At 36.0% G+C, this 60,948-nt stretch overlaps 1 protein-coding gene across 2 annotated transcripts; it reads left to right on the forward strand.

The window, feature by feature from the left end:
• Positions 1–21,613: 21,613 nt before the first annotated feature.
• sfpq (splicing factor proline/glutamine-rich) lies at positions 21,614–60,190 on the forward strand. Of its 2 annotated transcripts, XR_014030943.1 has the most exons (12): positions 21,614–22,425; positions 22,890–23,078; positions 23,166–23,467; positions 23,573–23,668; positions 23,800–23,996; positions 24,121–24,205; positions 24,286–24,400; positions 24,496–24,544; positions 31,926–32,035; positions 59,325–59,377; positions 59,462–59,540; positions 60,047–60,190. XR_014030943.1 is itself a non-coding variant. In XM_081376706.1 (10 exons), exons 1-10 carry the CDS (start codon positions 21,823–21,825, stop codon positions 38,871–38,873), a joined length of 1,866 nt encoding a protein of 621 aa, XP_081232832.1. In that variant the 5' UTR covers positions 21,614–21,822; the 3' UTR covers positions 38,874–43,062. The 2 variants fall into 2 exon arrangements, 1 of the variants encoding a protein (XP_081232832.1); XM_081376706.1 differs by lacking the exons at positions 59,325–59,377; positions 59,462–59,540; positions 60,047–60,190 and adding an exon at positions 38,754–43,062.
• Positions 60,191–60,948: the final 758 nt, after the last annotated feature.

Below are 60,948 nucleotides of genomic sequence, written 5' to 3' on the forward strand. Positions count from 1 at the left end.
TCGGTGGGCGGGCTTAACGTAATGACGGCAGAGTCGTGATGGTTCCGGTGAATTCCCTGCTACTGCTGAAAACAAAGATTGGCTGCTACTGGCGAACAGCGGTCTTTCTAATCGGCTTTGGCCGCGACTCTGGAAGACTTGGAGTAAAGCTTTGAGAAAAGAACAAAGAACGGCACTGAAGTCATTCTTAAAAAAGAAAGATGTGTTCGGAGTTTTGCCGACCGGATACGGCAAAAGTTTAATCTATCAACGAGCTCCGCTGGTGGGAAAACGCTCTGGTTGGTTAGCGCTATCCTATTGCGTGCAGAGGGAATTTGAAAGACAATCGTTTATCCCGCCCCTCGGATTGAGCCCTGCCAATGTGTTCCCAGACCCAACATCTTGATGTGGGTCTGGCTTGTCAGACTAACTTTGTTTATTATGAGGTTAAAACTAACCATACATTCTAACTATACATACAGTAGTGGCCAAAGGTAATGTCCGTGGGCGATAGTTTTAACCCTACAATTTTGATTAAACCATCATATGAGAATAATATTTTAGAATTTTAAAAAATATTTTAAATAGTAGGGAAGAACAAACACTAATCTTGATTAGTATTCATCTGACAAAATTATTTGGCAAAAAAAAGGCAAACTACAGCAACAGGTTTTATTTTATATTTTAAAAATGCATAGCTCACAGCACAGGAAAAGCAGACATTGACTACAACATTATCAGTTATTAATATTCTCTCTTGTTTTTGCATGTGTTCACAATTTCTTTGTTTGACAGCCTGACCAAAATATTATGTCCGCACAATTTGTCACGTTTCATTGCATTATCACAAATAAAACTATATCGGCTCAAAATCTTAAACAAATTTTTAATAATATTTGAATAAATGTTGAATTGTCAATTTTCCTAGGACGGACATCACTTTTGGCCACTACTTTATATTCTAGCTATACATATTAAGTATATTTTTTAATGAACAGCAATAAAATATGTACAGATTATATTATATATTCTATTGATATTTATAAACATACTTTTTCACTCAGAAAACATTAAATATGTTATTTTATTTTTATGTAGTTTGTGATACCTAAAATATTAACTAACAAATTAAACACCTTAAGAAAGGTAACCTTTCTGTAAAGTTGTTTTTATGTGAACTAATTAACAGTTAATTAATAAATATAAACATACATAAACCTCTCTCTGTATAGAAACATTATACACATTTAAATTAACACATTTTTTTTTTTATAAAACTGCATATAAGTTTAGAGTTGCACTCTAAACAAAAACTGTATCATTCGAACTGTCTTATCTTGGACTTTCACAATGAAATGTTTAGTGTTTTGGTTTGTTTAGGCGATTCATCGTTTTCGGCAAAAAGGCAGGACATTGATAAAAATATGTTCATGCTGCCTCTGAATGTAGAAAACTAAAAGAGTTGGACCAGACCACGTGATCAGACATTTTTCACAAGTGCTGGCTGACGAGCTCTATTGAAATGCAAATGTTTCTACAAGCTTTTACTTTTACACTGGTGCAAGAGCTCCATATACGCGCCTTAAGCATGAACCTCTACTTCCATTTTTTGTACATCCACAAATGGCACCGATGACCTTTCGAGGATTTGTCTGAGAAGCGAAATGTGAAGTGGCAGGTAATTACTCATGTGTGATGGCTGCCTGTCAATCTTGTCTCCCTAAGCCATTGTTATTTCAGCCCATTGCACTTCATGTACCTTCCTTGATGTATACATTTCTTTAAGGTTTGAAACCCTTGTCCTGTTCGCAGACAACAGCTCAATACTATTAAAAAACGTACCAGCTCACTTTAGGAGGGTCATGTAGACAAATGTAACTGATGCAAATAGGGTTTACATGTACAGTTAAAAAGAAAAGGAAAAGTTAAAAGGCAACAACACATTCAGAGGAAATGTTCAGCCTTGTAATGAACTTGCAAAGAAACGCGTTCGGTATATACCAGCTAAGCCCTTTTAACTTTTTGTCAACATAACTGTTCGTCGTCCCCAATGGGCGCTCAAGTCTTCGTCTCCGCTACAAAGGCAGAAATTTGCAAATGTAAAGAGTGCATGTCCCCAGGGCACCAATTAAATCTTCCTTTGGCTGAACGACAGCATGAATTCCATCTTTTGGTTGCTTTTTTTCCTCTATCTTCTAAACTTGTAACAAACTCTTGAAATCTGCACAATAGAAGGCTATTAAAAACAAGAGCCCTGGTGATAGAGATGGAGGAAGATGCTATTAGTCACGCATTAGGCTTAAATTATGGAATAATTTCTGAATGTATAATCGAATATCTGGCCCTGAGAAATCATTATCATATGCTTTGCATTAACTCGGGTTGTAGTGTATCCAGTGGACCGATGCGTGGGAATGCAAACCGGATGACTTTCATTCATGTCATCCAGCGCTGCACCAAAAATGCACCATGCTGGGCCACAGGCTGAGGTAAAAATGAATATGTATTTACATTGGAATTGTATTTACATTGGACCAGGAAGACCAATATGTCTCAGAGTACAAAAAGAGGCAGATGTATCACTCAACTCAAGCTGTTTTGTTTGTCGCCACTGCCTTACTGTCTGAGGAAGGCAAACATGAGACGGCAGCAGGTGGCTCTGGAGCATCGTGTTAGCATTCATTTGAGAGACTAAATCCTGTCATTGAGACAAAGCGAAACTCGTAGCACTGATGCTCCTTCAGCATAGTTCTTTCACAGCATCAATCTGCCTTCTGGATGTCCATCTGTCTGTTTGCCACAAGAAATTCGGATTATCCGTGATGGAGTGCTTGAGGGTCAATGAAACAATCGACGTATAATTGCAGATGCTGATTGTTTGGATACAAATTAATGGATGAATTTACGAGAGGCTGTTTGGTAGCGCTGCCTGTGGCAAAAGCAAATAAACAATACATTTGGGAACATTATGCAAATCACCTTTTCATTTATTTTCTTTGTGTTGAAATATCACTGAACAGTGTCAGCCTTGGGATTTTATAAAAGGTGTGTGTTGCTTTCATAAAATTTTCTTGGTCAACACCTTTAACTATAATGGCTCTCCCATGTCTGAAATGAGGCTTATAATCAATCAAATATTAAAATGTAAAAATCTTACTTTCTCTTTCTTTTGGCATTCTGAAGTGTATATATCCAGGATATTCTCATTAATAGATAAAGGTCTAAATAGGGCTAGCTTTATTTATTTATTAAATGTAACATTTCAAAACAACAACAGCACTAATAATAATTATTATTGTTATTATTTATTACTTATTAATACTTTGAATTAGTCAAAAAAAGTCTGGACTGCATGATTTATAGCCCAATAAACAAGTAAAAAAAAAATAGCAGGTCATCTGTTCATTCAGTGAAGTGCCGAACAAAGAAAGAGAGAAAGAAGTCTTTAAATCCTTTTTGGAAAACAAGATAAGGAACAGATCTCGGCTGTTGTTAGAAGCGGTGGGAAACCATGACCTTGCTTGAACCAAACTCCTTCTGCCTGAACACACTGTCCCAAGTGATCAATTTTGATTCATGCTTGTTCTGCAACATCATCTCAACTAAAGGAAAACACCTTGTATCTACAGTGTATACAGTTTATAAAATCTGCAGTGCACAAAAAGTTTAATGTTAAGAGAAAGAGAAGAAAAATATTAGAGACAGCATCCCCAGTCAATAAATATCACAGACTTTGCTATTTGTTTTTCGTCAGACAGCAGAAGTACAATGTAGATGCCTACTGGAGTCCATCACAATACAAGAGACTGAACGTGATTCAAGGCCCCCGATATACTCACTATGAAGTTATTTTTCCTTCTCTACTTAGAAATAAAAAGTCGGAAATACCTTTTTGCAGCAAACATCCCGACTCCGTCCAATGTTTAGATGATTATGTAAATGTAAGCAGTGCACTTTCCCCAAAGACAAAATAAACACAACAAGCGATGAGAAAACAACGAAAGCATATGATCATAGTGATGTGGATATGTTTGCACAAGAACTACGATTCACCGGCATCATGTCGACAGATGAGGTAGGCCTAATTAAAATACCATTCTGTACTGTACTGTTATCACCTTTATGATATTTGAGACATTAGATTATATAAATCTGGCTACTGGTTTGAATCAATCCATTTTCTTTGCCTGACACATTGACATTACAGCACAGAATAGCTCTTTCGGCATTACCCAATTGTATAAGCATTCATTTCATGTGTCATTGAATGGAAGAGAGGCTCGGGTGCGCATAACCGTCGGATCCTTTGGATTTTCCCAGAGAAACCAGCCCGAATCCTTCACATTAAAATCAGTCTAGGCTTTCATAGACAACCTAGAAAGTCAGAGTTTCATTTTTTTAAGTTTTGTTACAAGGTGTTCACACATTGGCAATAAAAAAAGAGATTAATACGTGAAAATTCTCACATACAGCCCCTTTAATTCAATGAGTTACTTGCCATTTCTTTATAACTAGCAGTTTCTGAGTGAATAAAGTAGTTTACTGAATAAAGTAAATCATTGAATTTACTTTATTCAGTAAACTATTTAAACCAACAAAAGCGTATAAATGCAGCTAATAATGAGACATATCAGAAGTGAGAATGATATCCATTAACATTTCCCCTGAGAAAAAGCACTTTCGGGATCCAGATGGCGCAGTGAGTGCACAATGAAAGTAAAAAAAAAAAAAAAAGAAAAGTATATCAAGTTCTTAATATATTAGTTTTTCTCTGTGGTAAAAAAAAATGAAGCACAATCAGCGAACAAAAAAAGGCAAATGGTTTGTCAAAGATATAAAAAGAGGATCAAAATAGATTACATTTTGTGCGGAGCTCTTGCCTTGATTTGCAAGCATTTCTCAAAACGTCTAATTAAAAAATGTCCCTCACTGATATGAATATTATATGGACAATAACAAGACAATATTGCTTTGTGTAAAGCGTGTATCAATAGAGCAAATTAACTGAAGTGATAAGAAAAATAAAAATGTAAAAAAGAAACTAAAAAAGAATCTACAAGGAGTTTATAAAATTAAAAATGAGTTAATAAAGTTAAACCAAGAACAAAACCTCAGTTCATATGAGACACACACACTTACAAACACCCATTAGCATCTCCTACATGGTCCCCATGCTCCTCTAGAGTTTCAAATATCTCAAATTCTTCCCCCCTGTGACCTCAGAAAGAAAATTGCCTCCTACATCATTATCGTCTATGCCAGTTGCCATGCAGGGAAGGTCAGACTCAAGGGGAAATGCACAACATTTATATGAGAGTACATCTGCACATGACTGCCACCGTTTATCTTTCCCTACCACCTTAGAACTAATCCTCGCTGTTCACGCCATATGAGAGGCAGGGTGAGCCACAGGGCGGGACTGTATTACCCCAAAGACATTTGCGGAATTTGAAAAGGAAATTCAGGGAATCGGGATAACTGAGATGTCTGACTGATGCAGCCACACCTGCTACAGTTCCTCTTTTGAAGGGTCTTCTCAAGTCATTGATTGCTGTCTTAGCTATCAACAATCACTGAATACATGAATTAATTTGTGATCTAGATGTTTGCTTGTGTGTTAAACGGTCGGCTTAATATGCACGCACAATAATATGTAAACTATGGTGGGTTGATTCACCATGCATCATTGAAGAAATCAACTAGTCGCGACTGTTTCCCGAAACCGTATTGTGGCAAATTTGTCATTCAACCACATTGGTTGAGTAATAAGATATTTGTCTCTCACATGGCGGAGTGATAACTTATTTTAGTGAATCCATTTGAAACAGAGATAATGCTCAAATTTTTTGTAATAAATTACGGACATCTGAGGACCAGTTCTCAATCTTCTCTGTTACTTTTCAAAAATGCCGCTTTAAATCTCTTGACAAACTAAAAGATGTAAATTACAATTGTATATATTTGAATTTAAAGATGTAGATTGTACTGAATTTAAGATTGCTTATTTTGCTAAAGATAAGGATTATTAAGTCCACATTTCATGCAACCAAGAAACTATGCTTCAAACCACAGCTTGAGAGCTGTAATGCAGTTTGAGAATGTTTGTTGGAACGACGATTTGCGACCATAGTTGGCTAACGAAAAGCCCCCCTGGCCAAAAATTATCTGCGCACAATTTGCCATTTTTCATTGCGTTATCACAAATTAAACCATTGATTCCAAGCACAACTATGCAATATACCTACATCAATTTTTTATAATATTTGAAAAAAGGATTGAAGATGTCAAATTTCCTTGGCCGGACATCACTTTTAGTCGGTGCCCTCAGAAGATTGGAAATGGCAATTCAGGTTTTGTATGGTATCAGCATAAATCCTTTTTATGCACTGATAAAGTGAGTAAATATGAGTAACATATTTTCTATAAAATAAAATAAAAGTACATTTATAACCAAATTTCAGCTGCACCCTATCCCAACTTAATTTTACGGAGCCCCTAAAGTGACATGTATACTTTTCATTCGTTTGTCGCAACATTTCTCGGGGGAAAGCAAAACCTTTGCAAGGGAAAACAAAGGTTTTGCGAGCGAACTGCCATCTTATATTTTTTTTATTTCACCATGTCCCTTTAGGGGCTCCATAGAATTGAACTTATAAAATAAAATATCTGAATGCATTTATGACAAGAAATGATAAGGATTCATGGTGATATTGTCCAAAGCCCCACTTTAAATCCTGGGGCATTTTTGGAATGCACTGTATATTTCAGTTTAATGTGATGACTACATCTCGGACAGCTTTAAAGTTTTTATGAGCAGCTTACAGCATAAGAAAACTGATTCATTTGTGAACTAAACTTGTTAAGCTCTCCAACAATTTCTGATTGATCAGATTTAGGGTAATGGGGGAAATACTTGCCTTCCCAGTGAAGGATGCAGGGCAGTTCACAAAAGCATTTCTATATATCTCAATAAATTCTGAAAAGTTTGTAGGAAGACGGAAATAACACCCCTTGAGACATTAATTATTTTCTCTTGGGTGAATGTACACATTTCATCAAGAAATAAACAGTGATCAAACCCACTTTAATCTTTCAGTCTTCTGCATTTCATAAGATTTCGGAGGAGTGCGCATTAGCATCATGCTTCTGTGTGCACATTTTCCGAGCAGTGCTCCATTAATGCAGCATTTAATGTGCAAATGCATTGAGATTTTACATAGTGCCCAAGTTCAGCATAGACGATTCCCATACAATGCTCAAATAAGACCTTGAACATGTAATGTAATATAATAAAGGCAATGCTAAAGTGTTGAGACCAAGAATAAGGCATATCCATCTCTCTCAACATTTGTGTGTTTTAATATCCAAGGTTAGATGGCTCTTGACGTAATGACTGCTCTGATCTCCTGTTATCGTTCTCTGCTCACTCCCTTTTATCCCCTAATTGACTCACTTAAGGGCCCTGTTGCGTTATTCAACTGCAGGAATAAATAGTAGCCTACTTTGATCCCCCAACAATGAGCCCATGATCTTGATCATAATGCACCCATCATTCAGCTCGATCATCTCCTCTTTTTCTCTAAAGATACCCACTCTACTATGTGGGCACACTTGAGTACTGTGGGTGCTCGAAGCCAATGACCTTCAACCAGTGCATAATCATTAACATCTGACTACTTACTTTGTACATCTCTCAATACACTATAGATTAGCTATCTTGTAAAAAGAGCTATTCAAAAGAATTCCTTCACAGTGTTCAGTGGAAGTGAGCTTTGATAAAGCAGATGTTAATTTAAAGCTTAGCTCTTGACACTGAGATTGTTTGCAGACATAACCTCCAGAGACCAAACTATTCGATTTTGTAAACTTCAGACACATGAGGTTCAAGCAGATGAAACTACACATGAATATTTATTGCTAATACTGACAATACGTAACTACAAACACTTGTGGCTGGAAATGTATATGTGTACACCAACATGTCACAATAATGTTTTCCAAAAAATGGCATTTCCAGCTAAATACAAACAAATCTATTTAGTCAACATTACATACATCTACTGTACATGAAGTCAGAACTGTAGGTTATTATATTTATGGTAAAAATAGTAAGTAAATGGGCTGTTAAAATTGTGCTGATTTTTGGACATTTCTAATCACAATGCTACTGTTTACATTTGAGTTTTGACTCAGAAATGAGCAAATAATCTTTGTTCAGACTTTGATCAATACATCATAGACTATTTATCAAGAGCAAAATCATTTCAAATTGTTCAAGCAATGCCTAATTTGCATGAGCTAAGTGTAAGCTACACTGTACAAACCACTGTCCTGTACCACTTAAAAAAAGTGACACCTAGTTTAACTAAAGGCCCCAATACACTTAAAGCAAATAACGAGCTGATGTGACATAATTTAGAATATAATCAGGCCAAACCTATCTTTGTTTGGAGTTCGTTTCAAGAGATCGAATCAGCTTGCCAAAGCGAACTTTCGGGAAAGGTTCGCTCTGACTGGTTAACACCTTCGAACTATCAGTTTGTGGTGGATACGTAATAGGCGGGTGCCACACCTACCTATTACGTATCCACCACAAACTGATAGTTCGAAGGTGTTAACCAATCAGAGCGAACCTTGAGCCTCTAGGGCTCCGACCTCTTTGACATGGAAATATTCTCTGGTTCATTTTGAGGTTGAGGTCAGACGTCCGCGTGTGTAAACAAACACTGGAGAGCTGCTTTACAGTTGAAATCAAAGTGAAACATTTTTCAAGTTTAATACTGTAAAGGTGTTTGGTTTAAAAAATCTTAAAATGTATAAAGTGGTATATAAATAAACGTGACATGTCTTGACTGGAATGCTGAATTGCAGAGCTCATGCAAACATATCCACATCACAATGATCAGAACAGCAGCAAAGCAACAGACCTTGGTTTGATATCTTCTGCAAGCCCAAAAATTATAGATGACCTTGCCTCAGTCTTTGCTGATATTTTTAATTGCAATGCAAATCCCAACATGTTATAGGTTTGTTGTCATTATTTCAGTGCCTGCAGAGTTAATCACTTCCTGTGTCATTTGGGATTTGTCCTTAGTTAAGGTTAGCAATTAACGCAGTGTCTCCAAAACAACAAAGTTGATGTTTGATTTTCAAAGAATGATGGCAGCAGACCTTCAGGGGATAGTTCACCCAAAAACGGTCACCGAAACTTGTTTGACAGCCTTTGTCACCACTAACTTTTGTTGTAGACATTTTGCTATAAATTTCTCACTTTGTGTTCCATGAACAGAATACAGTCTTATAGGTTTGTAAAAAATGCGAGGCTGAGTACAATGGCGAGAAACTTTATTTTTGGGTTTCTTCTTCCTCTAAAACAAAAAACACCAAGATTGTACAAAGACTTTACCAAGACTGTAAAGAACATTCACTAGAGACTCTTTTTCCTATTTTAGCTCAAAATGGTGGGGTGTAGAAGAGTGGAGTTCTGTAGTTCTACGGAGTGGACAAGAAAGTGTGCTACATGCTTTTCCCCTCCATCAATGCATGATTGGTTACTCAACTCTGCAACAAAGGAACTGGATAGGATTGTGCACTCAGCCTCAAAAGCTTTGGCTGCCACATTCTAAAAAACAAGTCTTAAAAATATTCCAAGTACCTCAGCTGTGTCCTGTAACCGATCTCCTCAATAACTCAAGGTGATTAAAATGACAACCACTAATTTTCTCAATAGAAGGCTATTTACTGTAAGACTCTAGCCGCCATGACCATAGCCGCCATGACCAAATTGAAGGTGATCTGGAACGACAGTAACATCGCCATTGGCTCAAAGATCAGGTTGATGCGTTCCCTGGTCATGTCAATATTTCTATACGCATGCGAGTCATGGACGTTGACAGCCGATATTGAGAGAAGGATTCAGGCGGTGGAGATGAGATGCTTCCGCAGACTTCTTGGCATCTCCTACAGAGAGCACATCACTAATGTAGAAGTAAAAGCCCGAATTGAGAGTGCCATTGGGTCATATGAAGACCTTCTATCTTCAGTAAAAAAACGCAAGCTGAATTGGTACGGGCACGTCACAAGATCATCAGGACTTGCCCACATAATATTACAAGGCACAGTACAGGGAAGCAGACGAAGAGGCAGACAGAGGAAGAGATGGGAAGACAACATCAGCGAGTGGACAGGTCTAGAGCTGAGTGACACAGTGCGGAAAGCAGAGAACCAGGAGGAATGGAAGAAGCTGGTTGCCAAGTCTTCAGTGGTGCCCCTACGGTCCAAAAGACTACGGTATAAGTGAAGTGAAGTGAAGTGAAGTGAAGTGAATTTTCTCAATAGAAGGCTATTTACTGTAAGACAGCCCAACAACTGATTTCCGTCTGCAGTTATTCAAAATTTTGGCATTACGTGAAATTAAAAAAACTTTCAAAAGCTTTTATTCCATTCCACTGTGCCCTGTGTCTCGCGTTTTTAAATGCAAAAAAAGCATTTTCTAAAAGTTGAACTTCTTTCAACTTAAGTGCCGCATTTTTAGAATGTTTTAGAATTTTAGAATTTGCGAGATGCTGCAAACAACATGAGACGTGAACGCAGCAGTGAAAGACGTCTGTCTACCACGTTTACATTGAAAAACAATGAAAAGTAGGAATGGAATTGAATGGAAAAGTGGAATGGAAACACATTCTGTATGAACGGCCCCAAAGATGTCCATCCAGCATGTGTTTACATTGAAAAACAATGGAAATTTGGCGCAGTAGAATGGGGGAAAAAACGCATTAAATGTGAAGGGCCCTTACAGTAATATTAATACTGATGTCGTTTTTTACATTGGATAACTGAGACCCAAGATGGCACCAGATTCGGTCGATTGAAACAAAAGAGCGTGCAGAGTGATAAGTGAGCCATGAAAGTAGTGCCAGTTTGAGCCTCAACGTTGCCATTGATGATGGAGAATATCTGGCTACTTAATGTCTGACAATGACTGACCAATCAATCAGAATAAAGTATTCCAGACAGCCGTATAAAAATAACTGACCAGAAGACCCCCATCCTCGTCAGCTTACATGTATGTGTCATAAAGAGTGTTCTGGCAAACAACATTACTGTCTGTCATAGATGCTCTGACAGGAAGTTCTTGAGGAGCATGTTAAAAAGTGCCCAGTGGGCAGTTTTAACTGTGACTGGTAACCACCTCCCTTCCACTACACTGTATGGAGCAAAAGGAAGTCCACTGTCATCAGGAAGAACCTCAATCTTCCTTCACACAGCTTGTGCACTCAACCCTTGGAATGGAGGGTATTCATCCAAAAAATCTTTCCACAGGCAGTTTTCTTCATAATTATTTATTTTTGTCTGACTGCATACATACATGACATACCTGCATACTTATCTGGATTATATGGGCCAATAAATAGTGTTTCTAAATGTTTGCTCCAAGGTTTCCTATGAACTGCATTTGGTATTCTCACTGCCTTGCAAATATAACAGTAAAATTGACATGTTACCTCTTTATACAGCAATGAACCTACATTTGCTGTGTTATTCAGTGTTAGTTAATAGCCCAAATAGTCGGATTAATCACAATTATCATAATTTTATGTCTCTAAGAAATTTGTTTTGTGCCAGTCACCACCATCAAGCACAACTACAAGACAATGACGATACTATATTACAATAGTAACCAAAGCGAAATAACATGAGAACATACCATACCATATAACAAAACAACCACATCAACACACATTTATAATTATATAAGAAACTGAATACATCCAAAACTAGTTTGATGGCTCTAAAATGGTGGTATTTTACATGCTACGTTCATTTAGTGTCTCCTTGATGCTGTGACTCAATATATCTGGCCCTAAATCTCCCCTCATTGTTGCAGCGCTAGAGCCATCAAGTGGCTGATAAACAGTCTTTAACTCAACATTTGAATCTCTCTCTCATTTTCTCTCTCACTCTCTATATCTCTCTCTCTCTCTCTCTCTCTCTCTCTCTATATATATATATATATATATATATATATATATATATATACACCCTGGTGAGAAAAAGAAATGCTAAGTATACTTGCAGCCAGACTAATTATCAGTACACTTCAAGTGTGTTAATGATTAGTTAACTTGAAGTGTGCTATTTTGAAACAACTAATTTTGTACTAAGCATATTTTTGTTGTAATTAAATTGTAGTAAAGCATAACTTTAAGTGTATTTAGTGTACTTTTGTTTACTAAATCGGACCAACTTCAAACATACTTAGTATACTTATGCCTGTGTAGGGACTAATTACATGCTTGATTAGTGATATTAAAGTGTACTTTACAAGCATACAAGCAATATACCATAAGAAATATACCATAAGTGTGTGGTATATATATATATATATATATATATATATATATATATATATATATATATATATAATTATAATTATTATTATTATTATTATTATTATTATTATTATTATTATTATTATATATTTCTTTTTAATATAGTTTTGCCGTTTTTGCCTTTTATTAGGATAGGACAGTACCTAGACAGGGAGTGAGGTGGGAGAGAGAGAGGAGGGATGGGATCAGGAAAGTCAGCGCATGTCACCACACCTGCCCACGAGGCTATCGTGGTGTGATATATTTGAGTAAAAAGTATAGGCTCATTATACCTTTGGCTTATTCCAAATACTACAAATTGCTTTGTCTTCAATAACAAATGTACATTATTAGACAAATAAAACTTAGCTATACTTTGTACAAAATACTATTGTATACTATAATGTATTTTGAAAGTATACTTTCAAAGCATTGTTACAATGACCATTCACAGCACACAGTTAAAATATACCTAAAATATATTTTTAATAAAGTGCAAATGAAATACAGATGAAATTTAGCTTGTAGCTAATTCTGGTATGGCTGAGTGCACTGTCCCTGTTAAATAAACAAATAAAATAAATAAATAAATAAATACACTTTTAAAAAATAAACTGAATTTTCACTTCAAGTATATTTTTTTTAAATATATTTTTAGAAAATGTACTAAATTATTTTAAAGTGTGTTAAAAGTCGATAGATAGATAGATAGAATTTCATCTATTTTCATCTATATATTCATCTAATTTCATCTAACGTTCAAATTTCAAAGCAAAGGGAGATATTTGCTTTTAAAGAAAATTTTTTTTAAGGACTACAACAAATGGCTGGTAGGGGCTACACGAAATTCCTCCCGTTGACATCACCAACCCTCGAATTTACATAGCCCCCCACCCCCCCACCCCCACCCCCAACACGATTTACAAATTATGAAGACAGAATATGCTAATCAATGACTATATAACTACACATCAGCTACATAAATTCATCAACTAACCATTCAGAGATGTCCTGTTGCATTCTACACGTTGTCACTTCTTGAGTCTCTCCATCATTGTTTGACTGCGGTTTGAACATAAAAGGCTAAAGTTTTTGGAATTTTCAGTGCATATCAACATTATGAAGCTGCAGACTCGGAGCCTGCATCTACAGTCCCGCACCCAGAGTCCCGCATTCTCAGACCCCTCGTTTTTCGAGACAGCGCCTCCTGCTGTTCGAAAGATCGTATAACACCCTTATCCCTTATCCAAATGCCATTGAAAACAATAGGATGCAATATTACGGTCTTGTTTTATTGAGTTAATTGCGTTTTATAAGTTATCCCAATAAATATTTGTGTTCCCTGCTTAATGCATGTGCCAAAAAAAAAAACTCATGTTCTCTGACTAACAAATTACCCAGTAGTTATTTTTTGAGCGTGAGTGTAATTGAAAGAAAATTACTGATGGAAGGGATACAATTACAGATTGAACTATCTTCTGAAAAATATTATGTGATATTATATCATATTGCTACAATGTTTTTTTTTATTCAAATTCCAATTTTTCTTTCAGTTCACCCTAAAATGGTCTAATTAATATTATACCATGCTAACATTACAAAACCTGTTTTTGATCTTTTGAATGCGAAGCAAAACTCAAATAAGAATAGACAAATCACCAATAATAAACAATTCTGTACTTTATTTAACGATCACCTAAACAAGACAAAGCAAAGAAAAAAGGAAGAATTGTGTTAGTGACTTTACTTTTCGTCTTCAATTGCATTAAAAAAACTCCTCATTTATAAGTCCCTTTGGATAATGCCTAATAATCTCACATAGGCCATGAATTATGGCCTGTCCATATAAATAAATAAATAAATAAATTAATTAATTAATATATAAAACATTGCATAGGCTATATGGCAATAATAGGAACAATCCAATTGACAAACATATAAACATTTTTATAATACATAAATTATATAAAGTAAAATAATTACTCCGGCATTAATTAATTCAATTTATAGTTTTAGGAGAAAAGGTCCGGTAATTAAAAAAAGGTCAAACGGTGGCTTGTCTACAAAAAGTCCAAGGTTAAAGGCTAACGTTAGCTATCAAAATATTTTCGGGGAAAAAAGGCGAAAAAACATACATTAACGGCTCAAATTTTGTTACAAACCATCTTTACAAATATTAAATGGACTATATGTTGGTGTATCGATGAGCTATAAAGTAGTTTGATTAAAAAAGGAATCGAATGAGTATGATTCGCTAAATAATATTTACGATACTCACGTTTCGGCTTAAGTTCTTCATGTTTATCCGATCCAATTTGATAGGAGGCGCTGTCTCGAAAAACGAGGGGTCTGAGAATGCGGGACTCTGAGTGCGGGACTGTAGATGCAGGCTCCGAGTCTGCAGCTTCATACTACTCGTGCATATCTGTGTGAGGTAAAAGGACACAAGCTGTTGAAGATCCGCCCCCTGTGCCGGGAGCAGCAGCTCATTTGCATTTAAAGGAACAGACACAAAACGGTGCGTTTTTGCTCACCCTCAAAAAGTGACAACTTTAACATGCTATATAAAAATATGTGTGGGGTATTTTGAGCTAAAACTTCGCATACACACTCTGGAGACATCAAAGACACATTTTACATCTTGTGAAAAGGGCATTATACCACCCCTTTAAGGATCTATATAGAACCTTTTCTTCTGAGAGAGAGGACTATACTGATCTTAACTCTGCACCCTTTCCTTCAAACGATGGGGATATCTTTTTATAATTGATCTGAATGAATAAAGAAATCTCAAGAAGTACCACTTTTTCCCTGTCTTGTGGAAACACTTGCTATGTCTGTATCATGTGCATTCATTTTTACATTATTATTCGGGACAAAATCTTATCAACTGGCTGTCTGGGAGTGTAACCATATAATAATGTAACACACTTATGGTAATTGAAGGGATCCAGATTTAACTGAGTGAGAGTAAGTGTTTTAGGGCAAGGAAGGCACTTGAAGTTGAATTGTGAGTGTTCATTAATGTTTGGCATAATGTACTTGTGTGTCCTTGAAATGTAAGTGTATCAGAAGAGTAGGTTACTTTAAGAGTATTTGAAAAGCAGACAGTGTACATGAAATGTATTGGTAGTGCTCAGCACAAGTGTATTTAGCAAATGTATTAAGTGTGCACTAAGAGTACGTTTAAATTGAAATAGACAATGCCACACTGAGGATCAGCAACTAGACATCACACACTTGCAGTTTAAAGTAGAATAACTGTTTAAAGTCTAAACCCTAAAGTTGAAAGCTTCAGGGCATGTCTAGGTTCAGGCCAACAAACTATTGTTTGAAGATGTGTCAAAAAATCGGACTGACGAGACAATGCAACCCATAATAATGAGCTAAACTAAATTTTCTCTTGTCACACTAAAGTAATTAACAAAAAAAAATTATCATTTAAATTGACAGTGCTGAGACTTAAAGATGCTGAACCCCTCTTTTAAATTGAGTGGTTTTGCTCTGACGCACCATCAAATGATGTTCTCATCACCCTGGGAATTAACTCAGAGTGCAATGAGCAGAAACAATTGTTCAAAACAGACTAATTGATGTATGTGTTTAACATATATTTATTCCTGTATTAGTTACTAATGGCAGTAATCATATTTGTTTGATGTTCTCAAACGAGTCAGAAGCAATCAAATGTTTCAGGGAAAACTCATTATTAACAAACTAGAGCGCACTTGTGTCATTTTTAAATGGCAAGACTTAATAATAAATAACAGTTGCCTTCATTTCATAGGTTTATGGTATCTCATGAAAAATGCAATGGAATGAAATGACAAGCATAATGCAGTGATCCATACAAAATCCTTCATAATAATTTTTATTTTCAAAAAAAAAAAAGGAAAAGAAAAGATCACATATGCTCATATCACCCATGCTTCATATTATGATATTTTTTGTTTTATACATAAATGAAAACATGTTGCTCCCATAAAGCATTAAGCATAACCTAATGAAATGGAAAAACTGTCCAGAATTTACAATTATGTATAATAGATCCTCACTGAAAAGCAGAGGCAAGAGAAAACATGGGCTGATACTGTCCTCTAGTGTAAAAAATAAATAAAGCAGCTGCAGAAGGTTTATAATTTTATCAGACTAGAAAGATGCACCACAAACCCCACAGACAGGTTCAACAGGACATATTTTATCTTATCTTATCTTTAGATTTTAACTTTAATTAAAGTTGAGAAAGTGTTTAGTGCTACAGCGCCCCATCATTTTCCAATGTAAATCTGTGGTGAAAATGGAACGGCAGCAAACCTTATTCACAGCAGGCAGCGCCATCTTTGATTTTTAAAGGGAATGAAAGCGAGGCTGTGAGGAATAGGCATACATCTCTTCAGTGGGTTGTACTGTTATTTAATGTGCTTTTGGATTGTTCAGCTGATGAAACACTGCAAACATATATTTCCAAGACATTTCAGTAGACAAAAAACTCGAATGATCTATAGGAGTTTTACCCTTTTTACAGCATGCCGTTGAAAATATGTTAAGTGTATCCCTCAAAGCCTCGCTTTCATACCTGTCATGGCGCTGCTCAGAATAAGGTCTATTGGTCTAGGTTTGAGACTGTCCCACTTATTTTCACGTTACCTAACGTAAAGCTTGCCTCATTTCCAAGACAATAACTGTGTTCGAAATCGTCCCTATAACCTCATTCACTATTCCCTATGTTAGTCCACTAATATAGTCCATTTGAAGGAGTGAATGAAAATGAGTGAGCAAATTCGGACACTGAGTGCGCCGGAAGGGCTCCTGCTTTTGCATAGTTTGTGCTTTATAATAATAAAATGATTTAATAATCATTTGAAACTTAGCAAACTGGCAGCTTCAGTAAGCTAAGTAGTAATGTGAACATACTTTTGGTAATGGAAGTGATCCAGATGTAACTGAATGAAAGAAAGTAGTGTTTTAGGGCAGGGAAGGTATACTTGAAATTTAATTGTAGATGTTCATTAATGTTATAATATACTTGCCTGTCCTTGAAATGTGTATCAGAAGACTAAGGAAAGGCATACACATGAAATGTATTGCTCAGTACAAGTGTATTTAGCGAGTGTTTTGAGTTTGCACATGAAAACAGACAATGTCACTGAGGGTCAGCAACTAGACTCTGCAAACTTCACTTTAAAGTAGAAAACAGAAAGTTGAAAAGCTTCAGGGCATGTCTAGCTTCAGGCCAATATTGTTTGAAGTTGTGTCAAAAATAATTGGACTGTTGAGGCAATTCAACCCATAATAATGAGCTAAACTACATTTTCTCTTGTCACACTGAAGTAATTAACCAAAAAAATGATCATTTAAATTGACAGTGCTGAGACTTAAAGATGCTAAAACCCTCTTTTTAAGTTGAGTGGTTTGGCTCTGAAGCAACAAATGAATGTGTTCTCATCACACAGGCTGAATAATGCAAGAACATCTGTCAAAAATGTCGGGCCCTCAGTTCGGGGCCCCTAGAAACGTACAAACGGGATGAATTGAACTGACTGTTTTGGAGACATTTTTGTCAAATCACAAAGAGAAAACCACACAGAACACAACATCTCGTCTTTGTTCAAGTCAAGAGTAGTCCGTCCAAAGCTGGCACTGCAAGATATGGGCTTAGCGTTGGACTCACTCTTCCTAGCAAGGTAGATGACACAGAAGTGCTTCTGAAGTGGCTTTTAGTTATTTTTAGACTGCTTAATGGTGCTCAGAGATGCCACAATGCATTACCACAGCAATTACAACTGTATTATTTGATACTAGGGCTGAGGTACAATTTATTCTGGCTTTTTTGTGGCATTGCATGTACATTTAATTTTGAGAATGCACTGAGCAACTATGTACTAAACTGAAGTGGTTTAGGCTGAGGTACCAAGATTACATGGGGCTGTACTGTATACATCTCTATATTTGTCATATCATGAAAATTATCTGTAAATAATAAGGTACAAGAGGCCATGCTGTATTGTTATAGTCACCAAAAAAAGAGTGTTGTTATAGGCACAGCGTGGAACGGAACATGTAGGCTACAGCACATGTCAAGTACCTTATTGCTTTTTTATAAAAAATAAACAGTTTATAATGGTTACCACACAATACAAACATTAAAGCCATAAATATATGCATTAATGTTCAATATAATCATTAAATGCCATCCTTCTGCTAAAAGTAGTCCCTGACATTGACAGTAAAAGAGAATGTTTCTATGTAGCATGCCTCATTTGATGGAGCTCAAATAAAAACAGAGTTGTCATGTGTTATCAATTTTTTTTTTTTTTTTACAATGTATAGCCTAAGCCTATTTCCTTACAAACATACATCTGCTTATCTTTTAGCATGACAAAACGGCTCTTGCATCAAATATAATGAATGGTGTGTGAATTTGGATGCTAATTTTAACTGCATTTAACTGCAAATAATAATAATAATAATAATAAACATGGCTACTTTTGCTTCCTCTCTTCTTTTAGAGACCAGGAAGGTACAACATGGGTTACTTTTTTATTGACTGATTACATGGTATTCTCACAATGGCAGTAAATTATACATGATGCATTGATTCTCCATTATACTTATTTTTTAATTCCAAACACAGAGCAGTCACTATGTGCCTGTCACTGAAAACTGAAACCCCACACAGCATTTGATCACTGGATCACTGGTGGAAGTGTTTCCGCAACATTGCTTATCTAATCAACTTCTGACAAACACATTAATTAATAGGCTATTTAAAGCAGCTTCAGCATCTATAATGTAGGGACCGGGACACTTTAGATTCTAGAGAGCATTATTTGATTGGATAGAAAATCTGAGTGTGCAGAGTGTTGTCATCAAAATCAATGATCAATATTGGCAGAAGTGAGAGACTGTACGTTTTAAATGCTTATATCCTCTAATTTCGAATTTTGTCATTGTTTTGGAGCACAATAGTTCATAACAGTAAGGCTAACATATTCACACTAAAAGCCAAAAAACTTCGATTTTGATTTTATGGGGACTATAAAGTAGTAGGCTATTAGTATAAAATAGTATAGCCTATTCTATTTAAAAGTTTGCTGAAGTGTAGGCTATTTGTTTTCCACAAGGGAATTGCTTTTACTCATTGTAGCCTATATTTGGGTAGTTTACCATCGTCCGATAAAAAGTAGGCTACGTCGAAATATCTTCCCTACATGTAAAAAAACTGTTATACAGTCTATGGTCAGTGGCGATTCTAGGGGGTGGCCTGGGGTGGCCGGGGCCACCCCTGAAAGCTCATTGGCCACCCCTGTGGCCACCCCAGATCTGATAGGTAGTTGGTCAAGTTCGTCAACCCAAGAAATGAGAAATGTTGCCAATCAATGATGACAGCTGATCAACTGATTTAGGGCCAGTTTAAATTTTTTAACTAACACAGTAACGGTCAAACTGAGACTTTGAGAGCTGATTTCTGCTCAGCGGACGTTTGGCCATGCAGGTCAGGTGACTTATGAGATGAAAGTACGTGCGCTGCACGGTGCACCTGCTGCTGCTAGTCCGTGAAACAAGAGGACGGTGACGGTCACACAGTTGCAACAATACAACAACAATAAAAACACTGGAATCAGTCTATTGAGAGGTATGGTCGGGATCCAAAGCAGCAGAGTGCGGCTCGGGAATATAGATCTGATGGCCGAGTGCGGGCACGGGCGGTAATGCACTCGTGTGTGTGCTGGTTGCGGGGGAGAGTAAAACGATTCGCGGGACTCCCGCAAAATAGAATTATCTATAAACTGAACATCTAAAAACAAATAAATTGTCATTCATCTGTTGCACAAAAGCAACAAGAACAACTAAAACAAAATAGAAACGATTTACAGGCCAGAGTCTCTATGTATAACATGTTTGCATTTGCAACAATGTAGCCAATCACAGACATATGTGTTGATTTCTTGAACGCAGTGGCCAATCAGAGACATTTAAGATAGAATCCCCTCACCGCTCAAAATGGACTTTTTGTTCAGTGCTGATTTCTGCATAGGCTACTGGCAAATCATCTGATTATAGCAAACAAAGTGTATATATTATGAAAGATTCATTATGCAGCCAGTTTCATTGATAATAACAGAGATTTGTGAGATCACGATGAACTGAGATGTCAGCTTTTTAGGAATTATTAAGGGAGAAATCCGTCCTGCGCAGGTCTCTAATGTAGACTTTAAAAAGTAAGTAAGAATCTAAGTAAGAATCTTTATTGTCAATGTATATCAAGTATACAATGAAATTGCAATGCTCTACGGCCAGTGCATAATAAATATAAAAATTGTTAAAACAATAAATAAATAAAAAATATAAGACAGAATTTAAGAATATATAAGACAGAGACTACAGCTCACTCCATATTGTCCACATGTGTTATGAATTGAAAAACAAACGACTAACATTATATTTACATTAAAAGTAGCCTAGGCTGCAATCTAGTGTATGTGAACCTTTTTGCAGATAAACACAAGTGCATTTTCAGACAAGTTAATGGACAAGTTAATTGAGTAGCCTAAATCATATTCCCACTACGGTAATTAATAACAGACTATAGTAAACACATCTCCTAAATAGGCCTGTGACTGTATCTTACATTTTATGAAATAGTACCATTATTTAAAAATAAAGTTTGCACTTTGTTACTATTATTAAAATCCTCTATTGTTCATAAGAGTTTAAGGGTTTTCATAACATTACTTTATAGTAGGCTATATATGGCCACCCCACTCAAGTTTTGTGTCCCATCTTGGCCACCCCAGTACAAATGTCCTGGATACGCCACTGTCTATGGTAAAACTTCAAAAAGCCAAGTAGCCTACTTTAAAGGGATACTCCACTTTAAAATGAAAATTCTGTCATCATATACTCACCCTTATGTTGTTTCAAACCTGTATTAATTTCTTTCTTCTGTTGAACAGAAAGGAAGACATTTAGAAGAATATCAGTTTCTGGTCTCATTGACTTCCATAGTATTTTTTTTTTTCCTACTATGGAAGTCAATGAGACCAGAAACAGTCTGGTTACTGATATTCTTCTAAACATCTTCATTTCTGTTCAGCAGAAGAAAGAAATTCATACAGGTTTGAAACAACATGAGGGTGAGTATATGATGACAGAATTTTCATTTTAAAGTGGAGTATCCCTTTAAGTACACTCAGTAATGGTTGACCTCACGAGCGCCACTAGAGCGCGCCATTAACCATTAGGACCGTAGGATCTGATTTGGGGCGGAGGCTCTTGAGCACGTCACGCCTCCCATTTCTACGATCTTCTCACGCAACCAACGGCCATTTTACAAAGCCAGCGTTTAGAGAGCCGGTTATCCACTCCTCGTCGGCATCTTATCGTTAGTTTTGAATATAGTGCGCTATTTAACCTATTATATTACTCTCGAAAGGTTTTTTAACAGTTTTTCCTGCCCGCTTGTGAGAAAATGTCTCGTGACCGCTCCCGTAACCGTGGAGGATTCCAGCACCGAGGCCGCGGAGGAATGGGTATGGGAATGGGAATGCGTGGTGGGATGGGAAACCCTAACTTTCGGAATCAAAACCAGCATCCTTATCAAAACCGAGGACACCATATGGGTGGCGGGTTTAAGCCGAATCAGGGAAACCAGCCCAACCAGGCCTCTATAACACAGAAGCCACAGGAATCCAATCAGAACAAGCCTGTGGTCCAGTCACCTCCGGCGCAAGGCCCTGGTCTGGCCCAGCAAAGCAACAACAAAGGCCCTTCGCCTCAACAGACCGCCGTCGCCGCTCCGCCGAAGATCCAGTCTCCGCCGCAAATCCAGACTCCACCGCCACAGAAGATCCAGACTCCACCGCCGCAGAAGATCCAGTCTCCACCGCCACAGAATAACGCGAAAACCCCAGATCTCGTTTCCCCACAGAATCAGCTCAGAAAGAACCAACCAAAACTTGGATTGGGGAATGGTCAAAAACAGCCTGTTCCCATGCAGAAAGAACCGGAAAAGATGCTACCACCGCAACAACAGAGTAACGTTACCACGAGCAACGACGGCTCTCAGCCTCAGGTAAAATAACTTAATTCTTGGAATAAAACGTAAATTAGTCGTTTTTAGTGATAATATGAGGGATTAGTGTACGTTACATTTGTAAAGTTTTCATTTCAAAACACATTTTCTGTAGTACGGGGTACAGCGTCAGATCCGCCATTTTGTAGACGGTTGAACAAAGGTTGGACTCCCTAACGCTAAGTCCCCCGGTGTTTCGGTCGCTCTGACTGTATAACGTGCATTGAATGTGATTTTGTTTTGACGTTCTTTTCGCTTTACTAACGTTGAGAACGCGTTTTGCTATATGTTCGATGTTTTAGTGTGGCCTAGGTGTTAAATTGCATTGCATTGTAGATGAGACCGTTCGCAAGCATTGTGAAGTAGGCCTAACATTTATTGATTTGCAATATGACGCTCAAATTTAGCCCCACGATAGGTTTACAAGCAGATTTGGATTTTTATTGTGTGATTTTTGGATTTAGGAATTGAAGGCAACGCTATCTTTGCTGCGCAAGCCTGGGGAGAAAACCTACACTCAACGTTGCCGTCTGTTTATTGGAAACCTACCGAACGACATCACTGAAGCCGAATTCAGGAAATTGTTTGCAAAGTATGGGGAACCCAGTGAGATTTTCATCAATCAAAGCAAAGGTTTTGGATTCATCAGGCTGGTGAGACTTATAACTCATTCCTTGTAGGTGTAAAGTAAGTATTTTTAAATATGCATAATTTAATTTAGTTTTTGTATTTATTTTAAGGAATCCCGTGCTTTGGCAGAGGTTGCAAAAGCCGAGCTGGATGATATTCCGATGAAAGGCAGGCCTCTCAGAGTTCGCTTTGCCACTCATTCTGCTGCGCTTTCTGTGCGCAACTTATCTCCATTTGTGTCCAATGAGCTGCTGGAAGAGGCCTTCTCTCAGTTTGGAGTGGTGGAGAGGGCTGTAGTTATCGTAGATGACCGTGGCCGCTCAACGGGGAAGGGCATTGTTGAGTTTTCTTCCAAACCAGCTGCACGGAAGGCTATTGATCGTATCAGTGATGGAGTGTTCCTTCTCACGGCGTAAGTAATTATAATATGCACAGTGACCATATGGTCTCTAAAATGGTCATTCTTTTTACTGGATAGACTTGTAGAAAATGTCTTTACATTTTATTATTTTTATAGGTCACCCCGTCCGATTGTGGTTGAATTGTTAGAGCAGTACGATGATGAGGATGGTTTGCCAGAGAAGCTTGCACAGAAGAACCCCAGTTATCAGAAGTAAGTTCCAAATAATCATGTTTATTTTACATTCTGTGACTAGAATCAAAGTCTCTTGTGATTAGCAGTTAATATGTTGTATTGGTCATAATCATAGATACATTTGTTAATGAGCTTTGATCCGTCCTCAGAGAGCGAGATCAGCCTCCTCGGTTTGCCCGTCCTGGCACCTTTGAGTTTGAATACTCCCAGCGATGGAAGTCCCTTGATGAGATGGAGAAACAACAGAGGCAGCAAGTGGAGAAAAACATACGTGAGGCCCGTGAGAAGCTTGAAGGGGAGATGGAAGATGCCTATCATGAGCATCAAGCGAACATGCTCAGACAGGGTGAGTATTGTCTCTTGAGTCAGTGTATTTGTTTTTGCCATTTTTACTGCATTATTGTTGTTGTTTTTTTAAATCAAGATTATGGGATGAATAATTGTTTGTGGGATTCATTTTGTTTAAAAAGACCTCCTTAGACGTCAAGAAGAACTTCGTCGGATGGAAGAAATGCACAGTCAGGAGATGCAGAAACGTAAAGAGATGCAACTCAGGTATGTTTAATGTTGTGTATTGTGGTGCTGAAAACCCTTGCTGTGATAGTAGTTAACTGAATGATTGTTCTCACCCACAGGCAGGAAGAGGAACGCCGTAGGAGAGAGGAGGAGATGATGCGGCAGAGGGAACTTGAAGAACAGATGAGGCGTAAACGCGAGGAGTCTTACAGAATGGGTGGCTTCATGGATAATGTAAGTATTGCCACTAAAAAGCTCTTAGTATTCAAATGCCATGTTTGTCGAATCCTTTTAAATAAAACCATTTTTCTCACTTTTTTTTTTTACAGAGAGAAAGGGAGATGAGAATGAGTTCTAGTGGAGGCCTGGGGTTGGCTGGTAAGATGCATTCTAGATCTGAAAACTCATAAAATGAACATGCTGATATAATTCAAGAATATATATATATATATATATATATATATATATATATATATATATATATATATATATATATATATATATATATATAATATATAAATATGTGTATATAATGTGTATATATATGTATATTTATATTAGGGATGTCACTGTACCAAAATTCCAGTAGTCAGTACTGATACCATTAAAATTAAGGTTCTCTGTACCAATTTCGGTACCACAGCAAAATCTGTTGGAACTATTTTTCTATTTTATTTAACTATTTGAAAAAAAAATTCAATTCAATTCAATGACTTTATTTATGACGGTAATCATAAGTAAATAATACATATAAGCATATAAGGCTACATGCTGTTTAAACGTAAATATTGCTTATAAAAAATCCCATGGAGACGTAGCTAAATCTACTGTACAGTAGCCTAATTATTTCTGTCAATTTATTCAAGTTAAACCGAACTTTTATTTTGACGGGTTGCCGTGAAGACCTTTGAGTTTCTGTGTGTGTATGATATGACGATAGTTTTTTCTCAAACGTAAAATGCTCATGAAGTGACTCAGAGCGGCTCTGGAGATGAATTTCATCATGTCGTCATATCGTTAAGGCAGCAGAGACTGAAAACAGTGTGTGTGTGTGAGGTAAATGAAACCGCGTGTCTGCGTCATTCATTCACACAGAGACAAGCAGAACATGCAGGGTTAATATTTAAATAGTCTTTTTGCGGTTTAATATACACAGACACTATAGATATCGTGGTATATATCGGCTACAGACAGTGCTCCAAGCAAAAAAGTTAGTCTGGAGCCCCGCGCATAGATAAAAACACGGAAGCAACTTAAAGCAGCTGCCTATTAGTGGGTACCGAATGTACCGGGTACCGAATGTACCAGGTACTACAGAAATGCTGGTATCGACACATTTTCAGTACCGACTTGGTACTGAAGTACCGGTACTTTGACAACACTAATATATATATATATATATATATATATATATATATATATATATATATATATATATATATATATATATATATATATATCTCAAGTGTAATGAGTAATTAAATATTTTTAGCATTCCTCTGTGGTTCACTGTCTAGAAATTCAGTATTTCAACACTCCATTGTCTGTTAACCCTATAAAGCCTGTTGTATTGAAGGCCTGGGTGATCATTTTATTTTTCATATCAGTCACTATCTATGATTATCATGATAAATGTAAAATCTTTTAAAGGTAGATTTTTGCTCTTAAGTGAAAGTTGTACAAACCTGACATTTAATTTTGGTTTTAAACTACTTTGTCAGAACTAGGGATGGGCATTCGATTAAATTTTCTTAGTCGATCGTCGGGAGAATTAACGATCGACTATCGATTAATCATTAATATTTTTATATTGAAATTCATTATTTCTTCAACTTTTTATAAATTAAAAATGCAATGAAAATACAAAAATACAGTTTGTTTGTCCTCGATGAGATCTTTATTACAAGAAGATCAACTTGTGGCAGTGAAACTGCACGTTACTTGAAGATGCCCTGCGGTGCTCTAAAACAGCGGAACAGCGAGCCGGCGTTCTTAAACAGAGACCCATGGCCACTTCATCCGTTTTCTGTGATCGGATAACTATCCGATCGTGAAAAGACCAAATGTAAATGCCCTCCGAAACGCATTCGAGGCGGATTTAAACCCGATCGCTCAAACCACTTCAGGAGGAGATCTGAGACGCATTCCAGACGAAACTGGACAAGAGTAAATGCATCTGGCTGTTGAAACTACATATGTAAATTTGACTTATCCCAAAAATGCTAAGAAATAAACATGTGAGAGCGTTTTATAGGCCTAGGCTATATGTCATGTTAAAGCCAGATATGACGGCGTTACTGGAACACGCATCACCACAGATGAGCATCTATTCAAGCCAACGTGCAAACTATCGCAAATCAAAGTGAAAGTCATTCATCAAAACACAATCATCTTCATTAAAAGTAAAGAACCGAATCTTACCAGGGCTGTTGCCGCAATATTGTTGCAGTCTTTGATTTAGAAATTTTCGCTGATGATCAATAAAATGCAGCCCATATCAGTTGCTTTCGGACGTGCAACAATTTAAATATGTAGCGCGGGAATTCAAGATCGGATTTATATCCGTTTTGCAAAAACACATTTATATGACCGGGTGTAAATGGAATCGTTTTGATAAATCAGATAGCTATCCGATCTGAGAAAACGCATGAAGTTCCCATAGAACTTCTGCACCAGTCCACTGATTTCTGTTGAGAAAGATAAGCATGTTGACATGATCTGGGATCAGATGCGACCGCAACCTGGTGACAGCCAGTCAGCCGCTGAAAACACCCGCTCTGAGGGGACTGACGTTGCCGGGATGCACAGGTACCTCCGCGCTAAAATTAATTCCATTGCTTCAAGACTCACACTACGCAACGCAACCTGCATTAGATTAATCGATAACAAATAAACGTGATCGACGAAATTCTTAACGATCGATTATCGATCGTCGATTAATTATGCCCATCCCTAGTCAGAACATGACAAACATTTCTTGTTTTTGAATTCTTAACACCTTTTCCAGTCATTTCTCCTTAACAAAATAAATATCTTAATAGAAAAATTAATTTCTTAGTTTTTGCATGTTATAACAGGTGATACGATTTCAAATCATGACACAGGTTTGTGTTGTCTGACTTTTAGGCTACATGTCTTCGGCACAGTTTGCAGTGCAGTCTGCAATATTAATAATACTACATGTTTTGTCTCTTAGAAATGCACATTTGGCAGAAGCTTGAGTTGACAGTAGTAGTAGTAGTAGTAGTGTGGTGGAAATTCACCTATAAGATTAAAGTCAGACCACTTAATAGTAAAAATATCGAGCCAAATTTATTTCTGAAAATTCAAATTCAGGGTAAGTCTCCCTTAAGCCGAAACATAACTAGAGAGCTCCAAGTAAAACAGAGTATTAATTCAGTCAAATCATACATATTAATTTTTCATTGAACAAAGACTTTCAAAGTTGATTGGATAAACAAATGAGCAGATTATCATAGGGCCTCCTACTTCATCGATATCCCATAATATGCATACCCACCGGATGTTCGTGAAGAAAATCTCATCTGACTCCCTAAACTCTACCCGGCCTCACTGACCTTGACTGCAGAAAGAAATCATTATTCCCAAGTTGTCACAGCACTTGTTGATTAGCTTTGAAACATCAGAGAGAGAGAGAGAGAAACACAAAAGGCAATATATCTGAGTTTTTCACCTAGTGTATGACAGAGAGAGCGGCCCGAATGCTCAGTAATAAAATGAAAAAGGTGAAATACACACTGAACAAAATTATAAATGCAACACTTTTGTTTTTGCCTCCATTTTTCATGAGCTGAACTCAAAGATCTAAGACTTTTTCTATGTGCACAAAAGGCCTATTTCTCAAATATTGTTCACAAATCCGTCTAAATCTGTGTTAGTGAGGACTTCTCCTTGGCCGAGATAATCTATCCACCTCACAGGTGTCCTTCGGTTTGTCACCTTACATTCTTAATCGGTTAACACTTGAAACCATTACTTTTGTCCTTCACTACTCCCTCTTTCAGAAACAACATATTTTAAAGACAATAAAGGTAGAAAATCAATACATGCAATGTTTACACACATCTATGTCAAAAAACAAATTACATTTTCTCATGTTTATAAAGGTATGCAAGTATCATGTAAGGAAGCCTGTGTAACTCATGTAAGATTAACAAAATTGATCATGAATAAGCAACAACTTTAGGCTATATCGTCAAATCTAGGGCTGTCACTATTATTTTAGTAGTCGAGTAATCTGTCAATTATTTTGACAATTAATCAGATTTTTTCTTGGTATATGTGGTAATTAAAATAGACCAAAGCAATGACCTAAGCCTTTTAAATTACATAAATAATAACGAGGCAATAATATTTGGTTCAAATAAAGTATCAAAAGCAAGTAGTAATATGGTTTTATAGAACAATGTTAAAATGCTTAATATACACAATATAAACAATCACGTATTAGCCTTTAACAAATGCCTGCAGAGGCCACCGACAGCCTGTTGTTACTTTACAGCAGATTAAATCATTGTTTAATATTGGCCAAATGACATTAATTCAAATGTTAACAATCTTTAATATTTGACCACTTCTTTATGCTAGAAATGCTACCTCCACTGTAATTTCTTAAACAAGTGGGCAAGCTGTGGACATTAAAACATTCAAACTCAGAGCAAGGTTTTAAGCTTACTTTAAAATCGTGATGAACAACAGTTCACGTTTAGAAACATTTACATTCTCCTGTGATGGCATAGGTTTATAAATGATTTTCCTTGCAAATCTGATGAAATGGTGAATTTTGCATTCCCAGATAAACAATTTAAGTAACCCAAACTTATAGCATATGCAGAGATAGTTTGAGACGTCCTCCACGCATGTAAATAAGTTCATGTGGAGCAACATTTACTGTGAAAGAAGCCGTTCTGAGACGCGCGTAATCTACACGCATGTAAATAAAGTGCAACCTTGGAAAACGGATTCATGAATTCTCATCCATGGAATGGTATTTCTGGTATTTTTACTCGACACGGGTAAATTGCATTTGAGGTTTTTTTAAAAACCGAATACTTGAATTTAATTGAGGAATCGTGACAGCCTTAGTAAAAACTGTTTTATTAAAATTAACCATTGGTCTTCCATAGTACCATACATGTAGATCATAACCACAGTTAAAACCACGCATATGGTAAAATATAGGACTGTGTAAAATATTGATTTCTAAATTTTAATCTATTCTCATTTTTATGAACCGATATCAATTCTTGGGATTCAAGAATCGATCTTTGATCTATGCTGGTTATGCTGATAAATGATCAGAACATTGAAGCACGCCTCACATCAAATAAGTCTCAATAAGCTTTGTTACTTTTTATATGAAAAAGTCTTAGTTATTTAGGCTATTGTTTGAAAATTCACACAATAAATACTGTTTTGGCACTCTTTAATGTGGCATGACACTGATCACTTCCATGTTTACTACAAGTTATAGTACAAAATAATGAATGAACATTAATACTGACTCCCATAGTTTACAGCATTAGAGAGATTTTTTTTTTTGAGAGAGAGAATTTGCCATGTACTGAATCTGATATATGTAAATAAATCGAATTGAATCAAAATCAAAATCGAATTGTAAACTTGTGAATCGAAATCAAACTGTGAAATTTGCAATGGCCTATTTCCGGGGCCTCTAAATTATCAACATGATCAAACCATGCAGAAAAACCTGTTGCACAATCTACCACACGCCGCCTTCCCTATGATTGATATTTTTATTTTATTTTTTTGATATAGATCAGGGTTTTTCCTGGGTCAAAATTGGTCTTCGGTGGTGGCTGACCGACATGGTCATCCACACACTGCAAAGAGTACCCTAGTACCCATATGATCCGCAAGCCCAATATTGACAATAAACTGTGATTTTTCCACGACTGGCTTTCATTGTTTTGAAAGATGGTGGGCGATATGGCAAAAATATCACATCACGATTCTTTTTATGTTGGTTTTACTATTTTGTGACTTAGCATTACAGCCAAACTAATGTCCATATTTTAAAAACAAAGCCTAAGGTAACAAAATATTAAAATAAAAAAGGCAGACAGGGGTGAAGATAAAAATATTTGTCATTATTTTCTTTGTTATTAAATATTAAGATCAAAGATACACATTACACATACACAACTTAATATACAAATTAAACAGTGCTTTATGTTTTCAGCTACAGTAGGTGTATTTAACAGTAGCATTGAAGAAAGTAAATGAACAAATATGAAAATAAAACAAAACATAGACTTCACTGTATAAATTATACATTGATACTTATTAAAGCTACTATTAAAGTTATCAGTCAAGAGCAGTGAGTGATTTTCTCTTTGCATTTTGTTGTCTTATTAACATTAAAGGGATAGTTCTCCTAAAAATTCAAAGTATCATAATTTACTCTCTCAAGTTGTTTTAAACTCGAATAAGTTTCTTTCTTCTGTTGAAAATAAAAGTTATTTGGAAGATTGTGGGTAACCAAACAGTTGATGTACCCCAGTGACTTCCATAGTATATTCTCCTATGGAAGTCAATGGGGACCAGCTACTGTTTGGATAGCCACATTTTTCAAAATATTAATATTAGAAAAATATTAGAAGGAAATTAATAGAGGATTGGAACAACATTAGAGTGCGTAAATGATGAGAGAATTTTTATTTTTGGGTGAACTATCCCTTTAACAACAGGCGGCAGCGTGTTTACTATTGTTACTGTCTCTTTAAGAGCTGAGCGCGACGCGTCTAATATACACGTATTTGACAAGCAGATTTTCTCTCTATTTTCTCAAGTTTGCTTTCACTTTAGACATAACCGACTTTGTTTATGTAAACCTTGTGTGTATTTAACAGTATAAGCACAATAAGACTCGAAAGATAACTTAGTCCAGGATCCAGGCGCTGGTAGACAGGCTTTTAGTGCATGTGAGCTTCACATGTACATGTACGCGCTGAGAAACACATGTTAGAACAGCGCATCAGCACGCGAATTAAATGTTTAACCGACAAGGCATTAAAGCACATGCAAATTATGAACTGCAGTGTCCCGTTCTGCTGCGTTAACATTTTATGTTAATATACGTCGCGTTGTTCAGTAAGTTATGTTGGGACAGAGGCGCCAGAACAGATATAATGCACGATTCTACGATATTTCTTTAAAAGCAGATCGTGGAGACATTTTAATCGTCCACGATCAAAAATCGCCCTATCGCACACCCCTACCACTTAGATTTTTTTGTTTTTTTTGCGTTTATTTAAAAGTTATGTCAGGTGCATGTGCATTCACATGTTGTTGTCACAAGTTGTAAGAGAAGATAAGGCTACTTTTTTTTGACTGCAATTCACACCCAGCGCTAATTCAGCAAAAATATTCTCCGAATGCACCACGTGAAACATGGATTCGGTCTTCCAACCTTTAGAATCAGTTGATTTTGATGCGAGGGAGAGAGCAAAGACGAGAACTGAAGACGGAGAGTGCGCGCGCGGGGGTGGGGCGCTGTGATCGACGTTCTCTCAGTCACTCCGTCAGTAGCCTGCTTCACTCGGCTTTGGCGGGACAAAAAATCGTTTTGGCGGCCGCCAAAAAATTTTCAATGTAGGAAAAACCCTGTAGATATTTACCTTCAGGTTGTGGTACTTAACTTAAATTGCTGTGAAATCTTTGCATGCTTTTAAGGGTTAATGAAACTAATGTATGCCTTTTTTAAAAATATAAACAGATATGCCGTTTGGGTCACCTGGCCAGAAGTTCCCATTGGCAGGAATGAATTTTGAAGGACACCAAGGAATGGGGGGATCAGCACCAGGGGGCATGGCATCCAACGAAATGGTAATGTATTCCTGAGTTGAAAGCTGGAGTGAATGTGGCGGGAGTATGTGTGTGTATTGAATGCTTGCTAATCTTTGAGTTGAGCTATTGTGGTTCATAGGAACTGAGGCCATTTTGTGTCTGAAGGTTTACAAGTTAGGTGTGGATGGATTATTTGTAGACCCATCAGTGGCAAGGGTGTTTTTGATCCCTGTTGTGATTTTATTATAGTCCCTCCATCTAGTGGCAGAAGTTGTCAGCACTCAAGCTCAGCTCCCCTCACAGGTTCCTTCTCTTGTTGCTTTGCAAGTCTGTCTGCACTAAGGCTCATGAATTTTTATACACCTTCTTGCAACATGTACTTGTAAGTCCTGTCTAAATTGCAAATAAAGACAGGCAAGTTTGCGCTCTGTTTGATGTGTAGCCTTTGAATTAGCAATGTGTCATCTTTTCAAACACAAGTCCTGGTCGGTGAAACCGTATGTGGTGAAACAATACCCTATAAAATGCTGTGCTTGTTTTTGTGGTGAAATACTTCTGTAGGTTTTTTTTTATAACTGTTGCAAATCCATATAAAGTCATGTCAGTGCTGCGATGGTAATCGCATGGAAATGCTATTTCCATGCTTGGAGCTCTTTTTTGTAATTTTGAGAGACTGGGCATTTAGTGCAGATAAACTTGAGCAACTTAATCACAAAATGAAGATGAAATTAAGTTAAAGTGACTGTGGCTGAGCTTTTGAGTAGCTGGTTGGAGGTATCCTGGTTGGCATTCATTGGATGGTGAAATTGGAGTTGGGTTTGACCCACATTTGCTGTAAAGAAAATAGATAAGGTGTCTGCTTAAACATGGCACACATTCTCTAATTGTCAAGAAATAAATTTTTTTTTTCTGGTGTGCTTTGGATATTTCTACTATTTTAATTCAAGAGTTTAAGCATTTAGGTCTCAAGACAAGTACAACAGCAGTTTGTATTATGTAGCTACTTGCTACACTATGAAACTTTCCATTTAAACCTTTTAAGACCATAATTTAGGGGTGTGCGATATTAACAAAATATCATCTCAATATTTTCTTGGATTTTGTTAATGAAATTGCTTAGTGTGTGGTGCTGGTACCTTGGCAGATTTAGGACTGCCGTGGACTGCTGAGTCCTAAAGTGTTTATTTTTCATGTTCTGTGCAGTGGTCTGTTCGCAGCAGTGACAGAAATGAAAACTTTCCAGATAAGCTCAATTTGAAATTTACTTTATCTTAGGGCTGGGCGATATGGCCAAAAATAAATATCACAATATATTTTTTTATATCAGTCGATATCGATAATTATCACGATAAAATTCAAATCTTTATTTCTTTAAAGTTTAAAGGCAGATTTTTGCTCCTAAGTGAAAGTTGTAGAAACCAGGGGCCGTATTCACAAAGCATTTTATCTTACCACTAGGAGTACTCCTAAATCGCACTAAAAGATTTTAGCTAGGAGTTTTCTCTTAAAAGTTATTCACAACGCCTTTCAGACCTACTCTTAGTAAAGAAAAATGACAACTCCTAAACTAAGAGTGAGTCTTCGTTGCCATGGATGACGTCATTACTCATGCACGAGCTTGACTGAAGTGACCACCTTGATTGGCTGATGATTGTAACGCGGGAATGATTCCAAACACCTCCCCTACGATGATGAGTGACAGGTGACAGGTCTGAGAATGCGTGCGGTGTAGTGCGAAGGACGGAAGATGATGAATAACTGAATAAATAGCCTAAATGAATAAAGAGTAAGGCAAAACAAAAAGCCTAGTAGCCTAATGAAATATATGGATTGATGCAATATCTTTGCAACATTATTGAATTAATCTGTCACTATATGCCTCTGCCTACGTTTGCAAAGAGAAGAACATTTTAATTTGATTCACTATGAAACGTTACAATTAGTTTACATGCAATGAGTAGCCTAGTTTTGGTTGTTGTTGGTGGTGTTGTTGCATACCTAGTTATGCCTACAATGCAGAATTTTTCCCTCGCGATTGGAAGCTCCTGTAGCCGCCGCATGCGCATCTCAAAACATCGCAACGTGAAATGCCACAAAAAGCGGTTTGTGAATAGGTCTTAGTGAGTTAGGAGTCCTCTCGACTTCTTTTAAGCTGTCCCAGACTTAGGTGCTACTTTTAGGGCTAAAATGCTTCGTGAATTACTCTTAGTGAAAAAAATTAGGAGTCCTAAAGTTACGAGTGACGCCCATTATTTTTAGGAGTTGCTCCTAAATTCGCCAGTTAGGAGCTACTTTTAGCCTTAAAATTCTTTGTGAATACGGCCCCTGAGCATTAACTGTGGTTTTAAACTACTCTTTATTGTCAGAACATATCATGACAAACACTTGCCAAACAGGTGAACATTTCACAAATCTGAGAACATTTGTCATTTTTCCTTAACAAAATAAATATATTTATTAGACAATTTCTTAGTTTATGCATGTGCTAATTTATTTTTTATTTTTTGTAAAATGTAATATTCTGACTTTGAGTTTTATTAAACTTAACCATTGATCATCCAGTATCATGCATTTAGATCATGACAACCACAGATGAAACCAGGCATACCCTGTAGCACCTCACTATCATGGCAAAATGTAACTTTATGGTTTCTATTAGGGCTGGGTATTGACACAAATTTCACAATTCGATTCGATTTCGATTCACAAGCTTGCAATTCGATTCGATTTCGATTACGATTCGATTCAATATCGATTATTTTGGATATCAGGTATAATACATTGCAAATTTTCTCAAGGAAAACAAATCTCTTAACTATTATTGTAACTAGTCAGTTGTAGCCTATAGGCTTCATTAGCCTACTATAATATTGAAGGTAAAAATTAACTGATTTGTATACAAACACTTAAAATACACTTATTTATTTTATAATAATAAAGTTATATGAAATTATATAAAAATTTAAATAGTGGCTGTCCTAAAACTTTCCAGATTTATTCAAACATGCATTAAATATTGAAGAACATTAAACATTATAATGAATATGTAATTTGGTGCATATATTTAACAAAATGCTCCTCTCTAGAGCTAATTTTTCTAGTTGACTAACGAGTTTATGGTCACTGGATATGTTTTTTCTGAGGTAAATGTGACGTTACATGACATTGTTTACTAACGTCTTTCCACGGTTGAAACACTGATTGAGCGATTCCATGTGACATGATACGGACTTCGATAAGTTGTACTCTACCTTTTAACACACTTTCAGATGCTCATTCATGTTTATTTCGCGCTGTAACTGGTATTATTAAGGCGGAAGAGAAGATCCCGTGCGCTCCGCGCTGCTGCTTCTCTTGAGCTGAGCTGCGCCAGAGCGGTCTCACGCCAAAGCGCCAAAACTGTAATTATGTTTTTGAATTTCGTAAGAAAATGTACGTAATTTGAAATCTGAGACTTTATTTCATATCAATAATAACAAAGCACAAAGATGATTGCGATTTATTGGATTGGATGCGCGCAACAATGCTCCATTCATTCATCAACTGAAAACAGGATGACTAATCGATTCTTGGGATTTAAGAATCGATATCGTTTCGTAAAAATGAGAATCGATTAAAATCGAGAAATCGATATTTTTTGCCCAGCCCTAGTTTCTATGGTATTTGTATGAAAAACAGTAGCCTAAATACATTATTAAATAGGCTACTCTAATTATATTCCATTAGTCCTTTAATACATTGTCTATAATATAATACAATTAAATATGTATATCATTAATATTAAGTTACTAGGCTAACGTTACAGTAAATCCATGGTAAATGATGGGAATTTGTAGTCGGAAAAACCTTCTGACTGTATCGTTGCGCACAGTGTTTCTCCTGTTTGTCAGCGCTGTTTCGTCTGCCTTTAAACTGGTTTAAATCACTGAGACATTTGTGTTCCTCGCTGAATTCTGAAAGCGCTTGTCACTGGATCTCGTGACCGAGACCGATCAGAGTAAATGCATCTGCTCTAGTGAGCTCGCGCTTGGGCTGCCGTTTGGACTTTGAGCCGAGCGGATAAACGGTCCGTGTGGCGCGCGGTTCAAATGAGTTTCGTTCCGCTTTTGGCGCATAAACATTATCGGACATTTATCGACCTCTTGATATCGTTTTATCGAGAAATTATATTGCGATAATTATCGTTATCGTTTTATCGCCCAGCCCTACTTTATCTTAATTTTTACCTTTTTATAAGGGCAATTTTTCCTACCAAATTAAATGTAGCCTATGCATCATTTGTCAAATATTACATTTGATCAATATTCAATAAGAATAAGACACTATAGGGCCCTATCAAATGAACTAGGTTATCAATCAAAAGAACTCATTATCAGCTAAATCCCTCTTTGCAGTGCAAAGTAAACAGAAGTTGCATCTGAAGTGGCATTTAGATGTATTTACACATACTGTTTAATGCTGCTCAGGGATGACAAATGCACTTACAACTGCAAAAACAATGTTGTTTTAAAATAAAACGCGTGTGAAATGATTTTCAAATTGAATAGATACTTTAAATATGAAACTAAATCACCAGTGGGTGATGGAAACACTGCATTCTTCGTGTGATTTGCTTAACTATATCATGATATAAATATAACCTAAAAGACATACTCGATACAGGGGCATTTTACTGCATTTTAATAGAGCAAATCACGCAGTGAGAGCGTGCTTTCTAAATGCGCATGCGCAGTCTGACCTCAATTGATAAGGCTTCACGCAGTGTGCTCTCTAGCCATGTTTTGTGACATACTCAATGTCACATTGCACATCGTTAAAACAATTACTATATTATCGTAGATATATCGCACACCCCTATGATAAATATTATCACAGACCTGTGAATTACTATTACATGTTTACTTGCCCAAGCTTTTGCTGAGAAGCTCTGTGTTGCAGGAAAGTAATTCAGCAGGAAGGCCAGTGCTTTACAAATTGTTGGATTGTTGAAGTTGCTTGTTGTGCTACTTTCACTTCAGTATTTTTATAGCTGAACCCTTTGATTCCCCAGTTGACAGGCCGTGTTGCTAGAAATGGGGGAATTGGGGTTTTCGTCCAATGTGATTCAGCAAGTAGGAATAAAATATCTCCACATTTCAAAGAGGCATTTAAGGAGTAGAGTCTGTAAGTGAAACCTTATGAGCATGATCTCATCCTGTTGTCAGATATAAAACTTGATTGTGGTTTCATATGAACATAAGTGGAACTCACCCCTGGAATTTGCAATTAGCAAAGCAGAAAGAGGCTTTCTGTATTGAAACGGTTTGATCTTTTTAAGTGTCTGAAGGCAAGTATTTTGTCTTAATGTTTAGTTTTATACCTGAATGAACTTTTAGTAGGTAAGAAGAATCTCATATTTTTAACTTTTAAAGTCAACATGAAATCAAAATGGACCCCATGTACTTTCTTCAATGCAAGTTAATGTTTTTGTGCTTTTTTTATTTAAAAAAATGTTATAACTTGCTCCACCTCAACCAACACCACCTAAATTTAGGCCTATGAGTGCTGATTGTGTTTTAAGAGAACAGTTCTCAACTCGCCTTCAAGTCCTGCCTTAGAATATATATATATATATTTTTTTCTATGTTGAATATTGTTTGGCTTAGAAATGTTGCTTTACAGAACAAAAATGGTTTGCAATTAGTTTCATGTTGACTTTAAGCAGTCAACCATTTTTGAAGAAAGAAAAAAACAGCTCACAACAAGTGGTTATAGTGGCAGTTCTTTTTGCAGAATTGTCAATGTTGCTGTAGCAATGTTTAATATAAAACTTAACAACCCTGTGCTTTCACAGTATTAAACGAATTATGATCATCTGAAATCTGTAACATTGCGATTCACTGCATCACTTTTTGTGTTGGTCTCCATGGGCTAAACTTTTCAGTTGAACTTTGATAAAGATAAAATAGGAAAATGCTGCTTGCTTATTCAGGCACTGCCTCTATTTCATCCAAATAACCATCACGACTGCATGTTCTGACAAGTGTCTTAGCCTATATCTGATGAACATCATAATTACAATAAATTTAAGAAAAATTTCTAAAATTTAACTGTGATGGCTAAATAGCAAAAATAGTCTGAATAGTAAAAAAAAAATCTGAATTAATAAAAAAAATGTAAAAATTAATTTCTGAACATATGCGTTAAGTATTTATGAGTAGTTTTACTTTATTATACAAATCGCATTTGAAAAAGTGTTTTTTACATTCAAAGAAAGATTTAATTTTTATTAAATATAAGCTATTCATAATGTAGGAATTTGTAATTGCCCATTGGGCAAGGAGGGTTTTTGTCTATTAATGAAGTACAAACCCCTTTGCCATAATCTTAAGTTTAGGGCATCCAACAGTAAGCTCAACATTGAGACAATTCTGCTTCGATCTAGTATTTGAATCCTGCAGTTTTTTTTTTTTTGTTTGTTTGTTTGTTTTTTCTCTTAGCAGCGCTATTGGAATGCAATGTAATGGTATTTGACTAATGAATACATTACCCTCTCTTCCTTTTCCTATGTCACCTCTGGCACCTGTGGATCTGCGTGTTGGAACTGTTTCGCCGATTGTTTTCCTTGGATCCCACTTAAATAATACTTTGCTCAAAATATGAACTCATGGAACTCGTTACCTTTTATTGCTTTTCTCCCAATCCCATGGACGTAAACTCCATAATTTCTACAAAACTAAATCCCCAACTGATACATAACTGAAAACGGTCCGTGTAGCGCAATGAGCGTTTCCCACAAGGTGGGCCCGGTGGTCCAAGGGGCATGGGTGCTGGAAACCCAGGATTTGGCAGGGTCCGTGAGGAATATGATGGAGCTGCCAAGAAGCCTCGCTTCTGATCTGGCACTTTAAAAGCAAAGTTTGTATGTGGAATTCCAGAGGCTCAGTTCTGGAGTCACAATTGATGTATTTAAGTTTAAAGAATTTTCTTGCAATTTTAGCCTGAAAACTCATCCCATTTGTGGCAAGATTTTTTTCGTCCAATTTTTATTTTGTATTCTTAATAGGTTTAATAAAACCATTGAAGTCAGCACTGGCTTAGTGCTGCTAACATGTAATCCACTTTCTAATTAGTCTTTATCTTGTCATGTTACTTGTGTTATGCTGGTGAATATTGTAAATTTGTTCTGATCTTTCTATGGCTGTGTTCTGTGCCATTCACATTTAAAATACTACATGTACATTTTCAATAAAGAGTGCAGTTGGTTCTCCCAAACCCCATTCAGGTGTTGGCACAATGTTTAATTTTGTGATGTGTCAGGCATCTAACACCTGACGCATCATACACCCATAGGCATCTAGGACATTTTCTTCATCTTAAAGGTTGTTGCTTGGAGTTGTACTTAATGAAACCTTTAGGGCTGCCCCCGACTAAAGATTTTTTTAATCGACTTGTAGTTGTTCATTAAGGCATTGGTTGACTAATCTGGCTTTTACATTAAAGTATATACTGAGCATTTAATATATAGGCGTAATATATAGCCTATTCCGTGCTCATAGCAACGAGATTTTAATTTATTAATAAAACTAGTGTTTTCTAAGTCTGTGTCATCTGTAAAGATGAGGTTGACTATGCTGACTCTTCATCTCTGCAGTTTAGTGTCTGGAATGCGCCTTTAGAGAGAAATGCACCTTTCATACAGATTATATTTCAGAGTATTTGTTTTCAGTTTGAATTGGTTCATTTAAAAGTAGACATTTCAAGCTTTATATAGATATATTTCTCATGTCTGTGATGCAAGTAGCCTATATACTGAGTTTCGGTTCATTTTTGTGACTCGCTCCAGTTCACAGAAACCAGAAAGAGGGCAGAAAGCACATTTTCTTTATTTTAAAAAAGCACAACATTTTGTTGTGGGTTTACACAAGTAAAAGTAGACTGTTACAGTTTTGATATTTTACTCTTATTAAAGATGCACCGATTGATCGGCTGGTGACTGGAATTGGCCGATTTTCACGTGATGGCCATGACCGGCAACCTGTTGATCAGTCTGACATATCCCGATTTTATGCCGGTCAAATGCACTCGGGTGCCGCATGATTAACCTTTTGAGCGGTACGGTCTCATATGTGGGATTTTTATTTCTGTGCCCCTGAGAGTAACGTTACGGCGCCACATTTAGAATGTTCAGTGACGTCGCAGAACTGCCAGATTCAAACTGTGCTTTCGCGCGTTGGCTGGCGCTGAGCCAGAGTCGGACGCGTTCAGCGCTGTCATAGCCTATATCAACAACTAAGCAGTGTTTTCAACCTCATAATGTTTATTTTAGGTTTCAGATATTTAAATACACAAGCACGAGTAAAACAATACATTTGGAGTTTGTAAAATACACACTGATGCAATAACAATCTATTCAAATATATTTGCCGACATGTGTTATTCATATCAGACAAACATAGTGGAAGTAACTATAAAGTTTACTCTATTGTTCTCAGTTCACCGGCCACTTTCTTGCATTTATTATGGGAGAAACTGATGAATTCACGTGCTGTAAATCCGACTGACAGGACAACATTGCGGCGCCCATCTCATGTTATAGATCAAGATTATTTATAAAGGTTTTTAAACGACCAAACACTCTCACTTACACGTATTTGAGAATCGGAATATCAGATAGGCTAGTTGATGACATGGTAAGCAAGTCTGTGAATATTTTGAATAAAAAAGGAAAAGCAAAATAAAAGCGACACATCTGTCATACAGTAACAGTTATTATTGTGGCTGTGGTGTATCGCGTGACGCGTCGCCATGGAAACATTAGGGAACGTTCGCCTTGAAAAAACTCTGTTGGGGGGGGGTGTCAGTTAGAATATTTTAAACTTACGCGTGAAAGGGTTAAAGAAAAGATTGAAAATAAATATTTGTGTGCTGTAAAGTGGTTAGAAAAAAATTAAATCGGTATCGGCAGGTCAAACTCAATGAGAAATCGGAATCGGCCTAGAAAATTGTAATCGGTGCATCTCTAACTCTTATCTGTATGACCAAAAATGACGGAGTTTTAAGTTATTTCCACTGTTATCAGGAATAAATGCAAATGAAAGGCATGCAGTAAGCGCACTAATACTTGAGCTTTCAGACTCCGCACAAGCACTTGGATATGCGCCTAATAATAGTGCACATTTATGTAGGTTAACAGAGTTAGCAACCGTGTAAAGTAGCTACTACTTGCATGGATGATGGGCAAACATTTGGATTACCCCAAGCACCCACCATTAACGATCTGTCCCTCACGCACTCCGTGACTTCGCCACTTTCTGTGGAATGTTTTGGTTTGGTTTTTTGCGGCTAACAGAGTAATACAATTTGTCAACTATTAGGGGGCAGCCCTAGATATTTTTATATTATAGTTAAAAGTTTAGATTTAGCATTGACATTGAACAACTTGGCTATTAAGTTAAACATGGATTGCTGGTGTGATATCAAATTACTTTTTTTTTTTATTATTTGAAAGTATAGTTTGAACAAGATGACTTGGTTTCATTTTAGAAATTAGACCCCAGATTGGTTCTACAGCAAGAACACGCATCGCATTGATTTCAATCATAAATTATAGTTTAAAAAAAAGAATGACAAAACAGGTTAACTGTGGATTGCAGTCGCAGAATTTATTCTACTAATCCATTTTATAACAAGTTTGTTTGTTTTTTCTCAAGTTTATACTGGCACACCAGTAGTTTGATTTTTTTTTTTTATTTTTTTTTTTTTATTTTTTTTTTCTGCCACCTATAGCTTAATTGGATTATTTTGGATGAGGATGCCACCACGAGTGTCACCAAGTGGTATTGAGGAAATAATTACTTCAAACATTTTTCCAGTGAACTCCCACCTTCATCTTCCAATGGTTGGATAAACCAATAAACTCACCCCAAACTCAGCATTGGTTAAGCTGTTGACCAGTTGGGATGCTTATACAGATCAATGTTGTGATTGCTGTTTTTGGGAAATCAACATTTTACTGTTTTTTTCTTTTGAATCTTTTTTTTTTTTATCTTTTCTTTTTTATATATAAAATGTCATGGACGTACAACATTTTGGCTCTTGACAGAATCCTTGGAAACTTGAATGGAATTCTTCTGATTAATATTTGTTGCACTTTAATTTCTGTGCGAAAGAATGGGAAAACATTGAATAAATTTACATTTTGGAACAAATCATTAATGCCTGGCATGTGCGGACAGTTGATTCACAAGCAATGCCTGTCAAGTTTTATGAAACCCAAAGGGATTGGAGAAGCAAACTAATCTGAGTTTGTTCTTGGATGGCAATCTAACTATCACAAACACTGCAAATCTGATTTTGTTTTTATGATTTACAAGTATCCATTTAAAAAGTATACTGTTGTCATTATAGGTTAATTACTCAAACTATAACATTTTATGATTTGACATGATCTTATTAGGCCTGGGTGTTGTATAGACTTTGTAAGGTATATAGATATATTTTCACAAAGTATTTTTATTTATTCCCAGAGTGAGCTGCTGTGGGAAAGTGCAAGATCCAATTTGTCTTAAACATGAGACATGCTTCATATTAAGTTGCTCTGATGTTCGGGATGTTTTCCTCGCTACATGACTTGCGTTTCGCGGGTATATTCTCATCTGTATATGTTAGAAAGTTGCACAAGTATTTCTGTTTTGCATTTAAGGCTTAGCCTGACAGCAACAAAGTCTTCACTAAACTTCTCATTCATTCGCATGAATGTCCAACAGATGGCTTACAATAATTCTGAAATATTTTAGATACATTTTACAAAGATATTTTTTAGACTCTTTAAATTTTACATATGGTAAAGGCAAGTAGTAACTGTAAAGGGACTATTGTAATGGGTAAAACGAATGTCATATAATTACTATAAGATGAGAATGTTGCTTTCAACCTCTTACCAATTAACATTAGTGTTTTTATTTTATCTTTTAATTAGTTTAACCTTTATTTGATTTTAATTACTTTAAGAAGCAATTTTAGAATGTAATATTTATATTGCACAATTTACAGCCTAGCCTACATGGGTACATCCACTGTATGTGTTTTCATAGCCTTCAATTTGCACATTGTTTGGAGAACAACATTTTGCAGGATATGAAATAACTTTTATATATATATATATATATATATATATATATATATATATATATATATATATATATATATATATATATATATATATATATATATATATATATATATATATATATATACAGGGTTTTTCCTGGCTCAAAATGAGGCGGAGGTGGTAAAATCGTAACACTAGGGGGGTCATGCCCCCCCGGGAGAAAATTTTGTACATTTTAAAGATAAATTCCTTAATCTGGTGCACTTTGAGTCACTCGAATCTGTTGTTAAAAATGAATAATAATCCACCCGCCAACCACCCATATTCTTTGATTTAGATATCTGCATCTGATCATCACATTACAATTATTCAATTAAGCATGATAATATGGTAACATATCACACTGAAGTAGGCTGATTTAAAATTAACATTTATTTAAATTAAAAGTTCTTTTGGCAAAATTACATTTCCTTTATAGCCTAAACAGAGGCTTTACTCCCTTTAAACTTAAATTGTCAATGTTTCATTTTTGAAAACACTCTTATCGGAATAATTTTTGTACCTTTTATAAAGAGCATTTTCCCCTAATTTTATTTAATATATGCTCTAAATTTCATTTCAAATTCTTACATTTTATCAATACATTCAATTAAAATAATAAGACACTAGGCTGTTACCAATCAAATTAAATAATTTACATTGAAAAATTATAACTGTATTAAATGAGATTATGAGATTGTTTTAAATATTTTTTAAGGAATGTTGAAAAGAATGCTACTTTATGAAACTAAACCGCCAGTAGGAGGCGGCAGGCGGCCGTCTTAATGAGCGAGTCATTGAGTCATTCATTTAAACGATTCGTTCAAACGGCTGATTTATTCAGAATGAGGCGGTTTAATAATGGGTAATTGAATCTTTGACTCGAGTGATTAGTTCAAAACGCTGAATCATTCAGTAATGAATCATAGATGCGTGTTGCTGTGAGATGCTCTATGTTTCTATTGTTTGGAACTATTTTCGCTGCTGAAACAGAACAAAAACAGTCATTGCGTCTAAAAATGTAAGTAACTTAATTTTAACTATTTGTTTAACTGTTATGAAATCAATATCTCGGTTTCAATCGTGATGGCATTCAGGAAAACGGAACTCTGGTCGTGTGTAGCCTATATAACTAATATATTATAATTAATATGTTATAAATAACGGCGCGAACCTCAACAGCGCTGTTAACGTCCGTACATTAGGTAAGTTACCATGATGGGAGTTCCGTGTCTTTATTACACTCAACACATTATAATGATTTATCTGTCTTCCACCTTTGATTGAATGGAATGTTGTTATTACTTGGCCCGCTCGACCGGCGGATTATGATCCGTGCAGCACTATGGACACAAGCGGGAACCGCAACAGAACCGTCACGGTGGAAAAAGTGTATGAGCACGTGACTGTCTGTCCGAGTTTTGTCGAGAGGCGGAGGCGGCACGAAATTTGACGGAGGCGGCCGCCTCATAATTGTCTATGCAGGAAAAACCCTGTATATACATATATATATATATATATATATATATATATATACATACATACATACATACATATACATATATACCAAAAAAAAAAAGAAATCACCCAGCCCTATTTATTATACAAGTAGAACTAGTAAAAGTAGACTAATTGTGTAGCGGTTACAGGGACACAGATACTTTTTTCACCAAGTAGCATGTTACTTGTTGTGATTTAATTTCTACCATTTTATCCTTTTCTAGTTACGATGGATGACTCAAAATAAAATCTTCAAAATATTGATACTCATCTATGCTTGAAAGCACAGTTTAAATGGTTAAATTTTGCTTGATGTGTAGTATCCACAGCACCACCTCAATGTTTCAGTAGATTGTAGTTCGTTTTGCCAGTCAAAACAAAATCATTTTGCATAGTTGGTAGCATTTTTCAATGTGCCAAGACAACAAAATAGCTTGCTTTGCTTTATGTCCTTGTATGATTTGAGAGGTGCTGCATAGAATGTTATTTCTGTAAATTTGCAACACCTTAATGGCAACCATTAGTGAGCATTAGAGTAAGGCCCAATTGCAGGTTAGCTTGTAAACGATGAGCAAAATACAAAAATGATTTGAAGAATAATGCAAACTACAAATCAGAATAAACGAAGCAAGGCTTGTGTTGTGGGTTTCTGTTTCTAGAAATAGTTTACACCTTTCTTATCTTTGTAAAACTCTAGGTCAGTTTTCAATAACAGTTAATAATTCTCTATTAGAATAATTATAACGTTGCATTTTTCATATTAAAGCTTTACTTCTATCTATCTATCTATATATATATCTATATATATATATATATATATATATTATATAATCACTGATTTACTGAGAAACACATTGGCATTAACATCCCACAAAGCCGTTATTTTGGAATGAGTGATATACCAATTTAAATTGGCTTTCTTCTCCACCAAGTAACTGTTAACACTGACAAGCTCTTCTAACACATTTTCTGCTGCTGTCAAAGCTGGAGACAGAAGCAATTAATTTGACAATTATCTCACTAAGAAAAAGTTAATATAATTGCTAAATTAATTTAATTTCACTTTGCATGATGTAAGACCTATATGTTGGGCATTTAAGTGGACCAGTTTTCTGTTTAAAAAATGTCCTTATTCCTGACCCATGCCATTTGTCATGGACAAGTCACTCTATTTTGCTATTGCCTTTTGGAGCGAGGGCACAGCTACCAATTAGCTTACTTTCTTCTACATTGTTCATTTCTTTCTACATTTAAAAAAAAAGGTTATGGTAGTGTAATTTAAACAAATTTCTTGATTTGAATGACGTGCAATATGAGTTGACATATTCTGTAAACTCTTATTTTGCTATTGCCTTTGGAGCAAGGACACAGCTACCAATTAGCTTGATTTCTTCTACATTATTATCTTCTACATTTCTACATTTAAAAAAAAAAATGTAATGGTACTATAATTATTAAAACAAAAATTTCTTAATTTGAATGCCATGTGCAATATGAGATGACATTTTCTTGCTAGTGAACATTTAATGTAACATTTTGTATTTAAATCACATGGCTTATGTAATTAAGGTAAATTTAACATCAAGAATGGAGCTGGAAAAAGGTAACTTCACTTACAGATTTTTTTCAAGATACATTGTGGTAAAATGTATTGTCTATTGTGTTGGTTTTCTATACATTTTTTTCCTTAACAGGTTTGTTCGTGACTTCCGAAGTATCTTCGAGTTTGGAACTCTTTTGGATTTTAGCCATTTATCCACTATTAATCTAAGCCTCATACCGCATGCCGCCCATGGACTGTTCACCAGCTGTCTAATGCATAATGCTCACAAAAAGGCTGGAGATTTTTCAGAACACCAGGCTCTAGTCTGATTGGCTGGCTTTTAATTTTCAGGATGCTTAGGTTTTTGTCAGTCTACCTGGAAATATGTACAATTTCCCAGGCTTCTTCAATGAGCACTTCAAGGGAAGAACTAGTCGCTGGATTTGCCAAAGATTGTGAGGTTCGAGGCATTAAAACTTCAAGAGCTTTGTTCAAGACACTTGGTAGCAAGTACACAAGTCATCATTGACCACACCAGTATGTTACGTCTTGTTCTTAGAGTTTTATCTCTTAACCACCGTGTGTTAAAAGAGACCATGCTTGGTCAGTTCATGTCAGTTTGTCACCCCTTTTGCTCTAGGTCATCTGTTTTTGGGCAGAATGAATATGTCAGCCTAATCCACTACAAAATATGACATTATGGTATGTAACCATTTATTTATCATTGATCAAATACATGTTGGCTTGTTTGTCCGATTTGGAACAACCAAGTTTATTTTGCTTCATTACAATTATTAGTGTGGCACCTTACATCTTTGTGTCACATTTAGAGTATTGGTATTAATTTTAAAGTTCTTGAGCAGAATTCATGAAACATTTAATAAATCTTTTCATAGGTGCTATTTTGTTTTCAAACTTTAAAAATATATATTTTTAACATTTTGTATTCCAAAAAACATCTGGGGAAAAAAAAAAAAAAGGTCTTAAAGTCATTTAAACATACTCTTAAAGTTAGAACTTCTACTTGTCTTAAATCCCCAAAGGTAAGACCACACACACACAGATACAGGATGCGTTCCAGGGCTTGACTATAAAAACTACCTGAGGCCAGCGCGAGACGCTCGAGTCAGTTGACTGTGTAATCAATCGAGCCAATTACAATTCAATCGAAACGCATGCATTAGGGATGTCAATTTACACAAGTTCCCATGATCAATCATCGTTTAAATGAATTGAATCAATTAATAGATTAAAGGTTAGCCTTAATATTGCAATATGCGTCTACAGTGGTGGCAAATTAGCCAACTTACATGACTGTGTGCAAATGCTGATCAAAACATGTTCCCCACCAAATGAATGAGAGGGGTTTTAGTCTAATAAAGGGATAGTAGAATTGTAAAATGAGTCGATGTGATTGATAATTTCATTAAATTATGTAATCAAATATAACGACCAATAGCCTACAACGTGTCAACAACGCCGCCTCAGATGCGTGCTAGTCAGAATGTACTCCAGAACTCCTGTTGTGGATGCTTCTGTAACAATGCACTGAAACATGGCAACTAAACCACAACTAAATGATTTCGCAACAATTCTCATTGTTCTCGGTGTTCTCTTATATTATAATGTTGTGTAATAAGACAGCCACAATCATAGTTATAATAAGTCATTTATTGCTGTTTGAGCTGCATGCGCTGAGTGAACATCGGTAAACTGAAGAGCTTTTGCTAGTGGGTTATTTTAACTCAACGAAAACGCATCTTATATGAGATTAATCAGATATGTGTATGTACAAAATAAACATTACAAATTATATGTAAGTGAGTTTGAGCAAAGTTACGTGCTAGTCAGAATGTGTAACTCCTGTTGTGGATGTGCTTATCCTGGAGCAACACGCTAAAACACAGCAAACCCAAAGAATTCGTAATGTTTTATAACAATATTGTTCTGTATAATTATGTAATATGACAGTCCCAATCATAGTTATTAGTCACGCATTGCCTTTTGAGCTGCATGCGCTGAAGCTGACCCCTGGCACGCTTTATATTGCATTAATTCTAAACCCTTAAAATGAATTAAAGCCGATTATTCCATCTTGAGACAGGCTCTTTAAAAAAAAAAAAAAAATATATATATATATATAATTATTCAGTTCTTAAATATTTGAGAACTTTGGAATTTTTCAAGAATTACACAACATAAATTCATAGAGTTTGTAAGAATGTTCTTTAATTGTTTTAACTTGTGATCTTTAATCTGGCCATAGTTCTTAATTTTATAATTAAAATATTGTAATCCATAGTTGTAGGATAGCAACTATTATTATTTGTGATTATTGAAGTTGTTCTATTATGTGGTTCCTTTTGAGCCTTTTTTCAGTTTAGACTACATTTCCCTTGACTGCATTGTTGAGGATCAAGATATTTTTGACATACCTGTTTTATTTATTTTAATGTTGGTTCAGTGTGATGATCTTTGAGTAATTCAAAATGAGTATGGAATTAAAAGGGCTAAAACTTTTTTTCTGAATTTATTAATCTAATCAAACCCTCAAATTGCAGAAGCTGATTTCTTCAAGAAACAAGTGATGAACCATTTGAGAACTGCTAAGGATTGCCCTTAATTTAGGCAATTTGGGGATTTAGTTTTTGTCTTGTTTGAGTTGTAAATTCACATTTGCATAATACTTCAATTTGTAAGCTTTGAGAGATGAATTGCTTTCAAATTGCTATGCATTAGAGATGCGCGGATCAGCTCTAACGTCACTCGAATCCACTGTTATAAACAAATCATCCACCCGCTACCCTCCACACCTATGTTTTACAACACTACAATTACATTAAGCGTGATGATATGGTAACATTACACTGAAGTAGGCTGCTTTTAAATCATTTATTTAAATTTTCTTTAAACTTTTTTTTTTTTTTTTTTTTACCCACCCCGCGGAGGGGTAATTGCTGGTATGTGAGCAAAAGCGAGAAATGTTTAATTCTGATAAAGCAATGTAAGCGTGCAGCTCTGAAAGCATGAGCAGCGCATCACACACACAAAAGTTACTGACTGACAGCTGTTTGCCGTTTTATTTGTTCCACTTAGCTTTGAGTGGGAAAAAACAACATTAATGGTATACATGTCGGAGCTATAAAGTATATAAAGTCCTGTTTAAAAATTCCCCATATTCCACGATGACGGTGCTGCATGTGGAAACTGTTAATGCTGGTCTCTTCATGTGTTTCAAGTAGCTCAGTGTTTCTTCAGCAAGCTGACACAAATGAAACTTCAATGTTCAGTGTTGCATCCTGAACACACAGTTGACTATATTAAAAATAGCGAGACTAAATTATGTTACCAGTGCTGATGCTGCTCTCTCTCCCATTGTGATCTTTGATCATGAAATTAGCTGATGATAATAAAAAAGACTCCATGGAATTTGCAAATTAAAACAAATTTTATGGAAAATTGCTTCCATTTTTGGAAAACACCAGAATTTTCACTATTTTTTAGTTAAAGGTCTAGGGCTGTACTCAACCAAAGAAAATCTTGGAAAATCTGAAGTCCTGAAAAATTCGACTAAAAATGACGTTAGAAAAAAAAACAGTAAATGAATTAGATGCGCACTGTGCGCAGTACTTGGTAGCCTTGTTGTCCGCCTAAATGAATTATAAATAAACATAAACAACTAGTAGGCAATTTGCAGAATATTAAACCGTTTTTGACCTAATTATTTTGCACTGAAATGAGTCTGACACACGAGTCTGTCGGCTGTCGGCTCTGACAGCGTTGCATCACGTGCACCTGCGCAATATCATAGCTTATGATTTCCGAAAATAGTACTATGTTGTCAACTAGTGATATCATCACAAGAACTGTTGAGGAATATGCAACATAATTTAGACAATTATTTTTGTCATATGTTATAATAATAAGTTATAACTGTCAGACACTATAATTTCACCGTGCATGTCCTCGCACCGAGCGAGGCTGAACATGAGCTCAGCTTCGCAGCTGAGACACGAATAGACTATTAACTTAAAGCTTTTACTCTTAATAAACACAAAAGGCACGTCCACTTTAATAAAAAAAGAATATTTATTAAACAAACCAGATCAAGAGCAGAAACGAAATAAAGTGCATAACTGAAAAATAAAGCATCCTAGGCTCAAAACTAACACAACGAACAGCACAGCGCAATTGCGCATTAGGCTCCAAATAAAAAATAAAAAAGTTAGGTTATCACACTAAAACATTGAAATATGCAAATTCTGATATGTTCATATAGCCTACTCAAAACAGACAGAGCAAGCTAACGCAGACCAGTGAGCTTACCACTTTTAGATATGTCATGTTTGTCGTCAAGCTGTGGAAAACTGTTGCTTGCAAACTTTGCATTCGACCTTTTTCCTGTTATCAATTTTAACAAAATGCTGCCACACTGTCGATTTCTATGTTGTTGACATGTTAGAAGAGGACTGACTATTAAACACTCTCACAATTAAATAAATAATTTTCAGCATCAAACCTTCTACGCTCGACGCTCTCTCTTGGGTTGGGCTAATCCAAAAAAGGTGAAAACAAGGGGGGTGTTTTGAAGACAGACTGTTACAGTGAAACAAGGGTACTCTGAAAACACCCCCATTAGCAGTTAGTGCTTTCCACCTGATGAAATGAGCGCGCCTCAGCGCGGCAAAACTGATGAAATAAACGCGGCAGAAAATCGACCAATCAGAATTTTGGTCGAACCAGAACGTATCGACCAATTAATCGACCAATCGACTAGGACAGTACAGCCCTATAAAGGTCCCATTGCATGAAAATTTCACTTTCTAAGATTTTTTTAACCTTAATATGAGTTCCCCTAGCCTACCTATGGTCCCCCAGTGGCTAGACGTTTTGATGGGTGTAAACCAAGCCCTGGGTATTTTTGAGAAAATTAAAGCTCAGACGGGCGAATCTAGAAATCTTCCCCTCATGTCGTCATTAGTGGAAAGGTTACCTCCCCTTTCTCTTCTTTGCCTGCAAAAAGAATTTGGCCCGCCCATGAGAAAATGAGCTGCGCGAGCGCTATATTGATTTTTCCTCGAGAGACATCATGGCTTGCAAACAAGTGAAGCATGGCAGTTGCTCAGTGTTTGGATGTACAACTGAACACAAAAGTATTTTTTTTTTTTTTGTTCCTTCATCCGAGCCTCTGAAGAACCAGTGGGTTATGTGAATTTCTGATGTGTAACGCCCGTTTCACATATACTCCGTGTGCGGTCCGTGTTGCAGTGCGTATGCGGTGCAGGAACAGCACGCGCAATAGTGCTTTCACATATGCTGCGTTTGCAGTGCGGAACTGATCCGCGGCTGTAGCCACAAACACATAGACCTACTCATTATTTTTATTTCAAATCCAGAAGTTATCAGCAACTTTTATTTAAAAAAGTTGTAGGATTCTCTTTGTACACATCCTCCCTTGTCTGTCTTGGCGTCGCTCTATCTTTTTGAGCTGACTAATATAAACGCCAACGAGGAGGAGAAAGAAGCGTCGACAGATCAAACAATTGTCTTTAGAATTGTATTTTTGTTTTCTTTGTTAGGCTAGTTGTTGTCCGTGCTGTTATATTTCGTTCACTGGATGGAATGTTCGTTATTATTGTGAGTCTTTGTGACGTCTGTTGTGAGTAAATAAATAATTGCACTGATTCCGCCGTTTACTTGTTCTTGTTTAGGATCTCTTCTCTCAGAGTTGATATTTTTATGAGAGGTCGTAACACAACGTATTATTCAATACATTACTTCTAGATTATATATTAAGTTGCTCAAGCAGTGGTAAAATATTGAACCATGTAGCTACTTATATTAAAATTGCATACATTTTAAATTAAAACTTAATTTACAAAAACAGCAGATTCATACCTTTTCTTATAAATCGTTATACAAAGTCTTGCATGTCACAACTAACTTGTTTTTCCACCTCCACGAATGAGACGAGTGTCGTTATGTTGCCTTGTTGAAGTAAATTGTAGTTTTCCTTGCTTTACCTCGTCTTAAAATAAAAAGATGACTGTGAAAAATGGTACTATTTAATTAAATGCATTCATGGTAAGATTACTAGCCTACATTGTATTTAATTAAATGCATTTATGGTGAAATTATTACATTTTCATGTCAATCTGTGTGCATTTTAAACACGAACCATGCATTGTCACTTTAATTCAGCGTTTTCAGCACAGCAAAAAATAGACTCGGTACGGAAACGATCGCTGCACTGCTGTATACGCACCGCAACTGGAACGGATCGACGGACTGCATCCGTGTACAGTGTGAAAGCTCTAACCTGTTAACATGGGTGCAGAAAAAAATACGCACCGCACACGCACTGCAAACGGAGTATGTGTGAAACGGGCGTAATTGTTCAAGTTCAGACAGATAATCTTTCTCTCAAAGTCGTTCAATACAGTTTATGCATCAGTAAATCAAGCCAGTGACTAAACGATAAACTTCACATCGTTTCTCTTAGTAGGATGAAAATAATCTTACTTAAACTGTGATTAATATATATATATATATATATATATATATATATATATATATATATATATATATATATATATATATATATATATATATATATATATATATATATATATATATACAGAAAGTGATCAAAGAACAATCCCTTTCCAATCGCCCAAGCTGTCAATCACACAGCGCAAATTTATCTGGACACTTGCCAAAACTCGTTATGAAATCAATGACGCTGTTATGCTTCACAATGAAGCTCTTACTGTACTTACCTCATGTTTGCATTGGTGAAAGCATTAATGAGAGTGAAGTCTTCATTCACGCTATCAACAGGCTGTCATCTGCTCAATGCTCATCACTGCAACCTTTTTCCCCATTATGTGATGGGAATAGATCTAAATACTTAAAAAAAAATAATAGCTGTAACAGTAAAAGTTTTTGAGAGAGTTCCACATGTAATGCTAAATATTTCATATGCAAGCATGCCAGCCAATCACAGCAGTGGGCGTTTACACTGAAGTCTCACAGCTGACATGCCCCCTCAAACAGAGCGTTCAAATCAGAGGCTAAAATCAGGCTAGGAAATATGCCTTTTATTTCTAAATTATAACAAATTTTGATCTAAAAAACATGCTAACATTATAAGGGCACCCCAGGAAACATTCTAAAATAATAAAATATGCATCACTTTAAAGCTGTTAAGTTATTAAGCAATGCCTCATGTAAGTTCCTTTGTTTTATATGAGTCTGACCACTAAGAGGTGCTCTAGGCATATTGTTTTCTTTGATTAGTTTTCCCTGAAGAGATATATACATTGTTGTTGAAAACGAAAGTAAAAGATTCAAACATCTTGCATTTTACTGTGAAGTGAGAGTTCCAGGTCTTTAAAATCAACACATATTGATTTATTTGTCATCCAACTGCTATTTTTGAAATGCTTTTATAACTTGACCGCAGCGTCTTCGGATATAACCACGATCCGTGCATCACTACTATGCATTGTCAAAAAACACAATTAAATTTTTTTCTGAAGACTACTCTAAACCAATCAGTCAGAGTTTTTGAATATTGTTTCGAGTATTCAGTGTTTGAACAAAGACAGGAGGGCTGTTTAGAAGCATCAGGAAATTAATTAATCTGAATATTCTCCTGCATTTTCACCTTCTCAAATACTTGAATGTATGGGAAGAGTTTTCAAATTCCCACCTGAAGCTTTTGTAGCTAGTTTCTTGGATATTAGCAGGAAGAGAAAGATAAAAATTAACTGGCTTCTCATTTTTCAAGAACACTACACCACCTCCAGGCTTGGTAAGTGCAAAACGCATGATTATTTCACAGTCTGCCAAGTCCTGCAATCAAGCCATTTTAATTGTGGCTGTTTTTTCATCAATTTAGCTCTACAGTTTACTCCTATCCACCTTATTTTTAACGTAATAGCGGGCGCGACCATTGTAACTTGAATGTGTCGGTTTCTGGTCTCATCCACTTTGTTATTTTAGCTGCACAAAAACGGGCTGTTATACTGCTTGATATTGCAAACTGATACTTGTTATATTTTAATTTAAAATTATTTTACCATTTGCATTATTTTTTATTCTTGTTGTTTCTCTATAACAGCAAATTAATCTGAAGTCTCAAGACATTCACAAAAAATAGCATACTTCCGCGTTGAAGAATAAGGTGGATTTATTTATTTTTTTAGTCCTTAATCAAACTGGGCGAAGAGGGATCAGGGGGGAAAAATCACTGATCAACTTCAGAGCATTTTTGAAGAGATGGGTCATTCAGTGAAAATTACTCACCCTTGTGTCATTCCAAACCTATATGATTTTCTTCTGAGATACACAAATAGTGGAAAGCATTTTTCAAGCTCATCAAAAAGCTCCAATATTAGTCCGTAGGAAATGTACAATATCAATCAAATCAAGAGGTCAATGTGGCGAATTTATTCAAGGTTGAGTTGTCCTGATCAAAGCTGAATTTTCAGCATCATTATTCCAGTCTTCAGTATCACATGATCCTTCGGAAATCATTCCAATATGATGATTTGTTGAACAGTTGCATTCTTGATGATTTTTTGGAAATCGTGATAAAAGTTTTTCAGGATTCTTTAAATAGAAGTATAAAATAAAATACGGAATGAATGAGTGGAATGGCCAATCATGATTCCTTACCCCTCTCAGAGTTGCCTCAATTTAATTTGTTCAGATGACTCAAAGTGTTGACTAAAGACAAATGTGTGAAATTTCACAGATCAATGATAAATGTGACCACACCTTTAAGCCCCATTTACACCTGGTATTAAGATGTTAGATCGATCAGATCACAATTGGACAAAACTGAATACAGGTGTAAAATGGGGTCTAAAACGTTTTGAGCTTGTCCACTTTCAACCTCTTCCAGAGGTAGTCGAAAATGCATTAGACTGTTTACTACTTTCATAGTGTAGATAGTTGTGTGGTCAAATGCCTTTGAACAGCCACAAAAAATGCCATATCTGCCTACTGACCCAATGCCTAAACATTATGGGAAGCTGGTTAGTCAAACAGGATTTAAACTTTGTTGGCTGAAGACCCAAGTTTGGTGTGAAGACGGGATATGTATGAAGCACAAAGTTCTCTCAACATTCCTGATTTCTAACACAAAGCACGATGTTGTGGTTATCAAAGCAGAAATGAAAGCTGCTGCTGTGTATTTTTCCGATTTACCCACACATAGATCCTCCTCTCTAAGAAATCAGGACAGAAGTGATTTAAAGTGGACAAGGAGACGGATTAAGGGTACTTTTACACAAAAACAATGCGCTAAAAACAAAAAAGTGTTTCTTTTGCGTTTTTCGCATACAAGACAACGTTTTCAAAAAGCTTAGCGTTGACAGGGATCCACGAAAACTACTAAAAATGTTGTATTATGCTGCCAGGCCAGTTGTTTGCTATGTAATTTTGTAAAGAAACAACGCGCCTATAGCCTGAACATGTAATACACGTGCGCATAACGTCACTGTTATCACAAATTTAAGTTTAGTAGTTTAAATGGAGACAATAACGGTGTCGTTTTCAAAAACTTGACTTTGAAACCCACTTTCAAAAGTTTCCGTCTTCGGGCCCCCCAAAACGCCATTGTTGCGTTTTCTGTTTTTAGTTGAAAATGTCGTATGAATTTCCCTAAAACCAGATCCCTCGTCTACTTGTGATCCGATCCACCAAATCACGTCTTAATACCAGGCGTTAGCAGGCTTAGTCAGAAGAAAGTCACATTGGTTTGGAGTGACACAAGGTATAGTAAACTACACACATTTTATTTTGGGGTAAATATTTGACACATCCATCTTTTGAGCCATTGGAATAATTTATATAGTGTATAAAGGCCTGTTCACACCTATAACGATAATGATATTAGCGTCCACACCAGCGGACAATATTGTTCTGTTTATTTCTAAGTGTGTACTTATTAGTCACTTAAAATGTTCAAACTCGTTATGGCCGTATTGATTCTGATTGGCTGTCAATGTTTCTATTTTATGTAAAATCATTCTGAAAGTGATTCCAACGATATCGTTTCTCTGTGCCGTTATCGTTATAGCTGTGGTGTGGACTCTACTATTCTTTAATATTAAGTATTTAATATTCTTTAACGATGTTTAGAACTATATCTTTACAGTTATCATCCTTGGTGTAAATGGGCCTTAATTCAAGACGCATTTTAAAAGTGAATAAATTCCTTTAATTTTCTGAAATTTTGGTAGGCTAGCAGGAATTCACACAGAGTATGTCAACTTTCTCCAGTTTTTTGACATCCCCTGCATGTAGTTAGCACTGTACACTGGGACCATGAATTTCCATTTCCATATACTATTTATAGTGTGACTCAGACTCTATGGTTAAGACTGTTTTTCCCCTTGGCAGAATACAGTGGATACTTGCCTTTTTCAGGCTCCTGAGATTTTAGCAGCATGACAAGAGCTTGTCTCTGTCTGTACTGTGTATTGAGTGAATGGTGGTGCTATAGCTGAGCATTAGGGGCCAGTGTCCAGCTTACCCACAGACTCCAGCAGTTGGTAACATTGAGGATTAGTTCTACAGATCAGTGGACAGTTGAGCCTGGACTTGTTTGCATCAAGAGGTGTGCTTGCATATCACCGGAAAAGGTAAGTGATCTCGTCTTTGTTCCATGAAAATAAAGTACTTCTCTCATCAGCTGTGTTGAAATACTACCAGGGTTCTGGCATCACACTCCTGAAAATGGTTTCACAGTGCAGAAATTGTTTTTGTAAGCAATATTTGAAATGTGTTTGGTACTTTGGCTCCCTCTGTGTGTATTTCAGCTGCTCTGTAATGTCTTCCACACAGTAGCTGTCTTCAGGGACAGCAGCAGCTTCACCAGGCATCATGCATTTAAGCACTGCACACTAATGAAATATCAAGAACCTCACGGTCGAGGGGGTCGTGGCATTCTTTTGACTCGAGGTACTGCGAGAAGCAACATTTTCTTTCTGCTTATGCAGCGGCGATACCAAATGTGGTCTGTTTATGATGGCTAAGGTGCTGAGAACTATAATCTGAATAGAAATGTTCAGATAAAGCTCTTATTTTCAGTTCACTTTTGGTTTTAGTTAAAAGGCACACAAATTGTGTGTGTGTGGGGACTTTATAAACATGATTTAGCTTTTGGAACAGACTCAGGAGAAAAAAATAATTCAATTTCAGAGTAATTGCCTTTATTTTTCTTTTTGTGTAATAGATTTTCCCTCTTTTTTAATGAATGAAAAATAGCAAACAGATTTCAGAACAGATGAGTGCTTGGAGAAATCATATTATTTGTTTTTATATATAGAAATTTGGATGCTGTAATGGTCAAGTGGCAAAATCCGACACAATTGCTTGTTCATTGCTTGTATATACACATACATACACTGCTATTCTTCAGAAAGTTTGGTCTGTTTTTATTTATATATATATATATATATATATATATATATATATATATATATATATATATATATATATATATATATATTAGTCTCACCAAGGCTGACCTTATTTGGTCAAAATGCAGTGAAAACAGTAATATTGTGAGATTATTACAATTTAAAATTATTATATTTAAATGTAATTTATTCCTGATAGCAAAGCTGAATTTTCAGCATCATTACTCCAGTCATTAGTGTCAAATGATTATTCAGAAATCATTTTAGTATGCTGATTTGCTGCTCAAGAAATATTTCTTTATGCTAAAACATTTTGCTGCTTAATATTTTTTGTGGAAACCATGATACTTGTTTCAGGATTCTTTTAATAGTTTAATAGAGTTTTTTATAATATAAAAATCTTGTCACAGTCAATTTTATAATTGTATTTATTAGTTGTCTGTATTCAGTAGTTTCCCTGATGATGACTCTGATTTTAGGCAATGTTTGGATTATCTCAGTACACTATTTCTATCAATTCAGCTTTATTTTCTGATGCCAGGCATATTAGATTCCACAATATAACTCAGCAGACTTTTCCCACTCATATTCTCTCCAATCTCTTGAGTGCTTAAACCTTGTCTATCAACATGATCTGTCGTAGTGTGCAACAAATCACTATATTGGGTAGTCTAAGTTTTTTTTGTCTTGTTGCAAAAATGCATCTTTCAGTTTATGTCGTTTATCTTTCTATCTCTCTCTTTTCAAACCTGGCAGTCTTTCCAGTGTTTACTTCATAACTATTTGGTGTGTATATACATATATTCAGAACTATTTGGTATATTTATATATCACAGAAACATGCTGCCTCCACTCTTTATAAACTTTTTCTATGTGGACTGGGGTGGGGACATACTCTGGGTAATGAAAGTGCTTTAACGTACATTTTTTTTGTTTTCCTTAATCTATTCTTTTATTCTTCACAAAAGTATTGCACTCATTCTCCAGCAGTGTATCGCAGCCATGTTACTGAACACTGAGCAGACTCTATTAATGGTGCCCGAAATTCACTCTGGTGAGTGTGTGTGCGCGTATTCCTACTCCTGCGGATGATCGGAGCAGATCTTTACAACACATGTATAATGCTGGATCAGCATTTGGACTGTCTGGATGTATGTGTAGGTGTCTGTTTATCTGCACTGTGATCCATTCGCCTTGGTCCCGATCTGTCATTTTGATAACCCTAGTATGGACCTTGAGTTTTCATCTCTATGGAGTGTGATGCCAGAACTGCCCTTTGACCTAGTGGCTGCCTCAGAGAGGCAGATCTTTAACCCAACATCCTTATCTTTTAGAAATCTGCAATCGTGTTTGAGGTGGTGTCGTCTGTATTGAAATGAGTCCAAATGTCATTTACCATGTCAGTTAGTGATCTGTACAGCAACTGTGTTTTTGCATGATGAAGTCATATTTGCTCTTCAGCAGTATATTAAAAAAAAAAAAAAAAAAAAATGTAGAAAGTGCCTTGGCTATATGTTTAACTTTATTATTCCTAACCACTTACTTGCACATTATGTGCTTTTATTTTTTTTCATGAGGAGGGAATTTTGATTTTGGGACGATAACTAAAGTAGCTATAATTCCTTTTGTCTTCCATTTCATATATGTAGTATTAGATATTGTTGTCAATGATAATAGCCTGTGTATTTCTGTATCCTCACTGTCTTTCTCTTACTGCAGGGGCCTCAGGGGATTGAAGGAGGTTAAGAAGCATCGTACCGTTTCAGGAATGGGTAAGCATTCACCGAAGACAATGACAAGCAAGTGATGATGCCGCTTGTGTTTGCGTGATTGAGTAATAAGGTCTCGTCTTTTAGATCAACCAAGGAACCGGTTCTCGGAACAATCGACCTGTTCGGCACGAGATATTCCTGCGCAGTGGACGATAGTGTGCAGGTCTGTGATGTTGTAATAGAAAAATATACTTTATATATCAGTGTGTGTGTAGTGCTGTCAATCGATACAAAATTTAGGTTTTAATATTGTAGTAAATAATTTCACATCTCCAAATTAAAGTACAAAGTAATTATAGCCGTTCAACATTACAGTATAATTGAAAGCAATCATTTTTAAATTAAGTGAATTTGAAACTATCTTCACATAAACCCATTATAAATATCACATTTACTTACCTGTGTATTTTAATAAGGTTTACATTTACAAAAAATATTTGTATTTACTAGTTATATTCCACATTTCTTTCTCTCTCTCTCTCCCTCTTGTGTGGGATATTATTTATCATTTCAAATATTTATTTATATATTTTAATAGTGTAAAAACATCCTTTTACAAGTGAAAAAGTTACTCTGCGTTAAATCTTACTGTTTTTAATCCAAGATGAGAGAATACTGTTATGTAACCAAATGACAAATTTTTACCTCATTTTTCTTTGTCCTGTTTAGTCCTGTGGGAGTGTGACGCACAGATGAGACGTGGCAGCTGGGGGGATGTGCAGTGCAGATGGATACCAACCAACATGATTATATCCAATTATTTTATTTATTTATTATTATTTTTTTTTTTTAATAAACTGTCAAGATCCCTGATCTGGTTTTTGTGAATATATATATATATATATATATATATATTTTTTTTTTTTTTTTAGATGAAACCATTGCAAGTATTAACTATACGTGCAGACCCTAGCGAACTTTAAAATTGATGTTTTAGAGGCGTTGGTAGAATATTAGCATTTTGGTTTTAACATCTAAATCTAATGTCTGTTAAACTTACTGGCAAGATTTCTTTAAAACAAGCTCTCAGACATGTTTGAGAGGTCGATAAAAACAGACAGACCTCTGTAACCCAGTAGCACCCACAGGCTGCTGTCCAGTATCCATTAAGGTCAAGGTGCTATGTTTCTCTTGTTTTATCACTGTTGTGTTCTATTGGCTGACAGCTACTTCTGGAAGTAGTTCAAAAAGGAAAACAAACCTGCAGTCTGAGAAGTGCGCTGGGGTAAATGTGGGTTAGGCTTTTTAGACCATGTTTTAAGCAAACACTTGGGAGGATTTTCTCAGGGATTAACTATTAAATTCACATCCTTGACAGTCACCGTATATTGACTGAATCACCATAAATGTTTACTGACATGTCAGTTAGCAGCAAAAGTTCAAAAGTTTCACGTGATGCACAAATCTAAGACTAGGTTTCATGTGTATTTAGCTTGGGATGTGCTCCTTTTCAGAGTCATTTTAAATCATGTACTACTGCTACATACATTCTAGTTTATTTTAAATGGTTCTTTTGAGGTACATGTCAGAATTTCTTTGCCAACGTTGGGATTTAAGAAGTTGAAGATGAT

This window comes from Scardinius erythrophthalmus, assembly GCF_964197995.2.
Source record: "Scardinius erythrophthalmus genome assembly, chromosome: 10".
Classification (NCBI taxonomy): Eukaryota; Metazoa; Chordata; class Actinopteri; order Cypriniformes; family Leuciscidae; genus Scardinius; species Scardinius erythrophthalmus.

Coding starts and splice junctions, on each gene's coding strand:
- sfpq (XM_081376706.1), top strand. CDS start 21,823: ATGTCTCGTGACCGCTCCCGTAACCGTGGAGGATTCCAGCACCGAGGC. Junction 22,426..22,889: donor ACGACGGCTCTCAGCCTCAG/GTAAAATAACTT, acceptor TTTTGGATTTAG/GAATTGAAGGCAACGCTATC. Junction 23,468..23,572: donor GGAGTGTTCCTTCTCACGGC/GTAAGTAATTAT, acceptor TTATTTTTATAG/GTCACCCCGTCCGATTGTGG.